Raw genomic sequence first — 72,089 nt, forward strand, 5'->3', positions numbered from 1 at the left:
CAACTTAGTCATTGCAAGTACACAGTAATAAGAATAACCCGATTAATCTCAGTGTGAAATACCAATTGTATACCCACTAAACACCAAGTGCTAATAAATTAAAAGAAACCATTTTTTTCTTACACAAATTAAATGCAACTAGATCACATGATGTTTTTTTCTCATATTTCTAGATTAACACTGCAAATATAATTCAAAAATAATTAACAACACTTCTTGTAATGGAGTTAAAATCCAAATTTTATTTTCAAAACAAAAAATATATCAGCCAACATACTGGACACTGTTCTGCTGCACAACAAACAATATATTGCCACTATTAGAGCTTGTGTTATTTCACTATATTTTAAATGTTATCAATTTTATATACTATATTTTTAGTTAGACAACCTGAAACTTTAAGCTTACAATGAAACTTAGTCTCAGATTTAATTAATCTGAAACTAAGTTTAAGCTTCCCATAACTTTGTATTGCAAGTTACATTACCGATATAGTCTATATAAAATGTATTGTTTACCTACAAATGCAGTCTGTAGTTCAAATGCTTTTTTTGCACTCAAAAAACAGAAGCTAATATTCCAGTCATGGCATTACTGCCAAAATGACTGTCATGGATTTAGGTCGTCCAAATATAAGTTGATTCTGTTCATCTGGACGTACGCTACGATACGTCCAGATGATACAGTAGTGAGGAGTAGATTTCTTCACAGTAGATGTCATTCTAAAAGTGCGGTAACTACGTTTTTAGGATATAATCCACCCACTGTTATCATCGTCAATGCCCTGTACCAACACAGAGCAGAGCAGCTACTTGAACGCTACTCTAACAGAGGTCGATTATCTTGTTAATAATTTTACCTCCTCACTATTTATGACTGGTGAGTAGAGCTACAACATCAACTCATAAAAGATCACTAAAGTGAAATTACACAAGATGAAAAATGACAATATATGAATTTCCTATGAATTCATTATCATGTGAGCCCTTAAATGAAAGTCTTTCTCGAAGTCTGCTTTTCCTGAGCTGTAAAGGACTCAGTCTCACCTGTGAATGGTAAATGCACTGATTCTTATATAGTGCTTTTCTACTCTCCCGGAGTACTCAAAGCACTCTATACAACATGGCTCATTCACAAGCACTTCTATACACAAGTGCAAACTAACCTGCATTCACATCGGAGGGCAATTTGGGGTTAGTATCTTGCCTAGGGATACTCGCCATGCAGACTGGGGAAGCCAAGGATCGAACCAACGACCTTCCGATTAGTAGCTGATCTGCTCTACCACTTGAGCCACAGCCATCCCTGTGAAGAACGCGTGCAGACAGCAGATCAATTATGAGTACAGTGGCTAAATAAATGTTATGTGACTCGTGCGCATCAATGCAGTAAACTTCAATTCTATTCTATTCAACTTGTAATTTCTAGTTAAATACTGAAATCTGTCCTGACAAGAGAAGCACCTTTGAGCTTTCATCATTAACATTGCGCTAATTCCGTGCAACAAAAGCACAGAAACTAAACACCCAAGCAGTATTTTTAAGTTCCAACCTGTGTCACCATTTATGACATTTAGTTTTCTATATGGGGTTACAGGTGAGAATAAAGAGCCATGCAAACTCGGTCCAGTTCGTTCAAAGTTGTATACGTGTTTGTCCTCTACATCATCCCTGTCCTGAGTCTCAGTAACGTGGCTCCATTCCTGCTGCAGTGTGAGCGCAGTTACCTTGTCCCGGCTCCCTCCTGAGTCTGAAATACTACTCAGAGTTGCCAGCTTGTGAAAACCCCCTTTGGCTGGTATTTAGTCCTTCCGTTTGGAACATAATACTGCAAAGCAATATTATAACTAGTCATTAATGAAGCCTGAGTAATTATAAATTAGTAGACTTGAGTACAGATTATCTTCAAACTTGAAGAGTTGGCTGGATTTGTACAAAGTGAAATGGTTGGCAATGAACAGATGCAAGGATATCACTGTTATAGCCTCATGCAGTAAAGAGCATGTATGCTATATCACAAGACACAATAAGATGACTGATCAAGGTTTTCACTACCTCATCAATACGAGGCATTTTGTAGAGGGTCAAGCAGCTGTGGCAGTTGTTTGACTTCAAATGACAACTTTAATATCCACATTTAACTTTCAACTTTTTTCTCAAAATGAACATATTTTTTTCTTAAATCGGTCCTAATACTCTGTTGTAGGCACCTGAGCTGTAAAGTAGGAGCTCAGGATCAAAGTTCCCTGTTGAAATCGAAACAAGAAAGCCAACAAATATACACTCGTCGATCAAGGTAAAGCAGTTTATTTGAAACCAACAGATAGAATATATCTGAAAGACAGTTCAGACAGTTCAGTGAACACTTTCGTTATTAGAGCAGAAAGTGTAGGAATTTTTTTTCTAACAATTAAATGGTCCAAACGAAATTTGATAAGCCTGGAAAAACACAGTTCTTTAAAGTAACACATTACATAACTGCGCTGATCATTTTTGTATAGTCCCTCTTACATATCCAGGGGTGTTGCTGTGATCAGTTTCTAAAAGTGAATAACTCAGCATTCCTGTTAGCCATGTACAGTAGTCGGATGCTGCGCACACAGCCGGCAGCAGCTTCTTGAAGCTCCTCGTCATTGGATCCCATCATGTGGATCAGTGGCTGTGGAAGTATACAGGACAGAGCTGACAACCAGCAGAAGAATGTATTCCCAACAAATCTCATTTACTAAAGAGTGTTTCTCAAAACTGAATTAAAACACCAGAAACACATCACATTTCAAAGCATGAGATGCATTATAATACACCAGTCCACACATCGGTGTGGTTAGCAAAGAAGCAGAGGCAAGGCATTCCTAGGATTTTCCCAGAAAAACCAGAAGATGAAGTGAGCTAGCCTGTGGATGAAAAAGCTGTGAACTTACAGAATAAGTCCGGTTAAAATCTAAAAAACTGCTGTTCTTCTACTTATAACCACATTATTTTGTAGAAAAATACAAAAGCAGTCTGCTCAGTGTCGAGGAGTGTGTGTGAAACATTTGTGTTTCATGTGATTAAAATCCAAATATACATTATGGAGTAATGTTGCAACTCTTAACTGGTACATTAATAAGGGCAAACATAGACACAGATTTAAAAAGTATTTCTTAAATTGGCACATTCTTACCACCCGTTAAAAAAAATCTAATAAAAATGTAAGTCTAAATGGAGGAAACAAAAAAGCAGTTTGAATGTGACTGAATTTTGGAGTCAGATATCTAGGTACCACAGCACTGTAACTGACCTGAACTACTTCTTTTTCATGCATGGTAATACAGTTGTTGGGATTCCTTGACAGCTGATACAGGGCCATGGCTGTGCTCCGCTGTACCGAGCCTTCTTTCGACTTAAGGTTACGCACAAGTGGTGCCACAGCTCCAGCCTCACCAAATGATGCCCTATTGCTGCCCCACATGCAGCACTGTGCGATGGCATCAGCAAGATGGTGACGGAGCCTGTCATGAGTCTGGAGAGAAATAAGACGCTACTGAATCCCAGACAGCATTTTTTACATTGCCCAGAACAAGTTGTGTCTACTAATGCACCCCTCATTAGCTGGATTCATACAGCAGTGAGTGATTAAAGAGCACCTAAACTCAGCATAAAGACGGTATATGAATACTGACAACAACACTACAACCCTGTTGTTTTTCTCCAGCTGTGAGGTGTTCTTACTGTGTTAGTCAGCTTGGCCAGCGATGGGACAACCCCGAAATCAGTGAGGATTGCCAGATTCTCCTCATCTTTGGCTATTTTGCAGATGGCAGCACAAATACTTGCCAGCACCTCATTGTTTGTTGAGCTCAGCAATTTAACAATCAGTTGGAATCCACCGATGAGCGAGCGTGCAGTTTCTCCTGCATCCTAGAGTCAAAAAGTCTGTTATTAGCTGCAAATGAACACAGAAGATGATCAATAGGGGAGCAGTCCTAAGAATCCAGTCCAGTGGATCCAGTGAATAAGTACTAACAAAGCCCAACCCTGTTTCCAGAAAATATCAGGATGCCTTTTAAAATGTAAATAAAAACAGAATGCAAGCATTTACATTTTTTTTCTTCCATCCATCCATCCATCCATCCATCCATCCATCCATCCATCTTCATCCGCTTTATCCGAGGCCGGGTCGTGGGGGCAGCAGCCTAAGCAAAGAGGCCCAGACCTCCCTCTCCCCAGCCACCTCCTCCAGCTTATCCGGGGGAACACCAAGGCGTTCCCAGGCCAGCCGAGAGATATAATCTCTCCAGCGTGTCCTGGGTCTGCCCCGGGGCCTCCTCCCGGTGGGACATGCCTGGAACACCTCACTCAGGAAGCGCCCAGGAGGCATCCTTGTCAGATGCCCGAACCACCTCAGCTGGCTCCTTTCGATGTGGAGCAGCGGCTCCACTCTGAGCCCCTCCCGGATGGCCGAACTTCTCACCCTATCTCTAAGGGAGAGGCCAGCCACCCTTCGGAGGAAGCTCATTTCTGCCGCTTGTATCCGCGATCTCGTTCTTTCGGTCACTACCCACAGCTCGTGGCCATAGGTGAGGGTAGGGGCGTAGATCGACCGGTAAATTGAGAGCTTCGCTTTTACACTCAGCTCCCTCTTCACCACGACGGACCGGTGCAGCGTCTGCATTACTGCAGCTGCAGCCCCAATCCGTCTGTCGATCTCCGGCTCCCTTCTCCCATCACTCGCGAACAAGACCCCGAGATACTTGAATTCCTCCACATTTTTTTTCTTTTTAATTTTAATTTTTATCTATCATCTATCTATCTATAAATCGATCTATCGATCTATCAACTTTCAAATCACTGAAGTGGACTCTGACAAACAACACGAGTAACTGATGCTTAAATTATTTTCTGTGTTAAAGCTCAATTTAACTGGAATCTACACTGGTCCAAAATATGGATTGGCCTTGCTAACCACACAACTTAGCATAACCTTGTTCAAATATTGGCACACAATAACAACACAAAAATGTCCAAACTGCTGAGCTAGAGGTTTAAAGGTGGTAGTCCACTGGATTTGGACACAGTGGGTACATCAATATTTAATTTACAGCATTTCATAAGTTTATATGTTTTCTATGCTTTTAACATACCACGGTTACAAATGAATATAATGTTATTCTGTGCATGGTTGCTCTGTCCTCTGAGCTACAGCCACCCCAACTGTGTGCCTCTGGAGCTGGTAGCATGTTCAGAGAAGATTTTCAGCTGGGAAATCAGAAGCCATGCCACAGGATATTTACTCAGTCTGGCAAAAACACTGCAGAACTCTTTGGTTTACAGGATAAATATGTGCTTCACTTCACACAAACAGGAGACACAAAAGACCCAGTTTTAAGTCACAGACAACTAAAGAAATACATACCTCTGCATTTTCAATGCATGCACAAAGAGCCCAAGCAGCACTAGACTGAACATCTGCACTGGGGGTTTTTAGCAGCGACCACACCAGACGGATTCCATCAAGCTGGTCAATGATTCTGAAGAGAGAGAAAGACATGGAAGTGTTGTGAGAAAAGAGGGAATGAAAGACGGAATGAACAAACAAATAAACAATTGTAAACACATTTTGCCCACTGTGTGAAACTCCCCACAGTAACTGGCTATATTTTATCATACTAACAATTTTTTATTGGGCTTTTTATCCCAAACACATGTAATGGGTTTATTGTTAGTTAGCACTAATAGATAACTAACAACGTGAATTCTGACATTAAGTTGTATTTAGGTTTAGGTATGTTAGTCTGACCAGCTCACCTCCTAACAGTGACTGCAGGCCGATAGTAAAACACTGGGAATTAAACCACAACCACATTTAACACAGCAGGTACAATAAACAAAGCTTTTAAAACCTGTCATTAAGCCGGGGATAACAGGGTAACCTACCTGCATAATTACAAATGTAAAAAACAGGAGATTTCTTGAAGCATCAATGCATGACCAGTTAATGATACCGTGTTTAGATCCTTGACTTGATGTCATTCTTTTGTAAAACGGTATGACCGTATTGTCAAGAATATGTGAGTGTATGAATATATGAGTCAGACACATCACATTTTAACAGGCAGTTTGTCTTGTGTAAATTGTACTTGTGATGTACAGAAAGAGACAGACTTACACCATGTTATCCTTATTTGTTGCACAGGCACCCACTGCTTTGGTAACATTCACAAGCAGCGCCTGGTTAGATTACAGGAGGTTGAATCGGTAAAGGAGCAAGTTGTAAACATGGCATCACCATTAATGCAAAAATAGAAAAAAAATCTAGATACCTGGTTTGGGCTTGTGAGCAACTTAACTAGTGGTTTGATGCCTCCAAACTCACGGATGGCAGCCTTGTTAGCAGGTATCTGGGCAAATTCTCCCAGGGCTCCCACTACATTGACCAAGACTTCTTCGGGTTGATCAGTTAGTAGATTCACCAAGATCTCCAAGGCTTTGTACTCTTGAAACCTTTAAGGAAAGAAGACAAAACTGGGGTTGTATGATATCACTTAGAATAATTTAGCAATTAATTATATTAACCAAAGAATGTAAAACAACACTAAGAGTTTAGTAGTGTTTACCAGGTTGTGCTAGACTGGGAACTGTAAACATTTGTGCTACCATTGGCAGCAAAAAAATACATAGGTGGAAAGTCAGGGGATGAATAAAGTACTTCTTATCTCACTTTTTAATCCATTCACTAGTCTGAACCATGTCTGGACCACGGTGTGAAGTGGTTTGAACAACAGACTGATGACTATCACTATGTCTAGAACCCCATGCAGGGCATACTACTCAAACTTAGCATTGACTTAGTTGCATCTGCAAGCCACACTGCAACCCACCTCTACTCCCCTTCTCCTTTCATGCCGTTTCTGACTAAATCCAGCATGAAATACTAGGAAAACACATGCATATCTACAATGGGAAGAAAACCAAGTCAAAAATAAATGTAAAATGTCAACAGCCAGCACACTGTGTGGCTCCAGTTTTGCCTTTTAACTGCACCATGGAATCAATGTCTGTATTATCATTAATCAAGAAAATGGCTAATATGTGCTGCTGTCCAGACCATGTAAATCATCAGTCACAGAAAAGAAAAAAACATCCTGTTGTTTGCAGTGGGCCACAGGGTCTCATTTGACCATGAACTTAATGACGGAAAAGAGAAGAAAGTCGACTTCCCTCTCAATACTCCTGTAACAAAACATATTCAAAAATGATTGTCATTTCAGTACGCCACTCAGCCTGTGACTGATTCTGAAATGAGCGCATGCCCCTAAAACCCTGTTACCATTAACAGCCTTTCCTTTTTGACAGTAATGGCTCTGTCGCTTCATTCCAAACTTTTGCCTGACCTAGACATTTCAACCTCCTAAGACCCGCACTCCTCTACGGCATGCATTTTTCATTTCTCTTTGATATTTGGTCACATTGGGGCCTTATTTTTGTTTTTAAGAAAAATAAGAGCCACATATGAGGATATTCGTTTAAAATTTTGATAGAACAGTAGCAGTATAATGTCCTTGTAAGTGGATATCAGGCCCTTGTCGAGCAAAATTGAGTATTTTGGTCTAAATAACCCAAAATGTGATGTCCAAATATGTGGACGCCAGGTCCTAGAAGGTTAAGTGATAAGCCTGAGAGAGTTCGAAAAAACAGATCCACTTACACATTCAAGTGGGAATTAAAAACATTTGCTGTACATCATGCTGGTTTCCTCCCGAAGAGGCGGCCAATTTCACCTTCATTCATATCCAGCTGTGCATGTCATCCAAAAAACACAACATAACACAACACACGGAAACCAAACCACAAAATGAGAGAACGCTGTCAACCTTTGTGATAAGTTAAAGTTAGAGTGAGGACAACCAAAGTGTTTTTTAGTCTTTGTAGTGTCACTAAATGTGCTTTACATAAGATTAATGGCATCATTTCTTCTCCCATGGAGGTTATGTACGTGAAAGTGTTTGTGCGTGTGTGCATGCATGCATGTCATTCTTTCTGTAAACACTAAAATTGTTTTTATAATCCTTATAAAAATGTCTAAGGCTGTAGAGTGGGGTCATGTTTACTATCCATTAAAGTTTGGCTAACATCCTCCGAGGTCTCAAAGGTTGAGTTGATAATTAATTGGTCAAAAATTGGTAAATAGCTTCAAGTGTAGAGTGTATTGTCAACATAGAGAAAGTACCGTACAAAGACCTATTTAAAACTATGTTTGTTACTGCCATTGTTTGTATGATAACAGCATATAAGAGATTCTAAATATCACATTACTTTGGACCTCTCATCTCTCTTTCATGGTCAAATGTTCATAAAATGTCTTTTATGTCGTAAACTGCTTAAAATTCTACTGCCATTGTTTGTAGTGGAAACATTTAGGAAGTGATACTGGCATATGGGAATTCTAAATATTACTTTATAGTTTTCATCCAAATATCATGTAACATTTGACCTCTGACCTCACTTTCAAAGAACAAAGAAAACGATAGGAACAAAATACAATACTGTTTCCTTGAAAGTAAATACAGCCCAGAGAGTGAGCTGCCTTGGCTGAGGTTTGCACTGTCTGAGCGCTTCTTCTGTTATTATTATTATCATTATCGGTAGCTGGATAACTGTTTTATAGTGTGACAATTCATTAAGTGAGGCAGAGACCCTGTACTGACAACAAGTGTTTTAAGCTGCTAAATTAGTCATGGCCAGTTAAGCTTTCATTGTGTCAGTTATGATATATGAAGTGCAGAAAGCCTTGTGAGTGCTACTGAACCCTTTTTCTAATTATTTTTAGAATTCCACTAAAATCTGAACTACACATAAGAAAAAATGCATTTTCTCACCTCAGGAAAAAGCTTTCAACTTCATATAGTACTTTTTTTTTTTAAATCATAACAATTATTACAACAGACTAGCTTATGAGTTCATTTGCTAAACTGAAGGGAATAACCAACACATCCTGACGTCTATGCAATCAGCATCCACGCTGATCCTTTTGTTTAGCTGTGGAAAAAACTGAAATCTATAAAAATAACATGTGGTGATGGTATAATGTCCCTCATGTACAGAAGTCGGCAGGATGCGTTCTATATCCACCGCTGCTACTCATGTGTTCACAGACTGCATCATTCTGGCAAACATATGTTCGAAAGGCATGGGCATATGTGGACGATTCAGTGTTTTACTGCTATCAAACTATTTCATCAAGAGATTTGTCAAAGTCATACTAATCTGTTACATCTAATAACGAACACTAAAAAGTTATGAATACATTGTTCTTTGTGTCTCTTTTATATTCTCTTTTAAAATCTGTGTGTGTTAATGAGTGGTACCGCTGTGCTGTCTGAGGTATTCATACTTAGTTACATTCTCCTGGCTTATGGAACATTTCCATATTGCTCCGGTAGCAGCAGCCAGAAGTTGCTTGTTGTCTGCTTTATGCAGCAGTGAGACCAGTGGCTGCAGACCTTTATACTTGCGCACCAGGTCACGGGTTTGCTTATCCTCTGCACACTGCAGAGCAAAAAGAAAGAAGTGAGAGCTATGTTAACACTGTATAGAACTCTTTTAGTCCAAATCCTTTATTCTCCAATGGATCCAAGACACAGACAAGAAACACGGTACCTTAAAGATAGCACTGGCACAGTGCATTTGTAGCTCATCGTTGTCACTGCTTAGGTTTCTGACCAAATCTTTGATCATGCCTAAAGTCTGAATGTCATTCCTGTAGCTCTCCTGTAGTGACACAAGAATAAACAGATCACATAACCATGAATGAACCATGAGGTGCTGTAGGGTTAGGCTCAGTGTGTCTCAGGCAGCAGCCAAGAGTGAAGGCCATGGAGGACCAATTGGTGGCTATTGAGGCTGGCGACTGAGTCCCAGCCTCCCAGTCTCCTCTCTAGTGGGGAAGGAGCCTGAACTAGTGTGTGAGGTTGAGAGATACTGGCTAGATATAGCCTCACCTCAACACATGGCTTGAGCTATGGAACCAGTCTCCTAGAGAAGGACTGGACTCTGTTCTAGTCTAGAGTTGCCTTCAATGGGAGGTGGTGGGCTGCGGTGGGCATCCTTGAATTAGAGTTTTAATCAGTGGACAAGAGCGTTTGATCCCTGCACCTGCAAGCCAGGGAATAGGTCCTGGATGTTGTTTGCGCTTGGAGTACCCAGTGTACCCATAGTATCCACCCTTCTTGGAGTTGCTGGGTGGTGTGCTCGACAGTGCTCTGTCTGGAGCCTCTGTTTTCCTACTAGGAGACTTCCACACTCATATAGGCAACAATAGTAAAACCAAATGGTGTTCTGTTATTGGACCTGCACTATATTGCCAAATGTATTCACTCATCTATCCAAATCACTGAATGTAGGTGTTCCAATCACTTCTGTGGTCACAGGTATATAAAATCAAGCACTTAGGAATGCACACTGTTTCTATAAACATTAGAAAGAAAGAATGGGTTGCTCTCAGGAGCTCAGTGAATTCCAGCGTTGCACTGTGATAGGATGCCACCTGTGCAACAAATCCAGCCATGAATACTTCCTAGCTACTAGACAGCCGACAGTCAACTATTAGTGGTATTAGCTCAAGAACAGTGCATAGAGAGCTTCATGGATTTGTTTTCCATGGCCGAGGAGCTCCAATTAAGCCTTACATCTATAAGTGCAATGCAAAGTGTTGGATGCCATGTTGTAAAGCATGCCTGGAGTGAAAAATCATGCTTCTCTGGCTGGAAGAGTCTGGTTTGGTGGTTGGAGTGATACTTGACTAACTGCACTGTGCCAAGTGTAAAGTTTGGTGGATGGGGGATTATGGTGTGTGGTTGTTTTTCAGGACTTGGGCTTTGCCCCTTAGTTCCAGTAGAAGGAATTAAAAAATTTTCAGCATACCAAAGCATTTCTGACAAGTTCATGCTTCCAACTTTGTGGGGAGAGTTAAGGAAAGAATGACAATAAGTCAGAATTGTTTTGTGCTCATCCAGTGCTCTCCTATGTCACACATTTTGTTCATAACCTTTAAGCACAGAATTTGTATGAACAACCAAGCATCGGAAAGTTACGGTTCGTGGCACCCAGTATCTCATGTGGTCTTGTTGGCTGCAGGCGGTGGTCTCCAGCTCACACTGGAGCAATTCACAGTCGAGCATGAACCAGTGAATATGAGAATTAACTCCTACACGTCTAAGGCCATGGCCATCAGCAGAAATAGGGTAAATATTTTGACCCCTCCAGATAAGGGGCTCGTTGCTGTCCCAAGTGGAGGGATTCTTGTTCCCTTGATTGAGGGAAGACAGGGGCAGAAGATTGACAAATAGATTGCGGCTGCTGTACTCGTCCGTCGTGGTCAAGAGAAAGCTAAATGTGAAAGCAAAGCTGGTCTATTTACGTCCCTACCCTCACCTATGGTCACAAGCTTTGAAACTAGTAGAAAACCAGCAGAAACTAAAAACTAAACATTTTTAAACAACAACAAAGAAAATGTAAATAAGAAAGTTAACTCTGAAACTAAATTTTAATTTTTTTTAAAGTTAAAATGAAATAAAAATAAAAACTAATTAGAAAATGCAAAACTATTATCAGTTCTATAAATGTATTTACAATAAAAAAGAAAGGGAAATTACTGGCATTGTCATTTAATAAAAATGATTTGCAGTATTTGTTTTAACACTTTGAATAGATGTTTTAATTTGACGACTTGTTGTCAATCCTAGGCCCCTCTCACCTCTGAAGCACATTCCTGTAGGGTGCCAACCACTGGAATAAGCATTTTCTGAAGTGGAGACTTGAGCAGGCGTCCCAGCAGAGGGATACCCCCAGCCTTCCGAATGGCCTTCTTGTTCTTGGTGCTCCTGCTGCAGCTCCATAATGCTAAAGCCCCACAACAGGCCACCTCTATATCCTCCTCCTGGCTGGGAGTAAGGCTGGCGAAATTAGGAAGGCAGTCCAGCAGCTTTACCTGATTGGAGATATAGACACCCCAAAACTTACATGTATATAAACACACAGATGAAGCTGTGTGCAGACAAGCAAACACACTCTGTATTTAATCTGATATTCTCTACATATAAGATCTGTGAGCCTAACACAAATTCAAGAACTAAACTCAAAAAATTTATTTGCTAGATTTGGGTAATAATTGATGGTTCCAGATGGAAATAGCTCATTTTTGGTCATGATGGGTGGGATTAAAGTTCTGTTACTAGAACATTTCATTCAGGGAGAATTAAAACAACAGAGAAGTTAGGAGTGGAAAACTGTCAGGATAGATGTTGATGCTGAAAAGCCCAGTGTGACCATTTAAAGCCATCATTCTGTGTTCATTTGATTTGGAGCTGAACAAAATAAACAAGACATGGTGGCTAAATTAGGAAGGCAGTCCAGTCAAAGATCCCTCCATCAATAATCACAAATGCAGGTCAGAGGATGTAGGAGACATTCTATCTGGTACCCAGCACCCACTTTCTAATTAAAAAAAACAACTGATGACCACTATCAGGCATCTATTGTGTGAAAAGGGAACATAATTCTTTACTTCAAGGAAGCCAAAACAACAAAAAAAAACCTTTGAACTATGTTAATATATGGATTTCATCAGAATAAAACAGAATTTTTCTCAAGGTTTTCAGGTTTTCTGAGGTTATTACAAAGAAATACTACATCATAAATAAGCTGACCTGTGTTTTCAAGGAAAATCTGCCACTGTTGGACATTTTTCGTTATTACCAGTACAGAAAGATCAGGCTCAAATCTGCAGTGTTTTTTCCTGCTGCATTCCTCACCATGGGATTGTAGAGCTTGAGCCATGTCACACTCTGAACTTGCATTTTACTCTGCTTACACTCACCAGTTTATTGATACCACCATATAACCTGACATTTCTTCTTGCTCTGCGGAACTTGGCCACGTTAGCGATGGTCTCGGCAGCTAAGGCCTTCAGTTCCTTGACTGGTGAGTCCAGGATCTTCACTATGCTCTGCACGCCTTTCATGTCAACAATAACCCGACGGATTTGCGAGTTGTGGCTGATGGTTCTCAGTATTTTTAGAGATCCGATCTAATCACAAGAACACACATTAATATTAAATATAACCAGTTAAAAATTATGTTTGTTTTATGATAAAGAAACTTATGCCTACAAGAGGTCTCTAGTAGCCAAAAAAGTAGCAAAACTTTCCACTAAAAGTAGATAAAATGTTGCAGTACAACCCAGTTGAAAAGCACCAACCCACACATCTCATTAGGAATGCTATAGAATAATTGCTACCCCATTTTTTAAACAGCATGCTTTCTACCTTGCACTCATGTTTCTGAAACTAAAACACAGGCTGGCACACATGGCCAGCTCTGTTCATGCCAGCAGGCCATGCAGGTCCAACTTTGTCATGGCAACTCACTTTGCATTTGTGTTCATCTGTATCCAGCAAGTTAAGGAGGACTTTAAGGCCACCTGTGTCCTGGATAGCCATTTGGCATGACTCCTGCATCAAATTAAAGTCCATCATGGCACAAAGAGTGTCAACAGTGACTATCTGGTCACCATCCTGAAACAATAATTTCAAACACAAATGAATTAAAAAGTAGGAGAGGAGGAAATAACATTAAGAATTCTCCATTCTCTTATACTGCTCTTCCCTCTTACTCTGTTGTTTTTTTTCATAATGCTACACATGCTGGAGCTGTTTCATTGATGCCACAGCCTTGTACTTTAAGTGTTTAGCGTTGTGCTGGTTAACACTGATAGAAAAAAAATGATTTGCTGAATTCCTGGTGTTCAGTTTGGCTCATGGTAGGTTTCAGCATCTAATGGTAATGATATTATAAAATGACTACTGGGCAAACTATAAATAACTGTGCTGTGTGGCGTCCAGACACACACACACACACAAAGAGGTTTTTGTGAAACCTGAGTTTGCTTCTGTTGTGCAGAGTGAACTTATCATACCTTGAGATACTTAACCAGTTTCTGGATTTGCCAGTATTCAGAGGGCAGGTCTGTGTTAGTCTCTGGATGGCGATATGGCTGCTCCTCTTCCTCTTCACTCTCAGTGGAGCTCTCACTGAAAAGTTCCCCTGGCAGGGCTCCTGCTGATGTCTTCCTAAAATACACAAGAGCAACTTCTGCCTTTTTAATTAGACATACAATCAAAACCCTATATGTCTAACGTCTTGGTTGAATTTACCCCAATTGCAGATCTAGAGGAAACTCTTAAAAGGAAAACTTACAGTTTCTGGGAAGACACGTGTCCAGGTGAAGAAGATGCAGATAATTCTGCTTTCGTCTTGCTCTTGGCTCTTTGTCTTAGATTTTTGTGCTCATCTTCAGAACTCTTAAGGGGTTTATTTTCCTCTGTTTTACTATAATGAGGTGAAATAAGAGTCATTATAGCTGCTTCATGGCTACAATCAGATCCCTTGCACTTTTAACCTCTGCTTAGTTTAATTTAGCCCAGCTGCAGTGCAAGAAGGAACCCTTGTAGGTTTTGACAAAAGAGATCTTACCGTTTTTGGGAGGACATGTGTCCAGGTGAAGAAGATGCAGAGAATTCTGCTTTTATTTTGCTCTTGGCTCCTTGTCTAAGACTTTTTTCCTCCTCTTCAGAACTCTTATGGCCTTTATTTTCCTCTGTTTTACTGTAATGATGTGAAATAAGACTCATTATACCTACTTCTATTTTGAGATGGTCACTTTTCTGGCATAATCATTATTTAACAATTCAGGACAGGGTTCAGCATTTTTTAAGCAATTAAGATTAAAAAGACCAGTTTCTCCTCAGATGGGTACAAATATCCTGAGGTAAAGCTGCAACAGCTCAGCCCTTGCTAGATCTATTTATCAATCAAAGACCAAATTTGATAGATCTTTTGGGGATTCTTTTCTCATACTTATTCCTAAGTTTTGTGTTTAGCAGAGAGCAAAGAATTTGAATTTCTAAACCATATAACGATGTTTTTATAACATCTTAGCAGATACACTAAACACATGCATTAAAGACTTGGCATCATGGTCATCAAAGTTCATCTGCTCTTCAAGAAGAATACCTGCAATGCAATGAATATTCAGAAGAATTCTTAAGTGAGGAATCATCACATACCCACATGTAGACAAGATACCACTTGGTCTTGGTTCATATATGTTCCTACGTGTTGTGTGCAGCTCAAGCTGTAGTTGCTCATTCACAGTCTTTTCCTTTTTTGTTGATAGTTCTTGAACTGCAGAAGCCTGCTGGTAAGGGGGAAAGCGAGAAGTTGAAGAATGAGTGTAAATACCTCTTCCAATTTGCAACAAAACAAGCGAAATTTGACTGTAAAGTGCTTTGTAGTCTGACTGTACATTTCTCAAATTCTTGCTTATATAAAAAAAGCTATTCTGATTAAGCTGATTAGCATTTCTTTGACTTCTTGTCAATCAGCGTGCTGTATTTTCCATCCATTTTTGCAACTCTATGTCTGACAAAGTCTTGGTCATGCCACTCAAGGAAGACTCATATAAAAACCACGAAAGAGTAAAAAGTTATAATTAAAAACACAAAATTGACATAACAACAATATATGGACTTATTTATTTGGGCTGTGTTTGTGAATTAGCTAGAGCCAAGCATGCCCAATTGCTTTTTTCATTGGCTTGTGTTTTATAAAACACAAAGTGCTATTGGAAACGTATGTCAATATACAAACCCACAGTTTGACTTTACTAGGCTAACCAACTTTCTCCAGTTCTACTATATGAGAAATGGACAAATTCGTACTTGTCTGCCTGGAACTCAAAAGTACTACAGGAAATTAGCCCTGTTGTTCTCAGCCAACTTTGGTGGTTTCTCCCATTGATACTTGGGGACGTCTAGTCCATATGCGGCACAGATGTTTCCTATACACAATGTCTCTGTGCTGTCCTTTTTTTGCTTTTAGCCTTTATTTGGACAGATGCAGTGAAGAAAGACAGGAAAGCAGGGAGAGAGAGAGGGGGGTTGGTTTCACGGACTTCAGGTGGAGACCTCAATGCACTGTAAGGAGTTTTTTATGTCTTGGCATCAATGCCACCTATCACCTCCTGTGGCCAGCTTATTATTCCATCAATACATATGCCCTATCAGCATATGATCTTATTCCTGCTGTTCAGTTTGCTTTTCAGAACCTTTTTTACCTTCTAGAGGTACTTGGCTATGGCAGGCCTTCACTTCACCTCAGTTCCCACTGGCCTGTGGGATAAGAAGGTACTTGCAGCTGCACTTTTTATCTGATATTCTATCTTCTAGCAAGTTTGGATCACCTTCCCTCTCTTTGCAGCTATTCGCCTACACGTTCCCAGTCTGAATGACATCTTGATATCCTCGCTAATGATCCTGGTGATGTAATGTTCCCTCACTGATGGGATTTTGCCAGTGAGCCGGGGACTCCTGCTCTTGGTTGAGTGGCTACTTGAGGTTGGGCACAATCTTTTTCCTCTGATAAAGATTAGATCCTTCTGTCCCTGTAGGCAGCTGGGTATCAACTAGTTCAATTCTGCTGGTCTCTTTTACTACAGTTGGTTCATTATGTCCATATTGCTCACTACTGTTTCCACTGTGCAATAGCCTCTTAAACTCCAGCTTCATCTTTTATTGATGTCATTGCAGTGAGCTGCCAGGTGCTTCTTGGGCAGTGTGGATGTTGGCTTTTGTGTTCATCCATAGTTCCCACATGTGTTAAAGATAACTGATCTCTTACTGCATTGGCTGGAATAGTAGCATCCATCAATTCTGTGTTGTCAGTCCTTGTCCATGTATAAGGCATACATGGACAAGTAGTAGTTCCAGTAGTCCACTTATCATCAGTATATCTGGGCATATATACAGATGTATAGTATTGCACTATTGCAAAAAATTCACATTCATTCACTCAGCTTAAATGGCTGAGAGTAGTACAACATGCTAATATAAACTGGGAGTTGGTGCAGACTATTGACTGATTAGCAAAGTCTGATAAAAAGTAAAAAAAACAGGGACACTGCAGGTTCATATACTAACAACTGCTCAATCATTGAAGTCATGTCCAGAAGCATACCCTGCTTTGCTGTCTGTTTGGTCTCTAACGAAATTTTTTAGCCTGGATTACAGAATCCCAACTCTGTGTACAGATATGAATCACACAGCATCAGTCATAAAATCACAGGATTAGAGAGAAGGTTCATAAGACAAAGAGGCATTTGAGAACCCACACACTTTTGCTTAGAGAGTTACAATTCACAGCAAAAAAAAAGACACACCTTAATGTGTTTATGTTAATTGCTATAATTCTACTCTACCTGGTTTATTTTATCAGCAAAATGTGGAGATCTGCTCTTCAGAAGTGTTACCAGGTCTTCATAAGCATCACTTGTTCGCTCATATCCATTCTCCTCCCCCTCCTGTTTTATGCCCTGTGAAAACAAAGTTAAATTAACTTTTTTTTATTCCAAAAACCACAATTTATTGTGGCTCACATGTCAGCTGTTGTTAGTTAAAGTTACAGTTGAGCTGAGGTTAGAACATATCTGAAAGCTTGTGTGAAAATGAAATGATTATGTTTTAAGTCATATTTATATAGAAATATAAAAGATCACAATGTGGACCACACTGCCTTTCTACGGAAGAGGATTAGGGCCACTGGAAAAAAAATCTGAGAAAAAAGTTAGAATTCTGACTTTTTTCTCAGAATTCAGGAAAAGAAGAAAAAAAAAGACGTGCCCACTTTTTTTTTCCAGTGGCCCTAATCCTCTTCAGTACCTTTCACTTCTAGTCTTACCCCATTGAGAAAACTCCCAGCAGTGCTACAGGTAATGTAGAGGGTTTCAGTGTCACAGGGCTCAATCACAAGGTAGCAAATGTCACCCTGCACCTGTCTCCACAGGGGGGCACGATAGCCATTTGAAAATTGAAAGTCTGAAAACAAAAACAAGAAAGCCAACTTAATAACCTTGGAAATGGTTAAAGGTACAGTCCGTTGATTTTCGAGTTTATTTCACAGAAAAAAAGAATTCAGCTTCAAGCCTCATCTCCTGAACTCAAGTTAGGGTTCTAACCAGGGTTCATACGCATTTTTGAGCATCAAATTCAAGCACTTTCAAGGTCCATTTTCAAGCTTTTCCAGCACATTACCAAAAAAAAAGAATGCCTGTTTCACTTTGCATCACCTCAGTAAGACCATGTAAAAATTAAAACAAACCATCTTAGGTCGACTTAAATGTACTTTGTGCCTCTTGTTAAAACAGAGAAAAATGCACCACACAAAAATACTGAAAAAGGAAATGGTTGCCTTATATGCATATAGTATACAAACTCAAACACATTTCTCTTAAAAATTAAGATATGCAAATGTGAACAAATGAACTTGTTAGAGATATTCATCTCCACTTGAAAAAAACAACAACCCCACAAAACAAGAAAACTGCACCAAACACCACAATAATACACAGCAAGGCCAAATTAATAAGTCTCTTATCAGGTATTGATGCTTCTTTCCTATGTGACACAAAAATAGGAGACAGATGTTTGTTTTTTTTAAGCACCCATGCCCAGAAAAATGGGGGCAAAAGGGAGGAGATCGCGTTTAATCGGTTATAACAAGAGGTCAGAAATATAAGTGCCGACGTGAGTAGTGTCCATAGAAACCTCCGAATCTCAGCCAGAAAATCATGTAAACCATTTCAACAACAACCAAACAAAGCGAAGATACCAAACAGTTAAAAGAGCAGCTATGTCACCATGAATCTGTGGACAGGTAATATCCATATTTTGATTTATGATTTTCTGGAGTTAAAGGTGTTATATGCTATAAAATACTTTTAAATAAATTAGGTGAAGGGACTTTAAGAATGCACAAGCATCTACCTAAAATCTATTTATTTAGTCTATCATCTGTGATATAATTATGCAAAATTATAATGTGTTGTTCATCTCCCTTAAACAAACAGGCAGCCTTAAAGTATGAAATATTAATATATTAAAACACTTAAATTTCTCTGCTGTCTTGCTCATAGAGGGGCTGTCTGATTGTTGAGGTTTTCTCTGTATTATTTTAGGTGCTTAGCTTACAAAATAAAGGTGATGGTTGTGATTTGGCACTATATAAATTGTTTTGAATTAAAGTAAAAATATAGTGTGTAACAATTTTCTTTTTACGCAAACAGTAGTTGAACCACACCAGCTGGTGCAGCCATCATGGGGCACAGTCTAAATTTCATGTTTTTGATGTTTCCTACAGTAGCTAATCTACTGACATCTAACAGTGCAGCATGATATCATTGGTTATGATGTCTATAGTTATACTTGCAATATAAATCGGATTTGAATGGGGGGTTTTTTGTTTGTTTGCTTTTTCTGTAGAATAGAATAAAATGTGTCATTATGTGTGCATGCTGCTAAATGCAATGCAATGAAGCAAAATACCTGAGCTGAAAAATGACTTTGTAAACTGGAATCTGTCTCTCATGTCTTTGAGAGCAGCAGAACACAGCTTTTATGCAGCATTAGAGTTAACAGTGACTGCTTTCCTCGTATTCCAGTAAAATGTGGAACTGATTCAAACCTGATGTGTATCGCAGCGACTTCAACAGCCCTTTATCCCCTCCACCGCAGAACATTTGAAGGATTTCCACTTCATTCTTCACTGCTTTGGGGTTCAGCCTTACTTGTCTTTTGTGAATATTAAGGAAAACAAAACAATAATTCATTAGTAGTTACTTTTTTCAATATGCTTCCTAGTCCAATCAGATAGGCTGTTTCAAATGTGCTTGAACATGTCTAAATGGAAATATTGTGGAGCACTCACTCTGATATGTCTTTAAGAAGCTTGTCAAGGATCTGTTTGTCCATGTCTTGGAACAACTGAAACAGTTTGACCTTGACCTCCAAGTCCTTAGATAAGCCTTCCTCCTTCGTCCTGTCTACCACACTTACTGCATCGTCATGGGCTTCTATCGCCAGGTCAGAGGAAAAGCTCCTACCAAGAATCTTAACCAGGGGCTCTTTGTTTTCTGAACAACAAAAGAGGGGAGGTTTAGCGATTCAAATTCAAATGCTATGAGTTGGATTCATTCTGAACTATAAAAACAGCTGGCTTTGACTGTACTTTGTTTCTTTTCAAAACTAAGCTAATATTATCTCTCCATAACAAATCCACTGGCAGTATGAAATAAGTATTACTATATTCATCATGTGTCCATCTGTTAAAGAAATATATATTAGTTCAGAGAAAGAATTACCAATGGTGGCATAATTGGATGGCTGTACACAGTAACAAGGAGGACAAACACATTAAGTCTGTGGGTTATGGAGGAATGCTGGTGGTTGGACTGCTTAGGATGCAAATTTACCTTCTAGACATGCCCGAACCTCCACCAACTTCTTATCATCTGCCAGATGAAGCAGTTTAGAGAGCTGGCTGAAGCTGCGTACATAAACAGTCGGTGGAGAGAGCTGCAGGAGTGGATGGCCCTCACTATCTCTTTCGTGGGACTGAACATCTGAGTCACTGAGTAGGAAATAAAACAAAAAAGAAACTTTAATTGCCTGAAATGCTTAATGGAGATCTGAGTCTTTGTTTTTGTACTTCTGATGAAATACAGTGGAACGTTCTCAATCTTACTGAAGCTGAAAAACAAATTAATTACAGTCCACATGCAGCTTTGAGTATGTCTAAGGTAAAAACATTTGGAGACCATGGTGACAGCAAATCCTGCACAGACACATAATACTGAGAGCCAGCCAGCTGCCCACTTCATGATTAGACCAACCTGATGTCGTAGTCTGTTTTGAAATCAGACGCCACTAAAGTGGTACTCCACTGGAGTGGCTCCTCAAACACATGTTCAGCTTCCTGTGGGTGTTGGGAACTAAAGCGCTCCACAAAGTGCAGGATTTCTTTCAACAAGGACTCATTCATTGGTGTGGATGCCAGCTTTGCAGTACTGGAGCTGACCATGGTCCATTGGGCAGCCCTGGTCAATGATATCCCCATCGCTGTGTCTGGGATACTCTAAAACTTAACATTAACAAAGGAACCATTTAAAACAGCCTTTTAAGTCTTGGTTTGCTTGTTGGATATGACAGGAAATAAATAAATATTTCTGGATGGATTCATGGATAATTTTTAAAAAAAAGAAGACAGATGCTTGCACTGGTATCATGATGGCCATAGTGGGTCATTCAAATAAATGGCATGTACTATATACACTATATAATCCCCTCCCTCCTCCCATCATTATTATAGCTAAATAAAATCTAGAGAGCCAGACCCTTACGTCTGTGTTAGCTGCAGAACTTTAACAAAAGAAAGACATATCCAACAATCAAAACTCGCTAGAGGACAGCAATGCAAAAATAAACAAGTAATGTATTATAATAACGGCGTTAACGAGACTGTGAAGAGCACCAGCACACTTTCTTGGGACAGGAGTGACTACAGTTAAGCGTATTTTTATGCTACAGAGTCCCGTTATTAGAAAAGCCGATGGTCTTCAGCTAATATTAGATACAACAACTGAAACCACACCGAGGTATTCCTCATTAATTCACCATGAAGCAAGTCTCTTCCGCTGTCTGTCATGACGTTATGACTATCTGTTTTTTACCTGTATTAGTACAAACTTACCGTGTATTTTAACTTGCTTTACAACACCTTTACTGGTAGCTAGTCAACCACAGTGTCCATAGAAACAAGACCACTATCGGCTCTAGTAAGTGCCCCTCCCACTTTTGTTGCCATGACACTGGTAAACGAAACGGCAAGCGAGTTAAGTCAAAATTCACAAAACCAATTGTTTCAGTTGACACATGACGATAGAAAACGACTTTTTATATAGAGAAGAAGAAGAAGAAGAAGAAGAAGAAGAAGAAAGGTGGTGTCAAGTGTTGTTGTTGTCACTTACTGAAGTTGGCAATCTTTTCAGCTGCTGGTGAACATGTTAGGAGCCTACAAGTCATGTCCTACGACCCAATCACTTACTGTATTCAAATTCAAATTTTATTTGTCACATACACAGTCATACACAGCACGATATGCAGTGAAATGCTTAGACAACTGCTCGTGACCTAAAATAAAAGACTATGAATAGGATAGGAAATAAATATGAAAATTAAAAAAAAAAAAGAAAGTTAAAAATAAAATAACTGTACAACAAAATACACAATATAGAAAATATATAAGAATATATGAAGAAATATAGAACAATAAGAGCAGCTGTACAAGTAATAAATGGTAATGAAAGAAATGTAATGTCCAGGGTTGTGCAATCCACATATTTAAGTGTCTTGTGCAGTGCAAAAATGCTTAAAAGTGATTTATTTAAGTGACGTGTGACTAAGTGAGTGATTTGATTAGATGACCACGCAGTGTAGTTGTGAAGTGCCCACTAGTGTAAACAAATGTCCGGAATGTCCAGTGTGTGTGTAAGAACCATATGTGTGGGTCAGTATTATGTGGTGATGTGATTGAGAGACCGTATCACCTGCGGGAAGAAGCTCCTCCTCAGTCTCTCTGTGTTGGTCTTCAGGGAGCGGAATCGCTTTCCTGACCTCAACAGAGAGAACAGTCTGTTGTTGGGATGGCTGAGGTCCTTCACAATCTTCCTGGCCTTGGTCCAGCACCGTCTGCTGTAGATTGAGTGCAGGTCAGGGAGCTCGGAGCGGATGGTGCGCTCAGCTGATCGCACAACCCTCTGTAGAGCTCGTCGTCTGTCCTGCATGGTGATGTTCCTGAACCAGGTTGAGATGTTTCCCGTCAGGATGCTCTCTATGGTGCACGAGTAAAAGTTCCTGAGCACCTTGGAGGGCAGTTGGAAGTCTCTCAAGCGTCTGAGGTGGTAGAGACGCTGACGGGCCTTTTTCACCACGGTGTTGATGTGACAGGACCATGACAGGTCCTGCGTGATGTGAACTCCGAGGTATTTGAAGCTGTCCACTCTCTCCACTGGGCACTCGTTGATGACAGGGGTCTGGTAGTTCCTCTCCTGCTTAGTGCTGAAGTCCACTATCAGCTCCTTTGTCTTACTGACGTTTAGAAGGAGGTTGTTCCTCTGGCACCAGTTCTCCTGTACTGTACTACTTTGTTATTTTAATGATCACAGAAGTGTAGTAAACTTTTCACGGATAATATTTGTGTTTAGTAAGTCACATAAACCAGTAAAATAAAAAGCTATGAAATGTTCAGGATTTAGCCTGTGGAAGGTTAGTGTGTAACAAATGAGATAATTATAAAAATCACTCTGTGTGATAGTTTGCATGTGAGAGGTGTATGAAAACACAGCTGCTGGGTGATCTTATGTGTGTTGGGAAATAATTTATAATTGTGATTTTTTCATGAAGTTATGGCTATTGCCATAACTTGGCAATAGCCATAACTATGGCTATGCCACGTGTGTCTCTTAGATACAGTGAGTACCAAAATGCCACTGAAAATTTGTCACACTTTCTCAAGGATGATACAGTTTGATAACCTCGAGTCAAGACCTGCAATATGTGTGATGACAAACTAGCTGCCTTAAACTAGCCCACTGAATGAACAATGGGCTTTGAGGTCGGTTCCATAATCATTAATAATCAAGGAACTGACCTCACAGCCCATTGTTCTTTCAGTGGTGCTAGTTTCAGTCATTGTTCAAAGGTACTGTTTATAAGGTTGTGAAAATCCTGCAGTCAGCTGAGACTCAAAGTCGTCACTTAGAGGAGTGACAAAATGTTCCTCCCACTGAAGACGCTACGTCCAGATGAACAGAACTTTTGGGGATTTACTTACTTGGATGACTGAACATGCATCAAGACATAGCTCCCATAACAGAGGTGTGGGACAAGTGGGTAAAGGTTCTTCAGATTTTAGATTTTTAGTGAGTTTGGGTCATTTTTGACCCTAGGCGTGTACAGGACATGAGGACAACAGGAGGGCTAGAGTGTCTTCCTTAAAAGATGCAAAGCAACTTGTGGTATTAACAATTTAAGAGAAAATTTGGTCAAATACACTTACTTAGCACCTCCTAAACCCATCACTGTGCAAGCTTTAGACAGCCTGGAGGTGCTGTTGCCAGTACCCAGTACATCTCCGCATATTAAAAATGAGCCACTGACCTTGATTGCTTTTGGGGGGGAAAAACGTATTTGACCATTCATTCACTTGTGCGTACAGCCTTGGGAGTGTGGAGGGTTAGTGCCACATTACTGTATGTGAAAGCAGCCATTTTGTGTCCCCCTTTACTCTAGTATCCTAATTATGAAGCAGGAATGAGTGAAAGACATCAGCAGCAATGTGTGGACAAACTGAGTAAGTGGCTTCTCCTCCTCTTCCCCCACCTAGCACTTCTCTGCCCAACACCATTAACTCTCCTTTGCTCTGCTCTACTCTCAAAGTGAGCACCATGGAAGGTGTTTGGGTTAAGTCAACCTGATTTTGATCAGTACAGGATTTCTTTTGAACATCAAGCGGAGGGCGGCTAAATCCTCTTCTTAGGAGCCCCCCCCCCCCCTTTCACCACCTCCACCTGTTCATTACCTTTATTCACAAAATATGCAACATTTTATTAAAGAGAAGTAGGGATTGTGCTGGTAAACATAAAGTTGTGTTCACTCTTTGCTTGGCTAACAACATATATGAATTAATTTGGGGACATTGCAATTACAAGTTTAGTCGTATTTTCTTTAATAAAAAATGCAGCAGTTATCAAGAATAATGTAAATTCATACAATGTGCCACTTAAAGAGTATATCATTACAGGGAGACATTAAAAAGGTATTTTCTGGAGACTGTACAAATGTGACTTTGATCTGTAAGATGGGCAGCAGGGGGGTGGGGAGGTAGAAAAACTGAATAAACAAAAAGACAAAAAATGTTGGGACAAAGTATGGCAGACAAGAGTGTTAAAGACTTTTAAATCATATTACATCAGAGCAGTATAACCAATCATGCTTACACTTAAAAAAAGGACACAAATCAAGTTTGTATATGTCACAGTTGGTGGAAAGGGAGAAATAAATGATGCACAATTTGGAAACATACAACCTGAGCTGGACATTCAGCAGAGTAAGAGAGTATTCTTAGAGTAAAGAAAAAAAAGAATAAATATAGAGTTTAAGGAATCATTTAGACAGTTTGGATAATATGCTTAATGCTTTTTTTTACTGAGACTTTGGAAGACTGATAGCACTCTTAGAGTTTTAAATGCAGCTAGAGATTGGAGGCAATCAGCCGAGCAAGCACAGAAATTAAGAGATGAATTCAATATGAACTGTTATTAATAGGGATGAACAATGTACTAAAATCACAAGTTCAGAAAGACTAGCAGACATAGGCTAGCTCCTCCTAATTGTTTCCAGTCTCCAACTATCCTTGCGCTCTACCTCCATGTATAAAGGACAACTTATCCATTGGCTTGTATTTTGTCATATACTAAGCAGATATTAAACACTGCTAAATATGCAAAATATGCAAAAGGTCATCTCTGGGAGGCAGTGCATACGAGCACTAGTTTCTGTTTGCACAGGCTAGGTGAGGGGCAACCAATCAAAGAAAGTATACTTTTAAGGAGCAGGAAGTTAAAAAACAAAACAAAACAAAACAACAGCCCAAAGCATAAATAAATAAAATATGGATTGTTTTTGTGTGAATTCTGGTGAATAAAAATGTAGCTGGAATTATAGTCTCCCCTTAATTTAAAGGAGGTCAGCTTGTCCCAGAATCAACAAGAGAGCAAAATCTGGAGCTAGGAGAATTGTAGCAGTGCTGATAATAGAGCCAAATAAAGCCAAGTAGAGCTGACAGAGCCAAAAAACTAAACTAGGGTGACGAACAAAAAAATGCTAGATTGAGAGAAAAAAATGCTTCTAGTAAAAAGAGGCTGTCACAGAGATGGCTACAGCTAAGATCATATTAAAGTCATAAATGTATATAAAATGCATAAAAAGGACTACAAGCAGATATTAGAAAATATATTAATTTCTTTTAAATAAAATTACACTTATTGCCCTTTCTCAAAAGTGTACCTGACAGTGTTTTGCTTGGAATAACAGTCATGGAAGATTTTAGATGTACAAAAGTCTAGTAAGACAGAAGGCAAGTATGTTTTCCTTTCTCCTCTTTGCCCTGGTGCTGTGCTCTTTTACAGACAAACACATGTAAGTTGTCCACGAAGAAGAAATACATCAATCCCTTTGGTTTCTAATGGTCTAATGTTATAAAACCACTAAAGGAGTCCTGTTTGGCCGGTTTACTGATGTGCTGGCAGGACTGCTGGTGCTACGATGCTCCAAGCTCGCTCCACGTTCCGGTTTGGACCAAGGCGCTCCAAGTTGTGGCCATGGATGTGTGACCCAGACTGAGACCCTGATCAATGTCAAAGTCTTAGATTCTGGAAAGAAGCCTGCAGCCACAACCTGATCACATCTGGTCAGACCTGGAGCTTCCAGACCACAGCTGAGGTCTAAATCCAACCTGATCCCAGGCAGAAGCTTATTTTTAGCTCGATGCAGTTCAGGTATGGCGACACAGCAGCCAGGCACTGTTTTATTCCTGATTTACTTCCCAACACCGTCCCTGGCAAATATTTTTTTAAAAAGATAGAAAACCTGCATATTTTTGTCAAAGCGCTTCCCTTTTCTCCTTTTACAGTCAGTATGTCTCTCAGGAGTGAGTACAGCTGACTGGAATCCAGTGTGTCTCTGTCTCCACTTTCTTTAGTGCCAACTGCAGCTCGCTGAAGGCAACATCGAGGTTGTCGTTGACTATAACCATCTCAAAGAGATGGCTGTACTGAGTCTCCATTGTCTGGGCCGTGTTCACCATCTCCTGAAAGTCTTCCTCCTGGGAAAAGAGGGAAGAGACAAAATAGATGGAAGTTAAAAACACAAAACGAATAAAATCTCTTTCGTCAGTCATCCAAGTGACTGATGAAACGTTTCTCCCACTGAGAACGCTACGTCCAGATGAACAGAATCAACTTTTGGAGAACTTATTTTATCATTTATCATTCAAGTAAATACTGCCTTTCTAAATGAGCCCAGGTATCTCTTGGTAGGTTAGGGTGCTGTGTTTTTACTGGGAACACTTAACTTTAAATTGGACTTTAGCTCATTTTCGCTGCTTGTATCTGTGATCTCGTTCTTTCAATCACTACCCAAAGTTCATGACCATAGATGAGGGGAGGGACATAGATCCACGGATGAATTGACAGCTTTGCTTTTACACGTTGTCATGATGAAGCTGTCTCTTACAGGGACTTTTGCCAGCAGTTCCTTCAGAATGTTTCTGGTGGTTTCTGCTTCATAATGGATTAGCTGTGTTTTTGTCTGCCCAACAAGAACATTAATCTGAGCAGGAAGCCGTTTAAGGAACAGCAAGCTGGGTTTGGAAGATGAATAGAAAATCAGAGAACTTAAAAAGAAAAGATTGGTTTAGGATGATGCCTCTTCTGGGGGACCAAACTTGAGAAAAAGCACACCCGGGACTCGTTTATTCCCACTAGGTGGCCTAATTTCCACAAGAAGTTATGTAGCATCTTGTGCCTGTTTAAGTACTTTGTAACAGCATAGATAAATTTCATTGCACAGCAACTAAATACTGAGTCACAATTTAGGTGAACGTTCCCTCTGTTTTTATTGTAATTCTTTTATTTGTAGCCTTTATACATTTGTTGCTTTTACCTTACAGGACTATAAATCTTTACGCATTTCAGTGGCATGAAGCAGCACGTGTCAGCCTCAGTATCCTCTTTTACAAGCAACCACGTTCTCTGCTGGACACCTGCTTTGTTGTGCCAATAAAACCCACCTGTCTTTGCGTTTTAAAAAAGTGTCAGAAACCAAAGAGATTTCCTCAAATCACTTTGAAATGCCTGTGGTTCTTTCAGATTGGGTGCCAGTTTCTATGCTAACCACATTACAGCTGGGTTTTTGCATTACATCAGATTGTTTTGCTTGTATTCACATCACGCTTCCAGCCAGCTCGACTGAAACAATGAGACGACTGTTCCTCGGCCTTTATCATTAAAGCAGACCTGTCTCTTGCAAAGAAAAATACAGCTAGCGTTGGATTGAAAATGTCTGGGACGACTTGCCCAACAACAGCTTCCCTTCATTTAATAGTAAATATAAGATGGGTTTGGGTCTGTCAGTGTACATGAACATTTACACAGAGACTTTGTTTGTTAGCTGGTTGAAATACAGCCCGCTGTCACACAGCTTTATAGAAGTATATTTGTATTACATGAGAGAATAACAGAAGCTAATAAAGGGACGTTAAAACTGCAACAGACTGTTCACAACCAGATTGCTTCTGACAACTAAAGCTTATTGTTCTCAAGACCCAGCTGGGAAATAAGGAGCGGACTGAGACAGAATTATGTTTACCTGTGTGAATAATATAAGCTGATGCTGTATCTGTATCAAGGTTTAACAAGCTGACCTTCAACCATAAATTCACTGCATGTTCTAGGTGAAAGTGTATTGTACTCTAGCATTTTCCTCAACACTTATTACCCATAAATGCACTAAATTATGCCTCAATAAGTCGGATCCTATTATATTTTGTGTGAATATGACTTGACTAACTATCAGCTCTGGGCATATGTGTTGTAACTTTTTTAAACAGAGTAATGTTTGACCTTTTGATTTGACATGTGAGTTAAAGGTAAATCAACACATGTGGAAATGAAACCACTGGCTATCGACTGATGACAAATTAGCTTTTTATTAGCTTTCAAAAGTTTTCTACATTCCTAAACAATGACCCCTTTGGCTCAGATGTCTGCTGCCTATACCAGAAGCCCTGAAATATTGCCAGTTGTTCTACAGAGGTCAACTAAAGTCCTGTGACTGTATCACTGCAGATTGCATGTGTGTGACTTGTAGTTCATCGTAATATAATTGCCAGAGACTGCTTATTTTCAGGTCATTTCAGATCGGGTCTGACTACCAGGCTTTTAATTTTTATGGGGTTGTGTTTGGGAAATTAATTTGTACCAGTTTGTAATTTCTCTATGGTCCATTCTGGTGTCAGTATAGAGTTGATAGAGCTATGACTAGAAATGTATCAGTGGAGTCATCAACTGATGTGGAATTAAGATCTGCTGGAATTGCAGCTTAATTTGACTGCATGTCCTGCCTGAAGTAATGCTATGCTTGATTTGACAACTTTAGGAAGGTTTAACTGCTATATTAGCTCAAATAGAGCTGTTGAAACTGAAGAGAAATATTTTTATTTCACAGTATCACGTGAACCGTGCTTGAATGAAATGTACAGGATTGTATTCGTTCCTTGTTGGTCTTCAGAACGGCCATTTGCCCCAAGGCTGCACTTTGAAAACATCTGTTTGAATCAACCAAGCACCACGATGTACCTCAAGCAAAAAATACATCAGAACAAATCACATAAAACAGGTCGTGTGGACAGAGAGAAAGATACATTTAAACCCGACCAAGTCACAGTTACACAGTAACAATTTCCTCTTGCTTTTCTATCTCAACTTAAGCAGGGAGGTAATATCTGATTAACATACGATATAAACTATCAGCCATGTACAACCCACACACTAGAAATACGTTTTTACCGTGAAGGGTTTGGTGGAGTCCTTGTCGTCTTTGCCTGATATAATTTGGGTTTTCTTTCTGGTCTCTCTCAGTCTGTCGACGGTCGGGGGCTTCACGAACACAACGAAAGGTTTAAACTCTGCTGTTCGAAGATGCTTTATTAGCTGAAAAGAATAAAAGTGGATGCAGAGAAAAAGGAGTTAGGCATTTGGCAGCACATTAAGACGTAATCACAAAGTGTGTCACGTATGGTATAAACAGACTGTGAAAAAATTAATAGACAAAACGTTTAAAAATATAATCCTGAAAAAAAAAAGGTTGCCAATTCATGGTCCACTTGTAATAGTGATATGAACTGGATTATGGGGTTGTCACAAAGTCCAGTTTAACAGATTCAGTCTGCTGATTTCCAATCGAGAAGATATTAAAAATTAAAATCTTCCTTCTATTTTTAAGCAAAGACATTTTCTGCCTTAAGTTCCTCAGACATGAAAAGTTGAGGCTTTTCTTCCATTCTCTCATTGTAAACCGAATATATTTCTGTTTTGCTGAAGCATTAAATCTTAAATTACCTTTTAACTTATTGACCTCTCTAGAATGAAGAAGTCTTTGCATAAATGACTTATTAGTTGGACAGAACAATTAATAATGACCACAGAGCAGATGACTTCCCATCATTCTGAGTGAATCTAGAACTTTGAAATCATGTTTATAGTTTTTGTCATTTAAAAATGACTCACAAACACCAATCTGAGGGATAAAGATTACTCACACTAACTCATCACAGCTTTTAAATTCTTTTGGAAGATAGTGGAGGATATATATGTTTTTATTTATGCCTGATCTTTGTGTCTGTCTCTTCTTTGTGGTGACAGTTTTCTGAAATAACATGCCAATCTGGTACCTCAAGGGCCTTTCACATAGGATATGGCAAGTGCAGAGCTCTGAAACCCATTTGTTTCTATTGCTTGCGCCACTCAATAACAGTTTTAAAGAGCAAGTGCGCCGGTAAGAGTACTCTTGCATGCAAGGGTCAACGTTTAACTGGGTTAAACTTGGTTAAACTTTGACTGCTGCGACGTACCGTCGCACGACCAACAGAAACGAAGCAAACAGCCCTACTAAGTTCAACCACACAATGAATGAAAACAAGGAGGAAAAGTTGATTGTGTGTGTTTCCGAGTTCAACAAACTTCATGACACAAGTTGACATGCATACTGAGACTTTGGGAGGAAACAACACAAGTGTTCACTTGTGGGGACAGTGCCAAAGCTTTCTTTTTTATGGATGAGAAATAGCTGGTCCATCGAGTTTTCGACGTACAAGAGCGCAACAACCACTGCAAGACAAATTTTAGGCCACTCGCTCCAGCTCGTGGTAGGTGCGCCCAATGTGAAAGGCCCTTCAGAGGTATGAGAGAGATGAGATTTGATTAGAGGTGGTGTCTGGTGTCTGGTTCTGGCATGATCATCTGACCTTCTTGCTATGCTAATAGCAGTGGGTCAAGACCCACAACTCACAACAAGATGGATAAAAAACTTAATGGAGAGGCAGCAGCGGAACCACTGGGAAACAGCTTCCATCATTCACTCAGTTGGTCAATAACTGAGAAATGGCATTACTGTGGAGGTTTATGGTGACATAAGCCAAAGAGGAAATCTTCAAATAAAGTAACAGGGCGATCTGCTTCTGAGACAGGTAGTTTCCAAAACAGGCTAAGAATACAGTACAGGGATGGTGAGAAAGAAGGTGTCACTCACATGAGGCTGGACATCCAGCAGGCACACTTTCTTCTTTGAGAGGATTGAACGTATCGAGTCCAGACTTGTGCCGTAGAAATTCCCTTTGTACTCGCCATGCTCAATGAACCTGAGACATGAAAAGAAGAGTGATGAGAAAAAGCACGAACGCACATCTTTGGATGGACACATGGACAAAGTTTCAAATAATTATGTCAGTTTTTAGAAGAGTAATTACTGTAATCTGAGTTAAAGCTCAGGCCTTGTACCTGAGCTAAAAGAGGTTCTTTTAGACTGTGACGAGACAAGGATTATTTTTAACTGCATATATTGTCCAAGAAAGAAAATATAGATCTTGAAATGAGCATCAGGAGGACATTTTTAAACTAGTTTACATAAAACAAACAAACCTTTTTCCACTGTATTAGATATGTTAATTTGTGCTTTTAAGATTTTTTTATATATCCTCATAAGAGCAGGATTTTTTTTTTTTAAACAGCAACTTTCAACTTTCATTTTTATAATTAATTTTCTACAATCACTGTGATTTCTGAGATTAGAGTTTTGAGAAATGGTGATAAACCAAAACAATTCAGAATTGTTCTCTCCATTGTAGTAAACATTAAAGAAAGGCCGTTTGAAATAGAGACGTACAAACATATAATCTACACACAGCAGGATATCCAAAAAAGTTGTTCTCTTTTTTTTCCCAGGGAAAAAGTACTTTTGTTTTGGCCAGAGTATGAATATCAATTGTTCATCTCTGCTGCATAAAGTCTGAATGTGTGTTGTGATTGAATTCATCAGTTTTGCTTACTTGTTGTTTTGGATGTCCATCTCAAAGAGCTGCTTGGAGATGAAGTGGTAATCCACACCATCGGTCTCCTGGTTCTTCTTGGGTCGACTGGTGTCTGAGTGAAAGAAGATGAAGATGGAAAGAGAGGGAGTGATGCCTGTGAGTCATTGCAATGAATAGTGCAATGCTCCTTGTGTGCAACAAGCAGAGAGACAGAGAGAGAGCCGGTGGTCTCCAAAGCTCCGGTTTTCAAATTAACAAAAAGAAGCAACACTTTTGGGCTTAACCCGAAACAACAGCAAGTGTTAAACATATCCATGTGTCCACTGGCAGCGATCAAACATTCAAAAAGAGCGAGACGAGACACTTTCCGATTCTCCTTCCTCTCAATGAGAGCCAGGACCTGTGCCATACGTTTCCTATACGGGTCTGAATCAGACTGTCTGGGCTCTATTAAACAACAGCAGCACAGGTCACATTTGAGAACAATTAACAGGCTGTGTGGAGAGAAAAAGGCCACGCCAATGGGATTTTAATACCGGGGACATTTCAAGTGTCAGACTTTGGCTGGGGGAAGACAATAAAGTCATAAAACTTGGTTATAAAAGTTTTTTTTTTCAATAATTAAAAAAATCTCTCTATGTAAAGAAATATTTCAAATAGTGAGAACAGTGAGAATAATACAGCCACGTTTTTATTACATTTTATTTTATTTCATTTATGTTGCATCCTCAATTCAAGATAAAGCACAGAACGGAAGAAAGACAGAAACTTTAGTTTCGGCACACAAATGTTTAAAGGTTTCTTTGGGATGAAACAAAGAGAAAAGAGATTGTTGGGAACACCACATTTAATGGTCAGCGAATTAACTTCTATTCTATTAACTAGTATAAAGCACACATTCACATATAAGACGCAGAGATAAGAACAAAGAAATATGCAGAGCGAAAGACAAATGAACTGTACTGTTCAGCCAAAGTTTGGTGGGCTTAAATCAGAAGAGTGAAGTTATCTTTTTTCCTTTTTTTTAATTTAACCTTTATTTACACAGGTAGTCACACTGACACCCAATGTCTCTTTTACAGGACACTTACGTGGAATGGTCACACTGAAGTGCTGGGGGTCAGAGATCAACAGTTTCTTCTTCAGTTCACTCAAGCCGACACCTGTGGGTCCTACACACAAACATCTAATTATAAACTCTGCCAAACTCCTCATCACGTTATTATCACATCCATAACATGATATGAGACATTCAAACTTTCTTTCGTCTGTACTTGGTGGTTAGAGTTGCCGAGGTTAACTCAAGACCTCAAACACTAATGATGAGAATATAAATTCAAATGTCTAATAGGATCAAATGATGAACTAATGAAAATTTGTATCCAAAAGATCTAAAGTTACTTTCTGGTTATTCATATTCACTTCTTAGGAACAGATGATAGAGAAACATAATATTCAGCTTCTCTCTTGCAGAGCTGGGCCACCTTTATTGTTTCTGTCGTCTCTATGTGACAATGAGATTGAAGGTGAGGATTTTCATTAAATTCGGTATCCTAACAGCAACAGTGTGTGAGGTAAGCAGCGACATCAGAGTTTGAGAACTTAAATTTCTCTTTACTCACCTACTAGCACCACCAGCCTGTGTTTGTCTCCCCTTTGCCTGCGGTACGGGACGACTTCCTCGTATGTGGGCACGTCAGCCATGTCGTACATTTCACTCTTCTTCGCCTCGTACATGGACTTGGTGGTCTTTCTGTCTCTCCTGCTGAGGCGAAAGCTTCTCCTGAACCCAGCTGGAGGTCAGCATGAGCCAAAAGAGGAGACAGAAGAAACAGATCAATCAATACAAAAAAAGAAAATTCTTTGTCAGTAGTGTAAAATCCAGCACAACCGTATGTACACATACAAATACTGTGGACTTCAATTTATAGTTGTTTCAGGATCTTGGCAAACACCTCCACACAAACATTACTTTCCCCAGGTGACATCAAACAGGTGAAAACTCATCATAGGTCTATCATCATCCAAAATACAGTCCCTCTCTCCTCTTGCACCCGCTGACACACTCACTAAAATAACACAGGTAACTAATTACACAACAACAACAACAACAACAACCATCCTGTCTTCCATACCAGTGGAAACTGTATTACACAGAGAGGATGACAATGAATGTGCTCCAAATTTTAGAACAAGTCAGGTATGGGTAAACGAAGCTTGCTCATTTGTTCTGGAAAGCCTCATAAGATGATCCAAACACGAACAAGTTAGTAAAAAGAAAGGAACTGGCACAAAGTTCCGATCTCTACTTTGATTCAAAGCCCCTTCAGTAAAGTAGAAGTGCAAAAATGTGAAGGAAAAAGATGAGCATATTTAACACAAGCTGGGACGACGCACACTTACACACAGATACATACAGGAAGCGACTTTACTTCCACAAACAAACAGTTAAATGAAAACAGAAAGTTGGTGTAAAGATTGAAATCAGTGAATGAATCTAAGCGTCATCAGCTTAAATGTAAATTAATCTCTACACTTGATGTAACCTAACACTGACCCCCACAGCTGCTCTGTATCAGCCCAACACAGAGCTTTACTGTGATTTCACCACATTAATGCAAGCTAACCTGTTTATTCTGCAAATATGATATTATAGAAAGACAAAGTTAGTATACTCACACAATGAAAATAGACCATTTGTCAAAACACATATGTGATATGTGATTAAAAATTTTGACATGTAACCTTTAAATCTGCAGGTCATTAAATGTCCCAGAGCAGAGATCAGCTTTAAAAATAATCTCTACTCTTTCTCTCCTGACCTGACTTTCTTATCTTTCTCCGTCTCTGAGTGAAGTTAGCTCTCTTTCTTTTCTCTCCTTGTGAAATACAGCAGCTGGACCTTTAACTAGCAACACACTGAGACGAACAGCACACAAACAGCTTGAGTCTGCTGATGTTTGTTGAGCTGATAGAAATGTTGTAGAAACATTATGTTGTGAAGCAAGGTTACTCCCTTTATACTCATTCCTCTTTTGTAACACTAGCTACAAGCTGACTAAAACATACAGACAAACGCATTTTTTCCGACTCAATTTCAGCTGATACTGTTGAGTCTAGAGTAACGAGCCTGTTTTAAAAATGATATTTGTGCAAAAATGTAGAGAATAAGAGTAAATACTCAGGTAAAGTACAGATACCTGAAGGTTCTACTTAAGTACAGTAACGAAGTAGCCTCTAAACAGTGCTTACTAAGGAGATATCATTCTCAAGTTTGCAGGCTGTAAAATCAGGAATCTGTTCATCCCAAAGTTGTGCTCAAGAATGACTCTGGCAATGGAAGTTACAGACGTTGCATCATTGAGAGGCATGGGGAGAAAACAAACCAAAAACTAAGGACAACAACTGCCGCCCCCTCCCACTCCTTTATTTCCCCATGCAACCTCAGCAGCATTGCAAAAGCATCTGTAAGTTCTAAGATTTCAAACTTTTAGGGACAGGCCAACTTTAAATCATACAACCACATCCAACAGGCTGAAAAGCCATGCAGCAAGTACTCTCATAGAGAAGATGTTATTATAACTCACTATTTTTTACTTCTTCTCCCGAGGTTCTCTCATTTCATTTAAACCTCGTTCTTGGCTGCTGGACTCAAGGTGCTGGACTTTTTTGGGCAAAAAAATGGAATAATGTTTGGCAGAGTTCGGCTTTGGGAGTGACCCTGATTGAGCTTGGCAGACATGACTCAAATGTAGTATTTATAAACTTGCGTGTGCTCTGGATATCCTGTGAAATCTGGAGTCTAAATGTGCAAATGACAGTGGTAATAAAAACACGATGGGAAACATTTTCTGTACAAGACAGGGATTTGGAAGCAGCTCTCTGGAATTAAAGTGGTTGCAGAACCAAAGTGGGCCATGGTAATTGTCATTAAGTCTGACTGGAACCACATCAGCAAGACCGGCCTTCATCCGGACCTCCACAATGCAGCGAAGCACACAAACCTTTCTTTTAAGCCAACTCCAACCAGAACCTCTCAAAGAAGTCCTCAGACCCACAGCAGAGGCAGAACAGGATAACTACATACTGCAAATCCATGACATGATCTGCCAGTGCACTCATGCTGTCAGCATGGGAGCACAAATAGCACAGCACAGTGAGAAAGTACAAAACTATTAAAGTCCAAAAAGTGAATTATGTAAGAAGGTTTAAGAAGTGAATTATTTGCCCCACAAGTGCTCTGTGAGTTAGAAGAACAGGTCAAAGGTATGAACAACTGTTCCGTCCCGTGAAACATGTATGACTTAATAGTTCTTAGAAGATGATATATGAAGGATTCATGTGGAAAAAACAAAACTTGTACTTGGCCACTGTCCTCATATTTATTGTAACAGTGAAATGACCACATCTGGCAGGAAAAGGCAAGAAGACAAAAGAAGACAATCTCTCACCTAGGTGAAATCCACCACTATAATCAGCATCCTCTGGTGATGAAAAGAAAGGAGCCAAAAGAGAACCACAAAATCAAGTTAAAGAGAATAGTCAGAAATGAGCTGCGGCCCTCTAAATATGATAAAGGGGAAAACACACAGGTGCTGTTAAGAAGAGAGTGATCAGAGAGGTTTGGGGTAAATTTTGCTTGAGTTACATTTTATAGTGTGTTCGTTATTTTTAAATATTGGCCTTTGCCCAGAATGACAGCCACGCATGTAGAGGTAAATTCAAGGACAGGTTACATATAACCTCCATCTAGTGAGCAGCTAAAGTTGACCAAAATAAACAAAATACTCTCTTTTTCTTTACAGAACTAACAATGCTGAAAAATGTTGATGGTCCCAGCTAACTGACTAAGCCCCATTTAGCCTTACAGGCCACTACATTCTTGGCTGTGGTGTTGGACGATTCTTGGAGACAGTGAATCAGTTTGTGCTGTGACTGAGTCCAACAAATATTACTTGTGACGGGATGATTCTCAAAAATGATGTCCACATTTGTGAAAATGAGTTGAGGAAAGGTGAGGCTTTGTAAAATGTTAAAGTCAATAAAATCTATGAGGAACCATTGACTGTGACAACTAATGTTACTCTTAAATGGTGAATAGCTTTAATGGGTCAATTGGGGAGATGAGGTAAGAAGTGGACCTCATTACACACAAATAGCATGAAGGGGAACCAATCACAGATGGTTGGGTTAGTAAAGTCCTACTCGGTGGAGGATGTCAGAAAAGTAGTACCTTCAATCTCTTCAGCTTTGAGTGCAAGAGAAGCAAGGAATGGAAATTAGGTAATACTAAACAAAATATTAGATTAGGAAAGTAAACATAACTCAGGGATGAGGAAGAAATATAAGAAGAAACCTACCAAACTCTACTGTCACATCATCTTAGAAAAGCAGAGCAAAAGACAACAGAGAGAACATTATAAAACATTTTAAAGCTGAGTGCCACATCCACAAACATCCTATGCAGGTTCAATTCAGTCATTTCTCACAAAACACTGAAAAAGCAAACAATTCTCTTCAGTTTTGTAATGTTTGTGAAAAATACCGAGCTTGACCACTACACTGTAACTCCCAGTATCACTCTAATGGTATCACTAGTTTAACTATCTACGTTTCAAATAATAAAATAACTCAAGTTCCACTTGGTTCTGAAACACTCGTCAGGTCTTCCTGAGAGGAAGTTGCAGTACACTCAGCTGTCATGACATAAATTGATGGAACTCATTGAGGAAATCTTATCCTTAACTTCTTTCTTTTTTTAAGGTTGGGTTTAAAAAGAACACGTACAGAAACCCTTCATAAGCCATGCTGCTACTAAAAGGTTACAAAAACACCAGTAAGTGGAGCTTGAGTTCAGGTTTTATGAGAATATAACAAACATTTACTTTCTATTTGCTCCTATTTTGATAGAAATGTATATCCATTGTTACCTAGTGATACACAATCTGCGGTACATGTCTGTGGTGCAGTCACTATTTACAGGGGGGAAAAAAGCCATTTAGATTCATAAGCCTCCAAATGATTGATATTGTAATACTGATACAGTCCTCTGTAAGTATTTAACAGTATGAAGCTCACCTTACATCACTGCATTCATTTTCCAGAGTGTTGTTCAGCATGTCCAGAATTAATGTCTAACCAAAACAACAGTCAAGACCTATCTGTGCAAGGTTGTTTGTAGGCTAGACGCATCAGGCACGAGAGCGGCAGCTGTTCTGAAGTGTGTGTACCTTTATCTGACATCTTGTTTCAAATGTCAGTGGCCAGGTCAGTTTTCCCACTGATGTTGCCCTCTTCCTGCTCTAATGTGGCATCTTAACTGTACTGTGAATAAGAGTTTAGCCAGATTTAATTATCTAATTTATTTGAAACTAAACCTTAAAGAAAGAATGTGATGAAAACTGCCATAAAGATGTATGATTAGTCCACCTTTATCAAGTCCATGGGTGAGCTGCCAGGAATGTTTACATTGGAAAAATCTGGGTAATAATGTAATAATACTGTAATACTGTTTGTCTTCATTCTCTTTTCCGGCAGTGATGATAAGGAGTTGAACTCTGCAGTTGGAGTCAATCACGGACAATTGCTGAATAACAGGCTGCCATCAAAACCATCCTTGTTATTACCCTCATCATCATCACCCCAAGAGTATAAGTGATTATCCAAATTAGAAGCCAGGCAGCCAAGTGACAATACCAGTTCACATGAACTTGTCTTTTATCTTTGCTATCTGCATTATGCACAGCTTTTAGAAAATCAATCATCTCTTTAGCTAGAGTAACAGCCAGAGGGCAAACCCTCTCCTAATTCATATTAAAGCTCCTGCGTGACTACAACAACAATCATATGACCCCCTATGAGCAAGCACTTTGGTAACATTGGGAAGGAAAAACTCCCTTTTAACAGGAAGAAACCTCTGGCAGAACCAGGTTTAGGGACGGGCGGCCATCTGCCGTGACCGGTTGGGGGGAGCAAAGGAAGGCAGGATAAAAGACATGCTGTGGACTTAGTGAACAACACACAAAGAGGCTGTAGAAGACACATGGAACAGACTCTGGATAGAAATTTAGAGGGAGAAACATTGAGCAGACAGGAAGGAAAATGAAAACAAAGATAAATCTAAATTGCTTCTCCAGACGACCAGCATGAACTACACAACTACACGAAAGACTCCAGTGGTGGAATCAGCAGAAGGATGAGTCTGTTTCAGAAATGAACTCCACAAACTATCCTGACCAGCATTCCTCACTTTTGCCATTCTTCTCTTCCTCCCATCCACCTGTTAAAGACAACTGTCTTGTTGTGGTTTATTAGTCGCTAACACAGCAAATAATATATGCTTACATGATCGTCTAGTAGACCTCCTTAGGGACGAAAGAGTCGTAACAGGTTGCTGAAATGCAAGTCTCCTGAAAGCAAAAAGATGGATAAAGAAAGAGAAGAAAAAGGAAAGAACAGAAAAAAGAAAACCATCAGTTTTCATGGTCACTCTGGGAATAATAAACACTCTGCTATGCTACAGAAACCCTGCTCTACAATATCCTTCATTTCTATTCTGTCAGCTGAGACTGGTGAAACCAAAGATTGAGGAGGTGAAGAACAGAACATCTTTCTATTGACAAAAGTAGAATAATAAACCTGAATATAAAATGTTCTACTCGATCCCTTTACTCTTCAGCCTTCCTCTTTCTGCCCAAGCCTCCTGAGCTCTGTGTAGGTCTGGTGTGTGTTTTCCATCCACTTGCAGTTCAATGTGGATTGGTACCAGCGCTATCATTTTCTGTCATTACTCACTTTGGACCAGAAAATGTGTGGAAACCCAGACTACTTTGGCAGAGTGAAGCAAGAATACATGGATTAAAGAGGGAGAGAAAGGAGATGGAACATCTATGACAGTGACAGCACTGGAGCCAATAAGGTCAGCCTTGTGTTTCTCACCTCTCCTGGAACTGTTTGGATGGTATTAAGCCAGCACGAGGATTTGTGTCGCCCTCGTGTTTGGCCTGCCACCAGGTTGCATCATCTTGGCTCATGATCTGTAGGATGCAACCCTTCTTGAAGGCCAAACCAGCTTCCTTACATGGGATGGTGTTGTCATCTTTTGGGTCGTAGTCAAAGAGCGCCTTCACAAACATCTGTACATCATCATGAGGGAAAGGCAAGAAAACAAAGAGGAGGATTGAAGACACAACAGGAACAAGTTCACTATGTTGTATATAAAATGTTTTCTTTCTAAAACATTGTCATCATGGTTAAAGGTGATTCACCAAAGCTCAGAGTGATTATTCTCAAAAGATTACAGCAATCGATGGTAAACGCTGCAAGTGATGGCCAAGATGGTCTTTCAATGACTTTCCACTATCAAAGGGTCTAAATCACTTAACAAGTGGATAAACCAAATAACAGAGAAAGACAGGACCTACCTGTGGCTCCTTGATAGATGCCTCGTCCTTTGCACCAGGGACAACTTTAAAGGTAATGGCTCCTTGTGACTGTGCCTAAATAATGTAGGAACAGAAGTTGGAGTAATTGTAAAGGATAGTTTTCCTATCCTTTTAAGTATTTTATAAGAGACCTAATCTAGTTACAGTGACATAGCGTCAAGCATTGATTTTTCAACAAAGGAAGGTTTAGTGGGATAGTATAACCATTCTTGACAGAATTAGGGAGTACAGTGCAGGGGTGTAAAGGAGGAGTGTTGAGAGCTCAAAGACTTTTGTGTCTGAGAAGGCCTTAAGAGTTTAAGATCCCAGGCACATGACAGAGCTCATTTAGGCCTGTGACCAAAGCTGCGTGGAGGAACTACACATCATCAGCCTCATCCACAGAGACTCTGCATGTGATCTATCGGCCACCAACACGGCAATGGGAGGCCTGGGTCGTGGATGAGTTGATAAGGGGAGGTTTCTGTCATTATAAACAAAGGCTGGTACCAAGGGAGTGGAGCTGAAAAACCCTCAGTCTCACAAACGTCCATAGAAAGACAAGACTTACCAGAATACGAATGATTTCCTCTGGTTTCTTGTCGTCCACAGGGATTCCATTGACCTCCTTCAGTTCATCCCCTACATGAATTAAACCTGCCACACATAAACAGACGTTACTAATTTGCAGTCATTCTGGCATTCTATTATTTTAACGCCCTGATGTAAGCGAGGTACTAAATTCTGTGCAATCCCAATATATTCCACACTACAGACTTGTATGGCTCTTTTCCACTAGTATCTACTTTGCTCATCTTGACTTGACTCTGTTTTTTAGGGTTTTCTATTAGATGGCAGCACCTGATACCTACTAGAGCAGTCGTTTTGAGCAACCTGAGTTGATCTGAAACTGTGACGTCAACAGACTCCATGCCACCATGTGATGCCAGTCAATTATGTCACTTGATGAGTCATGAAAGTGATTCCTTCACAAACATCAAAACTGCCCTTTTTGAAACACGGCATCCAGGGAAATGGGTGCAGAAAAACCAACAGTGTGATCGGACAGGTATACCAACGCCTCCATGTCCACTGTTGTGTGCTGGGTTTGTGTTGCATACAAATGACATCATGGGACTTTTAAATGAGTTGCTATAACGACCCCATGTAAACTGAGGTGCTACACAGTGACAGAAAATGACAGAAAACTGAGTAGAATCGAGTACACACACACACACACACACACACACACACACACACACACACACACACACACACACACACACACACACACACACGCAAACTTATAAAAGAGAGAAAAAGGCTGGAACCAACCACTTCTGTCAGCTGGCCCTCCCTTCATGATCCGGGCCACAATGATGGCACCTGTGCTCTCATCACGTCTTATTGTTGCTCCCTATAAAAGAAGAATAGTCATTATAACAGCATTTCTACCTTTATGACATTATGATGTGCAAGTCAAACAGCAATGACCTAAAATCACTGTAAAGATGAAAATTAAGGCGTAGAGACAGATAGATACTGCACACAGGATGATTGTTAAGTTACTTACCAGTGGCTCCTTGTTCTTGACCAATCTTATAATTTTCACAGAATCTTCATCGTCATCGATGTCTTCAGGCAGCGGAGGTAGTTCGGGGTCATACTTCTTTTGGGCAACTGTGTCGTGGACGGACAGGAGGCTCTAGAAAAAGGAGAAAATAGGATTTATGGGAGGAAACACAAAACAGGCAAGGGTTATCTGTCAAGCCACGAAGGCCTCAACTTTACCCCAGTCCACTTAGCTAAGTAAAGTATGGCCAGGCATGCTATTAAGAGTCCGATCTATCACTTCCTTTTTTAAGCAGGACAGAGACACTGCAGACTGCAGGGAGGATGGTTATGAATTGGGTTGTCTCCCTCATGTGCTGGGTGATGGATTTGAAAGCATTCAAGGCCAGAGCTTGTAGATGAACAAGCGTTAATTGCCATTAGGCCCGTGCTCTCCCTCCATACATCTCTCTGATTAAAGGCAACCCAGGCTCGCCCTGCACCATTGCTCAGCAAGAGCTGCAAATGTGACCACCACAAAATCCACACTTTGCAGGGTAAGGTGGTGAAGACTCAAAAGCAAAGTTCTCAGCTCAGATATTTCACACTTTCACGAGCAGGCATAAAAAGAGACGGGACGCAGACGGGAATGATGCCATTCAGGAGACATTCATTTTTCAAAGTATTTAACAACCGCGTGTCCGGACCAAGATGCAGCTAGATGCGTGCTGCTTTTTCTGTGGTTTAGAGGGGGGGAAAAAATTGAGAAAAACATCTTCCAACCAAAGTGCCAGACAAAAGTAGAGGGGTGGAGAGCAAGCGAAACAGGGAAGAAAGAGAAGGATATGGTGAGAAGAGAAGCAGTGTGTTTTATGACATGGGAGCATGCTGCAGTACAGCATTCAAGATGTTGCTAACTGGGAGCAGATGAGAGGAGGAGACACAACTGGAGCTATGTGAGTAGTCTTTGGAAGGCAAAGAGTCTGTATTACCTTATTATAACTAAAAATAATAACTTCTTTCGATCAAGAGAATCCCAAATGAATAACACATGTAAAGAAAATCTCACAGCCAGGAAATCTTTAAAAATGGTTGGTTTTGATCCTACTTCAGAGATAAAATGCCACTCCTCTCCAGCTTGTCTTCTTTGGCTTGTGCTGCTACACCGTCTGCCAAAATTCACCAGCCAGCAATGGAGGAAGCAGTAGCAGAAAGAACATTTTCCATTGTTTGGTGGGGAATTGCTTGGCTGACCCCATTCTGCACTGGAGCTGAGAGACCACTGCACAACTACAGCAGCAATTATATGTGTTAGGTGCAGGGGAAAAACATAGTAATGAGCCAAATGAGTACCAGTTTGCTGGAGGTGTGTGTGGAGTTGCTGATTCTATGTCTAAAATATGTGCTGCCTGGTGAAATATGTGTGTCTGTACCTATAGCACCTGTAAAAAACACATGCTCCACACTTGTCTTTGAACAGATTAATGTAGTTGTTCTTAATGTGTTTGGAGAATTTAGGAAATGAATCATAATTACCAGCTCAGACATTGAAAAATCCATGTTTGGGAACCACCATCTCTTGAATTCCTGCTGTTTGACACTGATAGGTATTAAATATTTGCATGTACTGTAAGTGTGTGTGTGCGTGTGCTATGTTGGGGGAGAACTAGAGAGCTGTTGTTTCTGGCAGAGCCCAAACAAGCATGACGACAGCGCATTAAAAACGGAGCCTGTCCAACTCTGCTTCTATCCTGCCGTCGTGAAGGCAGCTCTGTCTGGCTGAGACACCTGGAGGCCCTGATGGATGGCCCCAGTTATGCATTAGAAAATAAAAATGTGTAAATTTATTTTGTAGCTGTCTGCATCTGGCTAACGAGGTCAGCAACGGCAGCCAAGAAAACGAGACAAGGCCTGGATCTAACAGGCGTGTTATTTTGTGTACAGCACGATGATTGTAACGCTTTAATGTGGCTGCTGTGCAAACAGCAAAGATCCAGAGCCAGAATTGCCAAATGCTTTGCTGTTTTTTGGATGGAATAATACAATCCTCCACAAAGAGAATATGTGGTTTTAGTTTGTTAAAACCTGCTCAGTACAAAATAAGCAAATCCTTTACTCACCTTTACATGTGGGTTTGCCAGCAGTTTAAGAAGCTCTTTGACATCCTGACTGGCTGATTTGCCTTCCAGCTCATCAGACACCTGAAAATAGTCAAGGACACAATGTTCACACAACTGTGCTCAGACCATTAAGCATGCTTCTCTTTTTCAGGTGTGCATGTGAACATTCAATGCTTCGACAAGAAGACAACAGCAGTCTGTATAATGAAAAACCAATGGTAGAGGTTTGTAATTAACAGTTCAACTCTGCAAGGTGTGCTTTGTGTCAGTAATGAATAGAGGACTTGCATTTAGAGAGATAAACATACTAGTTATGCTTTATCTAAAGAACTTATGTTGGTGTATCTTCTATTTGTATCATATTGTATTAAGACATAAAAATGCAGCTCTTTCAGTTACAGGATTTATCTGCAGCTTCATCTTGTCTTAAATAAGGTAAATCGCAGCTGGAGGCAAGGCCACACTTTGTCATGTGGCCTAGAACTCCCACCTACTGGCACCTGCCCTTTGATAAATCTTCTATTGTACCAGATCATTTTCCAATGAGAATCTCAAGAACTAAAGAAAACAGTCAGTTAAACCTGGAAACAATGGGAGCTCTGAGAGCATCACTGATTTATGGAAGATCCTCCTGGACTTGGTTGGAGTGTGGAAAGGAGCAGCAAGCCATCCCACACAGTAAAAACTGACATGAAAGCCACTTGACACTGATGAACCCTTTCTCTGTGTTTGTATTTTTCGTATCTGACCCTGCAGGAATAAAATGCAGACCAATGCTCTCTGATGGCACCAAGTGATCTGTCCAAGTAACAGCAGAGTTTGTATTAAGATGTTTGGAAGTCAGCCAGAAGAGGAAAACGGTTTTCCAACAGGGAGAAGGATACAAGTCAACCATAACAACCATACAGTTCTAGATCAGTGGCCATCATTTGAACTATTTATTGATGATGTGGTGTGTCTCACTTGCTTACACCAACGGCACTGGCCATGCTGGTTTCACTTGAGCGGTGGCAGTCACTTGCTGGGAGTTCTAGACAGTACGGCCGGGGCCAGACGAGGGTTGAAGTGTCATTTTATGTTAGTCAATAAATTAAACCTCCATTAACCGAAACCCATCTAGACAGACACTGTTCACCAAAGGTTCCTTTAATCGATTCATTTGCCTCCCAGCCAATAAAAAGATCGATCAGTTTAAACATGTTTTTTAAAACACTTACGTCACGTGCCAGAGGTGCAGCTCCTTCCAGGACAGGGGCGGGCTTGCTCTCTTCATAGTGCTGCAGCCGTTCGTGGATCTGAAAGGACAGATTGTATTCATTATTAAGGTAGTTATTGAGATAGTAGTGAGCACATGTGGAAGAAAAAGTGTGCACGCTGGAAGCCATGTGCACATCTCCAAACAGACATGTAAGAAAACATGTACAACCTTCATCAGCACCATCTTGTACATACACAGAGTTCATTAAATCATGTCCTTAAATACCAAAAGCACACACAAAGATCTTTCACTCCCTCGATCCACTAAGTATTTCAGTTAGCTTAGCCACTGTACAAACAATCCAGTTTTCCACCATGCATTCGATATGTCCCAGTGGCCCCGTGATGATTCCAAATCATTTCAACAGTCTGGTGAAATTGGCTAAACATTTCCTTATCAGCCTCAGCGCTGTGACTGCACAGTGTTGAGAGACAGATCTGCGTCTCTGGAGAGTTGCTAAAATGGAAAGTAAGCCTGACTCGTGCGCTCACTTTCACTCATTTATACACGCAAAACCACTTCATCATATGTGGAGCAGAGATGGAATAATTTATATACACACAAAGCACACGTTCACGCCCACGCACACAACGTCAAAGGCACAGTTGCACAACTGTGCCTACGCACACACAGACTCACAAAAAACACTACAGATATCCCATTTGTGATTTAAAAGCAGCTGCGCAGGAATGCATTGAAAGCCTACAGGCTGCTGTCAGGTCCCATCAAGGAACAGACAGGGACAGCTTTCCTCCCAGCAGCCACTCCTGCGTCTCTCCTTCCTCAGGCCCAGCATGGTGAAGGGGATCTGGGCCACGGGTCTGACTGATAGCTGGGCCCCGAGCCTGGAGCTTCCAGCTGGATGTCCTAGAAAGCATTCCAGGAGGATGGTGGAACAGAGGAGCCTCTGGCTGAGGAGAGAGTGACAGAGACGCTCTGGGCCACTTCTATATCTAAAGGGCCAAATCCACACATGCGGGAGTGCGCACACACACACACACACACACACACACACACACACACACACACACACACACACACACACACACACACAGATGGAGCCGTGACAATGTGTGACAGAAAATCACTCAGCAGGACAGAAAAAGACAAGAAAAGCAGTTTGTTTGCTGTCACACTGAACGGCTACAGATGCTTTGTGCAATTAAAACATCTGTTTTAGGAATGTTAGACATAGTTTTTACTCCTCGCAACACAGGTGATTATGTTTTAAAGCTAGATGGTAGCAGTACTGTAAATACGGAGGAAAGCAAGTCAGAATCACTGACAGTTGAATGTTCTGACACAGTCACAGGACGGTATTTGACCTCAATGTTTTTGGCCCTGGTAGAAGTTCTGATTAGCAATAACATGAGCAGCGTGCGTAGATGAGTTGATTTGAGTCTCTTCAAGCTGTCATCTGGCTTCGATAATCACCAGGGACCAACACCAAAATCCAAAACATGATGTCATTCAAAAACATTACCCAAACACCAAATGTCACCCATCAAAATCACTTTTATAACTTTCCAGTGAAGAAAACGCGACGCAACGACGTGTGAAATGTCTTTACATCGTCTCTCCCCATCAAGATTCCAGTTTAAATCTTGGCCTTAAACAGCTACAGCCATTTCAGCTGGACTTATCCATACAGTCTGCCGAGATAAATCACAGCCTGTTAGGACTCTGTCTTGGCCAGCACAACAGTCATGTTTCAAGGTCAGCTTAGAAGTTCAAATCCTGCATAAAGCCGTTATTACTCAGCAATAAAACACGGTGCATTAGGCGTGTCGTGGAGGTAAACATGTTTTTCCCCTGTGGACATGCTGATGGATGTTAGGACTGCTGTTGATGCTTCGGCAACCTGTCATGCTGTAAACTTTTTTAGACCCCCAATTATCTCAGAATTAATCCTGAGATAAATGGGGGTCAAATCACTCTATAACACTATATAAAACAGTGCTAACTGCATCTTGTGAACATCATCTATAAGCCCTAACATTATGGCTAACTAGTTTTATTTTTCTTTCCACTGAGTTATTGGTTTGAAATAATCTGTCACTAGTTTGCTAACATGAACTAATGTAATGTTTAGGGTCAGGGTTGCACACTTTGGAGACTTTTCAAAATACCCGAAGACATAAAACATAGTATTTAAGCAGGCTTAAGACCTCTGCCCAGAAAACTTCACATCACATCCTTTACAAGCTGAACATCTTTTTCAAAGTGACCCGGAGCAAAACCCTGTGACAGACTGGCGACCTGTCCACGGTGTACCCTGCTTCTCGCCCTAAGACAGCTGGGATAGGCTCCACAGTCCCCCCGCAACTCTGAAAAGCAGCAGAGAATGGATGGAGGGATGGATGAAACTGGAGTAATGGCTGTGGGATTTTCCTTGATTACCAATACAGACAATACAAAATGATAGAATAGGGACTGGTTGACCTGTAGCTTTCTTCTTGTTTTAATTGTCCCTCCAGTGTGCTTGACATGGTTCAAAAAGTTTTTCAGTAGTCAACAGCATACTGTGACCTGTCTGCTGCAATATGGAGTTTCCTTCTTCCTTCCCCTGTCCCTATCATAACCTTGCATTTGGCTTCATCTATCATCATCTAGCCACTTTTGGCTCATTTCAGAGGTACTTGTTTGTGAACAACGTGCTTGATCCGGTAAATCTGGGCTGCAGTCGACCATTGAACTTTAATGAAAATATTTGGAAGGCAGCCTAAATCCAAAGTAAGACAGTGCAAGGAAGGGGATATATTTTGGATTCAAGTGAGGCTTTTAAAATATAAATAAGCACCTGGCTCGTGTCATGAGAATATTTTCTAGCAACAAACAGATGTAAATAAAAGCTGAAAGATGATATCGGACAATAATTCTTTCATCTCTGTAACATAATCGGATTAGGATGGATGTGAGACGTCCTGACCATCTGGTGAGTACAGGTGAGAGAGACAGAAAGAGCATATGTCTGGTTTAAGTCTTCATGTTACTCTGAATTCTCTACTTCTTTCTTGTTTCTCTCTCCATCTGTGACACCTCCTCCTCTGGACCGTCTCTCTCCTTCCAGACAGAGTGACCAACAACTGGTTGTAATTACCCAGGTGAGGCAATTACAACCAGTGAGCGACCTGGGTTGGGAAGCCTGTCAGATTAACTTGATGTGTGTGTTTTCTCTCTGCTGTTTAGCCATTCTTTCGTATCCCCTCTACAACCTTACACAAATCCCAAATAAAGGTGGACTGTGGAGATTTGGTGGCCGAGCTTTAGGAAGAGGATAATTAAGGTTTTATTAATGGTGTGTCCATGATGTTAGCCTGAATGCTGCATCTGGTTTCTGAGTAAGACGAGATGGTTGTTTAGTACTTGTGTGCGTTTTAAAGTCTGCCCGTCTGTCCATTTGGCTCACTAGGATGGCTCAGTTAATCAGTCAGACACAGCAGTCGAGCAGCTATTACATTTATTTACTGAATAATAAAGAATGGAAAGCCGATTTGCAGGAAACTACCCCATGTTTAGGGGGGAAAATTGTTCTCTATTTAACAACAAAAATCAGAGAAAGATTTCAGACAAACCTTCTCCCCAATCTCTGCAGCTATCTAGTTTAACAGGCAGTAACCAAACCACAGGCCCCTTCCTGCTGGTAGAGGAAGGAATTAGAAGATCTGGGCAGGTAGATGGTGCAATAGGACTGTAATTCATGAATAATAATTGCTTTGGAGGCCGGGGGCTCCTCTTTTCAAGACTTTTTATGTGACTAATTTAGTTGTCTGCCTTCTTGACAATAAACTTTGTACACAATCTACATGTGCAATTAAAGCTAGGCTTGGTTAAACTGAGGTATTCATATGTATAGCACTTAAATGAAATTACTTAAGTGTTTTAAGTGTATTTAAGAGTTATCAGTGCGTGCATATATGAGTTAAACAACACGTGATTTTCTGAAAAATATGTAGGCGAAATTCCTATAACTCTATTTGTTTGTTGTACCTTAACAAGTGAGTGGAGACTTCTCTCTCCAAACATATCCTGAAGGAAGGTGTTGTCCTCAGAGCAGTTGACATGAGGCTGCAGCTGGGATGGCAGGGCCGCCAGCAGCTCATACAGACCTGCAGAAGGAAAGAGGAAGCAGGAGGGGTCAGTGTGGTAGTGGGAGGTGTGAGTTGTTGCATGCACAGCAAAAGACACAAGTGCTGTATGTGTGCATGAATACATATACACCCAACACACCCAGAGTCAGGCAGAAAGCAGATGCACACGTAAAAATAAAACACACAAAGTCCTGTACTAGTGCCTTTAGGAAGGAGTACATACTTACACAGACTACAGCTCTAACTATAATCTGTGGATGCTCTTCCTTTTCCTTCCATGCTGATTCTATTACGCATTAAAAAAAACAGAAACAAAAATGTATGGTTCAAACTTCTACGAGCGACAAAACAGACGATGATATCCCTCCCTTTCTTGCCACTGGAAAGAAGAGGAAACGTAAAGGCAATAAACTATTTCCCTTCCCCCGCCTTTACTTCTTGCTTTTGTTCCAGACCTTCCTGTTGTTTGAGGGACGCTTCTGTCCATGATTAGAAACAACTGAAAAAAAACAGGGAATAAATCTGAATCCTCTCAGAACAGCGGATGCTGAAATCCACAAGGCCTTTCAGGGTTTTACTCACCCAGCTTATAAAAAGAATGAAGATTTCAAATTCAATTTAAAGAGAACCAGACTGGGGAGCTGATGGTTTCAAGATTAAGCAGGGGGGAGGTGAAGCACTCAAGACGGAGAGAGCACAAAACCAGTGAGTGAGTGGGGTTACATCCAAACACAACACAGTCTTGGAGCACAGCTGATGGAGACTGGTAGCAGATACTTGTTTGCTGCTCACTTCTGGTCCTCAGCCTGGCTGTGATCCACCAAACTAGGTGATGCATTAAAGGTCAGGCTCATACTGAATGCAGTCAAGCTGCATCAAAGACCCCTTCACTAATTCTCCAGAAAAGGCCCCCCAGTTTCAAACTCCACAAACACAACCACACGGTGCTTTAAAGCCTTTGAACTAACACTGATCATGTGAAGAAGTTCTAAACATATCCACAGCAGAGCCACTGAAACGTCAAAACAAAGACAAGTAGCTTGGCTACCTCTCTGAGAGTGTCTTTCATCAGAGCACAGGGCAACAGAGAGAAAGGAGAGAGCAAAAAATCACCACAGACAGAAGCAGAGTAAGTCAGAGCTGAAAAGGACTGATTGATGGTTGACGTTGACTGCTGGACGAGCGACTGACTGAACTGGGTTCTGACCAGGTTAGAGTCAGTGTGTACTGGCAGCTCTGGACGTTTTGTGGGAGAGCTTATGTCATGCTCTCCATCTGCTGCTGTTGGGCACCAGGATACATCAGTATGATATCCTGTCCTTTTCTCTAAACCCTGACATGATTCCTGTGCAGTGTTAGCGCCTCATACCTCACCGTTTCTCTGGAGAAAAAAAAAGGGGGGAAGAGAGACCAAGAGAACTTTTACACATAATGATGCAGGCCAGATGCAGGTTCTGGTGTCCTCATCACCAGAAAGTTTGCTTTGTAGCTAACAAAAGCCGACTGAGGGCAGCTGGCCCTCTCAATCATTTACAACTTGGAACTCTCTACAGAACATCTCACATAATATATTCAACTAAAGGATTTAAAGAGACATGGGATGAGGTGATGGGTGTAGAAAGGGCTGCTAAGGGAGCCCACTTCCCACACTATACTGATCTTCTTACAAAATACGAACTGATGAAAACAAACTCGTTTGAATAGAGGAAATGAACGCTGGGTTTTGTCTTTCTCCCAGGTGCTCGGTGAATTATGGACCCCCCTCAATATATGGGGGGATTTACGAGGTTTGCCAGACTGCTGGGGGAATAGTGTTGTGACAACATATTTCAAACACTGCCTTGTGAACATGTCTGAGAGTCATGTTCACTAATCCACTTGAGGCTTGATTTACCTTCCTGTTCTCCAGTTGAGAGAGGAGGAAAGACAGCCTCAAGCAACAGCTTTACTGACAAAGCAGTAGACTTGATAGTAAAAGATACTTATTTGAATTTTTTTTTGCCAAACTTGCTGAAAAAAACGGTTTTCAGTGAACTTTGATAAAAGAAATTACAGAAGAGGATGTACTGATGGATAACTGCAATCACACTGAGGAGCGTGAATTTTTGTCAGGCATGTGTTTGGTGTTTTGCTGACAGATTTGACATGTTTTGAGTATAAATGTGGGAACAGGGTGACAGCAGAAGTTGCAGACTGATGGATTTGGATGGAAAATCTCAAAACCCCATTATTTGTCACTATGACCTGCCAGTTTAATAAGCTAGAACTGTCAGATGACATACAAGGGCCCAAATAGCAGACAGGTCTGGCCCGGATCTGGTGTCAAGCCGGCACTGCTGGCTGACTTCCGGCATGGTAAGTGATATGTCATCCAGATATGGGCCAGGCCTGGCATAGATGGCACTGTTTATGTGATGGCATGCCACATTTGGCCCGATGTGATTTGGTGTATGTGGCCCAGGCTCATAGAAAATAGGTCTGGCCCGGATCTGGGATCAAGCTGGCACTTCTGACTGACTGGTGTCATGGCAGGGTGTATGTCAACCAGATGTGGGCCAGGTCTGGCAATGATGGCACTATTTATGTTCCTATTTTCCTATTTTAGTTAGAAGACCCAAATGCCATGTTGCAATACTATACTGCTATGGTAGCCAACGTTTCAAATGCAGGTTTGACAGGTTTATGAGTGTACACTTTATCCAAAACCTAGTGACAGTTTACTCATGTTTACCACTGGGTGGCTGTAGTTCAGGAGGTAGAGCAGGTCATCTACTGATCGGAAGCTTAGTGATTCGATCCCTGGCTCCTCCAGTCTGCATGTCAAGAGTGTGAATGTGTACGAATGTAGTTAGGAAGCACTGAGTTAAGAATCAGTCCATTCACTGTCTGAACACAGTTTCGTCATGTTACTTTTGTTCTATTATGTTCCAGCACATGTTGTTATTACATGGCTTGATTAAGGTACACATTAGGCTGATATCTGGGGCCAGAGGTGAAACTGTTCTGGGCCAGCACAGGGCCAGCAGTGTGTCTGCAACTGGCCCTGTGCTGGCCCATGTGTGGGCCACCTCTGGTAACCTGATCTGGGCCACCAAAGGGCCGTCATTCTTTGTGGTATGTGTGCCACGTGTAAGCACAATGTGTGGGCCAGATCCGGGCCTTACAAATTTTGCTATGTGGGGATGTGTGCTGCATACAAATTCAGGAAAATACACATCAAAACACAAACATTTTGATGAAATGTATCTACAAATTGAAGTTTACAGACATACTTACAGTTTTTAGAGGTTAACATTTTTCAAGTTATTAAATTTATATGAATTATTATATAAACAATGGCGTGGCTTTTTGGCAACAAATCATAGGTATGGAAAATGTCATTTTTTCCCACTCATCAAGTCAGGAACTCCCTTTAAAAACACACATTAGTAATTTAATGTGTGTGACACCATCCCTACCATATTGTCTGTTTTCTTCTCATGATTCTTTTAAAGTCAGGTGTCACAGTGTAAGTACCATATTCTTTATTTCCTCCTGAAGTTTAGCTTAGATTCATTTCTCTTACCTCTGAATAAATCTATGGAAGTGCTTGTTTGTATAAGCCTTTGTGTTGTTGAATGTAACTTCCTTTACTCTATGTCCTCTTTGTCTATGTGTTATTGTCTGAGTTTATTCTCTCCTTTTTTTTCAGTTCCTACCTCTTTCATTTTAAATGTTGGTTCCTCTTTGGGCTTTCACTTTTAAAGATAGATTTGGCAGAAAAATGAGTTTCATTCTAATTAAGGATGGGAATCAATAACAAGTTCTTGTAGAGAAACAGTTCCCAGTAGTCCAAGTCCTTGGAACCGTTAATGTGCTTGCCTATCGATTCCACTTATCCACTTGCAGTTGCTCTACAATCAGCGGGTGTTAAAGTGCAAATGATATCCAGGACAGAAACAACTGTACTATGCTCTTAACACAACTTTGGCTCTTTGCAAGTATCTGCATAGACAACATGCTAATGCTAAGCTAGCCAAGAACCTAAAGTGATGTTAAAGCTGAGTGAATGGCAACCCCAGACCCTGAACTTCAACAGATTACAAACAGACGAGCACAAACCTTTGAACATACAGTCTGTAATTAATTTGAACAAATGTAATGTCTTTGAGATCCTACTTAACAATGGTGACAACAGCTGATATTGATAATGGAATCAGAATCAATAAATTCTGATCAATTCCCATCCAGGATGGCTGGGCTGTCCCTTAGAGACAGGATGAGGAGCTCGGAGTAGAGCAGCTGCTGCTCCGCATTTAAAGGAGTCAGATAAATAAGGGATCTGACTAGGATGCCATCTGGATGCCTGCTAGATGAAGTACAGTGGGGCAAAAAAGTACTTAGTCAGCCACCGATTGTGCAAGTTCCCCCACCTAAAATGATGACAGAGGTCAGTAATTTGCACCAGAGGTACACTTCAACTGTGAGAGACAGAATGTGAAAAAAAAATCCATGAATCCACATGGTAGGATTTGTAAAGAATTTATTCGTAAATCAGGGTGGAAAATAAGTATTTGGTCAATAACAAAACTACAACTCAATACTTTTGTTGAAATTTCCCAATTCTTTGAATCTTTGGGCTGAAGGAAGGACAATACTCGGTGTATTTATGCTCAATCAACAATCATTTATTTCCATACAATTCAACACTTAAGAGCATAAGGACCATCATGATGGGGAGACCTGCCTGAAGAGGGTCACAGCAGTCTCAAAATGGTGACGGGTTATTCAGCTTCTTATAGTCTCTGGTGGCCCCCACCTAGTCGTAAAAGCCTAAACATTACATTCTTTCTCTCTTACGGCGCCTAAGTTATGACCTCGGCTCCCTGTCTTTCTGCTCTTCTGAAAGGTGGGGGTATGGAATGTGGTCTATCTCCCCTGTCTTAGACACCAAGTCTCCTGCTTACAACCTTCTTTTTATGATTCAACAATAGAGCATGTCAAGAAAACAGTGTAACACATTCCCAGCAGATCAAGGATACAGAGTGATGCACATTTATCTAATGAACTAATATGTGAATATGTTCTGTTAACTCAAAAGTATAATGAGAACTAAACTACATACAGATCACACCCTCTATATTAAAGGGTATAATATGATCTACAGCAGTATTATAATTCAACTACTTTGATTACATATACAGTGGGGCAAAAAAGTATTTAGTCAGCCACCGATTGTGCAAGTTCCCCCACTTAAAATGATGACAGAGGTCAGTAATTTGCACCAGAGGTACACTTCAACTGTGAGAGACAGAATGTGAAAAAAAAATCCATGAATCCACATGGTAGGATTTGTAAAGAATTTATTCGTAAATCAGGGTGGAAAATAAGTATTTGGTCACCTCAAACAAGGAAAATCTCTGGCTCTCACAGACCTGTAACGTCTCCTGTAAGAAGCTTTTCTGTCCCCCACTCGTTACCTGTATGGATGGCACCTGTTTGAACTCATCATCTGTATAAAAGACACCTGTCCACAGCCTCAAACAGTCAGACTCCAAACTCCGCCTTGGCCAAGACCAAAGAGCTTTCGAAGGACACCAGGAAAAGTATTGTAGACCTGCACCAGACTGGGAAGAGTGAATCTACAATAGGCAAGCAGCTTGGTGTGAAAAAATCAACTGTGGGAGCAATCATCAGAAAATGGAAGACATACAAGACCACTGATAATCTCCCTCGATCTGGGGCTCCACGCAAGATCTCATCCCGTGGGGTCAAAATGATCATGAGAACGGTGAGCAAAGATCCCAGAACCACACGGGGGGACCTGGTGAATGACCTGCAGAGAGCTGGGACCAAAGTAACAAAGGTCACCATCAGTAACACACTACAACGGCAGGGAATCAAATCCCGCAGTGCCAGACGTGTTCCGCTGCTGGACAGTGCATGTCCAGGCCCGTCTGAAGTTTGCCAGAGAGCACATGGATGATACAGCAGAGGATTGGGAGAATGTCATGTGGTCAGATGAAACCAAAGTCGAACTTTTTGGTATAAACTCAACTCGTCGTGTTTGGAGGACGAAGAATACTGAGTTGCATCCCAAGAACACCATACCTACTGTGAAGCATGGGGGTGGAAACATCATGCTATGGGGCTGTTTTTCTGCCAACGGGACAGGACGACTGATCCGTGTTAAGGACAGAATGAATGGGGCCATGTATCGTGAGATTTTGAGCCAAAACCTCCTTCCATCAGTGAGAACTTTGAAGATGAAACGAGGCTGGGTCTTCCAACATGACAATGATCCAAAACACACCGCCCGGGCAACAAAGGAGTGGCTCCGTAAGAAGCATTTGAAAGTCCTGGAGTGGCCTAGCCAGTCTCCAGACCTCAACCCCATAGAAAATCTGTGGCGGGAGTTGAAAGTCCGTGTTGCTCGGCGACAGCCCCAAAACATCACTGCTCTCGAGAAGATCTGCATGGAGGAATGGGCCAAAATACCAGCTACTGTGTGTGCAAACCTGGTAAAGACCTATAGTAAACGTTTGACCTCTGTTATTGCCAACAAAGGTTATGTTACAAAGTATTGAGTTGTATTTTTGTTATTGACCAAATACTTATTTTCCACCCTGATTTACGAATAAATTCTTTACAAATCCTACCATGTGGATTCATGGATTTTTTTTTTCACATTCTGTCTCTCACAGTTGAAGTGTACCTCTGGTGCAAATTACTGACCTCTGTCATCATTTTAAGTGGGGGAACTTGCACAATCGGTGGCTGACTAAATACTTTTTTGCCCCACTGTATAAGGTAACATACAGTAACAGAATAATCTAATACTTTGTAACATAACCTTTGTTGGCAATAACAGAGGTCAAACGTTTACTATAGGCCTTTACCAGGTTTGCACACACAGTAGCTGGTATTTTGGCCCATTCCTCCATGCAGATCTTCTCGAGAGCAGTGACGTTTTGGGGCTGTCGCCGAGCAACACGGACTTTCAACTCCCGCCACAGATTTTCTATGGGGTTGAGGTCTGGAGACTGGCTAGGCCACTCCAGGACTTTCAACAGGACTTTCAAATGCTTCTTACGGAGCCACTCCTTTGTTGCCCGGGCGGTGTGTTTTGGATCATTGTCATGTTGGAAGACCCAGCCTCGTTTCATCTTCAAAGTTCTCACTGATGGAAGGAGGTTTTGGCTCAAGATCTCACGATACATGGCCCCATTCATTCTGTCCTTAACACGGATCAGTCGTCCTGTCCCCTTGGCAGAAAAACAGCCCCATAGCATGATGTTTCCACCCCCATGCTTCACAGTAGGTATGGTGTTCTTGGGATGCAACTCAGTATTCTTCTTCCTCCAAACACGACGAGTTGAGTTTATACCAAAAAGTTCTACTTTGGTTTCATCTGACCACATGACATTCTCCCAATCCTCTGCTGTATCATCCATGTGCTCTCTGGCAAACTTCAGACGGGCCTGGACATGCACTGGCTTCAGCAGCGGAACACGTCTGGCACTGCGGGATTTGATTCCCTGCCGTTGTAGTGTGTTACTGATGGTGACCTTTGTTACTTTGGTCCCAGCTCTCTGCAGGTCATTCACCAGGTCCCCCCGTGTGGTTCTGGGATCTTTGCTCACCGTTCTCATGATCATTTTGACCCCACGGGATGAGATCTTGCGTGGAGCCCCAGATCGAGGGAGATTATCAGTGGTCTTGTATGTCTTCCAATTTCTGATGATTGCTCCCACAGTTGATTTTTTCACATCAAGCTGCTTGCCTATTGTAGATTCACTCTTCCCAGTCTGGTGCAGGTCTACAATACTTTTCCTGGTGTCCTTCGAAAGCTCTTTGGTCTTGGCCATGGCGGAGTTTGGAGTCTGACTGTTTGAGGCTGTGGACAGGTGTCTTTTATACAGATGATGAGTTCAAACAGGTGCCATTCATACAGGTAACGAGTGGGGGACAGAAAAGCTTCTTACAGAAGACGTTACAGGTCTGTGAGAGCCAGAGATTTTCCTTGTTTGAGGTGACCAAATACTTATTTTCCACCCTAATTTACGAATAAATTCTTTACAAATCCTACCATGTGGATTCATGGATTTTTTTTTCACATTCTGTCTCTCACAGTTGAAGTGTACCTCTGGTGCAAATTACTGACCTCTGTCATCATTTTAAGTGGGGGAACTTGCACAATCGGTGGCTGACTAAATACTTTTTTGCCCCACTGTATTTTGGGCATGTCCTACCATGGGGTAACCCCAGAGCAGACCAATGACTTGCTGGAGAGATTATATCTGTTGATTGGCTCTGTTGAAGTCTTGGTGTCCCCTAGAAGAGCCTCCTTTCTCTGACTAAAGATAAGGCAGCCAGGGTGAGGGAAGTCTGGGCTTCTCTGCTCAGGCTGCTGCTGCTTAACTACGATACAGGGCAGGGACGTGCAGAGAGGTTTAAAGGGGCGGGTGCTCAAAGTTAAAAAGGGGCACATTGAACCATGCTGAATAACAACAACACACATTCATCAAGAATCTAATATGGGAAGGGCAGGGCTGTGTTGATCTGAGACTGTAGACATTAAAAAGTCCACAGGAGAGATGGTAGCTGATTAAACAAGTGTCATGAGATAATAACAAAATGCAAAGATTGGTGACAGCGCTTGGAACCATAAGGCAACGAAAAACTGTGACATAAACTCGGCTCTGCCTGTGAATCACTCTTTGCTTCTCTTCTTCCTTCCTTCCCATCATTTCATATATCACTCTCCACTTGCTGTCTATCTGAGAACAAGGCACAACTTGCTATTGCAATAAACTATAATCTAATTATCCACACCTAACAACTCTTGCACTTAATCTATAATAAAATGATGACAGAAAAATGTTATAGCACTGCCTTTAGTAGCCTCATACAGCTCCTACTGTTTCCTCCTCATGTCCTTACCAGCCATGTCTGCACAATGTTATATCATGAGTAATATTTTTTTAAATCCAGCTAAATAAAACACACACATGCACACACAGTGACATTTTAGACCTTCTTCAGAATACTGTATATACTATGGGCATCCTTACATTATTATTTATTACTAGAGCTACAATAATAAAGCAATGAGGAGGGGGAAGTAATAAATATGAAATAATGTATTTATGATGATTCCATTTGTTTCACTATCCACTCTGTGCAGGGCAAAGCTTATTACATTTTTAAACTGTATTTTTACTGCTGTAAAATCCAACTTTTGTCTTATTTAAAATATAAATCTAATATAATCTGCTTCTTAATGTATGTTCTTTAAAATACAGCGTGTGTTTTTTAATATATTATAATTATAATAATTATTATGTGGACATGCATATTAGATCGTTTTTTAGTGAAATATAATCCCTCCAGAAAGGCAGGAAATGCCCAGAAACTTACTTTAAAACTAAATATGTTCCCTAAAACGGTGACAGAGCTACAGACCCATGACAGCCTTACACAGGTAGCCAGCAGCTATGACCAGCACTACTTGTGCAGTTAATAAAAGGACAGGTAATGTTTGTCGCGCTGTTGCACACACAGCACCAAGACAGCTTACCAACGTGTACGTAATAAGCTAATACTCCTGTGTGCTACACACTACAGTGTACGCTGTACACCTACTTACTGGTTTTGTCGCATCAGTCTGTGTCTCTGAGTTAACTTGTGTTTCTCCTACAGCTCCGGACCGCTAAAAATGCGCGTGCTCTTTGTGAGCTCGTTCCCGGCTCGTAACCAGCGCGTTCTGCCGTCGAGGGCGATCATTGGTTAAATGTGATCATGTGACTGATGCAAGCCAGATCCTTTTATTTAGCAAAACTATGATTAATAGTTAAATATTATTGTTGAGGGGCACAGACAGGACTCCGCACGCACACACACATAAAATAAATAAATAAATAAAATTTAAAAGTTGCCTCAACAAAAGGGCACTTTGGGCACTCATCAGGAAAGGGGCGGGTGCTCAAGCCCCTCTAGCCCCCCCCTCTGCACGTCCCTGATACAGGGTGATTGATGGATGGATGGATGTTGTTCATTCTTCGTGTGGTAGGAAGGTGTGATCGCGTAATACCTTGCTATGGGTGCAACAAACCTCAGCATAGCACAAACCTTTCTCCCCATGCCATAACTGCCGTTCACTTTAGTTTATCTCAGTTTCTCATTTCTTCTCTCTCGTGCTTGGCCTCTCACTCGTCACACGATTCTGCAGAGTTTCATCATCATCATTTTTGTGGCTTATTTGTGGTAGCAGAGCAACCTTTAAAACCAGGGCATGGCAAATATAAAACTACATTGCAGAAAGGAAATTCAATAAAATATTATCTATCATATGTCTTCCAGCTGGAAGTACAGATTGTATTGAAACAGATTAAACAACAGTGGTGCACCAGGAGTCATCATATTTTTTAAGATGTTATTTCCTTATTACATTTTGAAGCTGTAGTTTTAAGTCACAGCTGATCTAAAAATGTATTTATCAATTAAATGGTTGCTTTTTTTCTTGAAAACTATGGATTCTTTTTTCCATCATTCTCACAGAACTTTGGCTCCTAAATCAACAGCTTTCTTAGGATACCAGGAGTAATACTACCAGTAATCTGTGCGAACGTCGGTCACTCCCTATGCCAGGCTAACCACAAGCATTTATGACTTCTCCCAACCTGTAACACAACATTCATCCATAATGCTCATTAGGTTTCACCTGCACACACAACTTCACGGCTTTCTACTTTGCCTCTACAAATTTCCAGAACAACAGGACCTTTGGTTACTAGTAAATGGACTGATTCTTATATAGCGCTTTTCTACTCTCCCAGAGCACTCAAAGCACAACATGCCACATTCCCCCCCATTCATTCTTCTATACTTCAGGGATGTTTAGCAAACATTCACGCACATTCACGCTGCGACGGATGTATTGGAGAGCAACCGGGGGTTAGAATCTTGCTCAAGGATTTTTGGCATGCAGACTAGGGGGAGCCAGGGATCGAACCACCAACCTTCCAATGAGTAGCTGACCTGATCTATCACCTGAGCTACAGCCACCCTGGTGCTCTTTACTCTGTTAAAAGTCTGGACACAGAAAAACACACGCTCTTTATCCATCAGCGTAAGACTTAATGTCTCTCCTCCTTTTGTCCTCATGCTGTTCGGAGCTTGTCAAGACCTCTGTGTGTGCGTGCACAGTGATGTAGCTGCCCATTAAGCCGGTCTGAGAGGAGGAAAGCGTTCCTGAGGGGAGAGGTGGTGATTTCTGCCAGCTGTCTCTCTGATGACAAGTCTGACATGTTCCTCGTTCTGACATCACACACACGCACTCCTCACAACTGGAAGGCGAGAGCACGGTGTATGTATTTTAACATCGTTTTGCTCTATGTTGTTAAACTGTAAATTCACAGCAGTATGCTTTTCATTGAGCTGGGCACAAAATGGAGCGAAAATAGACTTTGGTTTATTTTCCAACCGCAGTTTTACATGGTCCACTCGAGTGAAGAAAAAGTACCCTGAGGCACACGAATAGTAATTCTTTTCTACACTGAAATTAAATTTGGGCTCCCCTTGAAGTGGTGGGCGCACCAACAGGCTATACTGACATTTAAATAAAGATGTATTCATTTTTCAGCTGAGGTCAGACTTGCATTCATACTCTTCTATTTGTATGCTGTGGAGCCACATAATAGCATGAATCAAATAAGTCCTTTAGCAATTTCTTCTAAATGACACATATTAGTAGTGTTGCTCAGGTGTGATTTTTTTGACAGCTCAGACAGAATCAGCACTCAGCCATGAGTTCCTCATGATTCTCTAGTTTTTCCACATAAAATACTTCTGCTTATATATGTACACACATGAACAAATACATGCTATACAGATATAAATCTGTGTTTAGGTCAACCTGTCCTTACAGAGTGCTTAGATATGTGAAATCATTCTCTCCTTACTTAGTGCACGCCAAGAAAATCAACATGAGTCTACTGTATTTTTTATTTCCTATAGAAAACTCCAGTAAATAACTGGTAGGTTTTGAACTTTGCACCAGATCCTCACACTTCCCGTGTTAATATAAGCTCTTAGTTACAAGGTTATCGTATCAATCAGTATGAACTGTACGAATAATGATAAAAAGTGACAAAAGTCACTTTGTCTACACAAAAATCATTTGACCACAGAAATAGATTTGAGTAAGCCAACCAGCCAAAAATCTACAGGAATACAGGATGATACCCACCCGCCAGGTGTGTCAGCTCACCTGAACAGACCTGGAAATCAAGTTTCTGCCTAAGGTTTGACTGTGCTTCTCCCTCTTTTACTTTAGACGAGATCGGAGGTGCTCAGGGTGGTATGGCTGTAAGTTAAATAGGGGTGGCTGTAGCTCAGGAGGTAGAGCAGGTCATCTACTGCTCAGAAGGTTAGTGGTTTGATCCCTGGCTCCTCCAGTCTATATGCCGAGTATCCTTGGGCAAGTTGCTTTCTGATGCATCAATGAGAGCATGAATATTAGTAAAGAACAAAATCTGAATTGGGTGAATGTGGCATGTTGTATAGAGCGCTTTGACTACTCTGGGGAAGTAGAAAAAGGCTATATAAGAGTCAGACCATTTACTTAACACTACAAATCAATAGTGAACAGACAGGGAAGGTTTTATCCAGTTTGACCCCCCAAAAAACAAAAAGAAAATTATAAAAGACTTTTTGAGAAACTGGAATTTTTCATTCCATTTGTGTTGACATACAGTTTAGTTAAACATGTTTTTTAACCCTTTAAAGCCTGAAACATGAAATCATTTCAGGCAAATTCCTTTTTTCTTTTGAGATTATTGAACCATTTGACAAATTTGTTATAAAATGTATTCTTAATTTTTATAGTATTTGCTACATCTGGAATTTTGCTTAAAATGTATTGTGCAATTTATTTAGATTTTTCAAGGGAAAAAGTCACACTGATTATATACACTAGATGTCGATACACCATATATATCTATATATCTATCTATCTATCTATCTATCTATATATATATATATATATATATATATATATATATATATATATATATATATATATATATATCCATAGGTCCCTCATCCTATTCATGTAGCCCCTTCCGCCGGGGTTACTGACCAACCTGTGCACTGCCTGGATTGATTACAAGAAGGCCTATGACTCAATGCCCCACAGCTGGATACTGGAATGCCTAGAATTGTACAAGATCAATGGGACCCTAAGAACCTTCATCAGGAACTCAATGGGGATGTGGCGTACAACACTAGAGGCCAACTCCAAGCCCATAGCACAAGTCACCATCAAGTGCGGGATCTACCAGGGAGATGCTCTGTCCCCACTGCTGTTCTACATAGGCCTGAACCCCCTCAGTGAGATCATTAACAAGACTGGCTACGGATACCGACTACGGAACGGAGCAGTTGTCAGCCACCTCCTGTACATGGATGACATCAAGCTGTATGCCAAGAGTGAACGAGACATCGATTCACTGATCCACACTACCAGGCTATACAGCAATGACATTGGAATGTCGTTCGGACTGGAGAAGTGTAGTCGGATGGTATCAAAGAGAGGGAAGGTAGTCAGAACTGAGGGGATTGAACTACCAGAAGGCAACATTGCAGACATAGAGGACAGTTACAAGTACCTGGGGATCCCGCAGGCGAATGGGAACCATGAAGAGGCCGCTAGAAAAGCTGCAACCACCAAGTACCTGCAGAGGGTCAGGCAAGTCCTGAGCAGTCAGCTGAATGGTAAGAACAAGATCCGGGCCATCAACACGTACGCCCTGCCCGTGATCAGGTACCCTGCTGGGGTAATAGGCTGGCCAAAGGAGGAGATAGAAGCCACTGACATAAAGACAAGAAAGCTCCTTACCATGCATGGAGGGTTTCACCCCAAGTCCAGCACCCTGAGGCTGTACGCTAAGCGGAAGGAAGGGGGCCGGGGACTGGTGAGTGTCAGCACCACAGTCCAGGATGAGACAAGGAACATCCAAGAATACATTGGGAAGATGGCCCCAACTGACCGAGTGCTCAGTGAATACCTCAGGCAACAGAAACCCAAGAAAGAGGAGGGAGACGAGGAACCATCATGGAAGGACAGGCCCTTGCACGGTATGTACCACCGGCAGATAGAGGAGGTGGCTGATATCCAGAAATCCTACCAGTGGCTGGACAAAGCTGGACTGAAAGACAGCACAGAGGCACTAATCATGGCAGCACAAGAACAAGCTCTGAGCACAAGATCCATAGAGGCTGGGGTCTATCACACCTGGCAAGACCCCAGGTGCAGGCTGTGTAAAGATGCCCCAGAGACAATCCAGCACATAACAGCAGGGTGCAAGATGCTAGCAGGCAAGGCATACATGGAACGCCATAACCAAGTGGCCGGCATAGTGTACAGGAACATCTGTGCCGAGTATAACCTGGAAGTCCCGAGGTCAAAATGGGAGATGCCCCCAAGGGTGGTGGAGAATGACCGAGCTAAGATCCTGTGGGACTTCCAGATACAGACGGACAAAATGGTGGTGGCTAACCAACCGGACATAGTGGTGGTAGACAAACAGAAGAAGACGGCCGTAGTGATCGATGTAGCGGTTCCGAATGACAGCAATATCAGGAAGAAGGAACACGAGAAGCTGGAGAAATACCAAGGGCTCAGAGAAGAGCTCGAGAGGATGTGGAGGGTGAAGGTAACGGTGGTCCCCGTGGTAATCGGAGCACTAGGTGCGGTGACTCCCAAGCTAGGCGAGTGGCTCCAGCAGATCCCGGGAACAACATCGGAGATCTCTGTCCAGAAGAGCGCAGTCCTGGGAACAGCTAAGATACTGCGCAGGACCCTCAAGCTCCCAGGCCTCTGGTAGAGGACCCGAGCTTGAAGGATAAAACCGCCCGCATGGGTGTGCTGGGTGTTATATATATATAGATATAGATATAGATATAGTATAATAACACTGTAAACTCCAAATATGTCCAGATAAGATGTTAAGTAAAGTTAAGTAAAGCATGCTACACTGCAGATGTCTTTTAAGAATGTGATGATAAAAAATAATCACTAGATGGCGCAATCAGCCCACTGAAAATATAACACACAAACCCTGTATTGGAGAATGGTAGGTACCTTAGGTTTACATTGCGGCTTCAGTATCTGTATTTTTGTGTTCAGACATCAGTAATCTCATCCACTGCCTTCCACGCAGGGCCCCTTATTCCTAATGATACGAAGGGGCCACAGAGGAGACTGTTTAGCTTTTGATCCTCATATAGTTAAGGTGGCACACAAACATAAAAAATTTTATATATATATATATATATATATATATATATATATATATATATATATATATATATATATATATATATATATATATATATATATATATATATATATATATATATATATGCTTGTGCTTGTGAATGAGCCATGTTGTACAGAGTGCTTCGAGTACTCCGGGAGAGTAGAAAAGCACTATATAAGAATCAGTGCATTTACCATTCACAGGTGAGACTGAGTCCTTTACAGCTCAGGAAAAGCAGACTTCGAGAAAGACTTTCATTTAAGGGCTCACATGATAATGAATTCATAGGAAATTCATATATTGTCATTTTTCATCTTGTGTAATTTCACTTTAGTGATCTTTTATGAGTTGATGTTGTAGCTCTACTCACCAGTCATAAATAGTGAGGAGGTAAAATTATTAACAAGATAATCGACCTCTGTTAGAGTAGCGTTCAAGTAGCTGCTCTGCTCTGTGTTGGTACAGGGCATTGACGATGATAACAGTGGGTGGATTATATCCTAAAAACGTAGTTACCGCACTTTTAGAATGACATCTACTGTGAAGAAATCTACTCCTCACTACTGTATCATCTGGACGTATCGTAGCGTACGTCCAGATGAACAGAATCAACTTATATTTGGACGACCTAAATCCATGACAGTCATTTTGGCAGTAATGCCATGACTGGAATATTAGCTTCTGTTTTTTGAATGCAAAAAAAGCATTTGAACTACAGACTGCATTTGTAGGTAAACAATACATTTTATATAGACTATATCGGTAATGTAACTTGCAATACAAAGTTATGGGAAGCTTAAACTTAGTTTCAGATTAATTAAATCTGAGACTAAGTTTCATTGTAAGCTTAAAGTTTCAGGTTGTCTAACTAAAAATATAGTATATAAAATTGATAACATTTAAAATATAGTGAAATAACACAAGCTCTAATAGTGGCAATATATTGTTTGTTGTGCAGCAGAACAGTGTCCAGTATGTTGGCTGATATATTTTTTGTTTTGAAAATAAAATTTGGATTTTAACTCCATTACAAGAAGTGTTGTTAATTATTTTTGAATTATATTTGCAGTGTTAATCTAGAAATATGAGAAAAAAACATCATGTGATCTAGTTGCATTTAATTTGTGTAAGAAAAAAATGTTTTCTTTTAATTTATTAGCACTTGGTGTTTAGTGGGTATACAATTGGTATTTCACACTGAGATTAATCGGGTTATTCTTATTACTGTGTACTTGCAATGACTAAGTTGTCCTAACTTAGTGATCTTACGTTGGACTAGACCTTACAGTGAAATGTGTGCTCCTCTCTCCTTTTGTATACATTTCTGTTTTTGTTTTTTAAATTGCTGCTGTCTTACAATGAATATTTTATTCCTGCAGTTGGTGTGAAGCATCCTCAATTTCGTTGTACATGTACAATGACAGTAAAGGTCTCACCAGGACTTGTACATGGGGAGTAAAGTCAAAACGGCAGCTTTGTTGCTGGAAAACTCTAATACAGACAACAAAACCAAAAACTCAAACAGCACAGAGAGGGTGTATGATGGTTAAGCCAGTACCGTGACAAAAGGGCAGTTCTGTTCTATTTACTGGGGACATTTCATTCTTGCATGTACCAACTTCCTGTTTGTCATTCACAGTAAAATAAAAACGCACAATTTAATTTCAGCACTTTTGTCATCACAGGTTCACACAGAAGCCTCTTCACCAAATGACCAAGGAATAAGCTCAACACAAACAAATTGGCCATATCGAGCTCAACAATGTTTAATGTCCTAACAGGTGATTCTTTGAGACCACAGATTTTCATTCATTCATTTTTCACAGTTTATTGTTGTGCTACGAGAAGTGATGAGTATACTTTTAATAATCCAGTAATTAATCACAGAGCTGGGAGATGAATTGAATTATGATTTAAATCACAATTCTGGCTTTTAAAAACCAATTAAACAAGCTCATTGGGATAAAAACTCATTTGAATCATTCATCAGCTTGCGTTCCGTTAACTTTGAAGATCTCATTTGTTCATATTTTTTTTGCTTTGAATCAACATCTCCTCTTTCCTTTACAGGTATCTCTTTCACCTCTCCCTAAAAGCCAAAATTTGCTCTCAGTTTAGTTCAGGTTGAATAAGTGAACGTGCCTACAGAGCCGTCATGGTTCATTACTCAACCCTTTGGCCTGAGACATCGATCAGTGAAAACTGTGGGCCAATAAGGAGCGTCACATGCCTTCTGAAGGTGGGTGTCATGTTGAAAAGGAAGTGTATCCTGTTCAATGTCTATTTTAAAAATGTATTTATTTTAAATATATCTACATTTCAGAAAATCTCATCATTCGAAACTGAGTAAATCCAAAATGTTTCACTTAATCACTTTGTCAAAAGATTAAAATTTCTTGTATTTAATCTTCCAAAATTTGGTGCAGTTATATTCTTGTCTGGTAACAATAATAGACTCAGCTGGCTCTTTTCTTTTCTCTCCTTTAAAAAATGCTACATTGTCTTCTTCCACACATAAATCAATGTATGTTTTGAAATAAGTCAGATACAAAATATCACATTCTGCTTTATTAAACGGTATTCTGCCATGTTCAGATTTTTGAAAGGTTTAAAAATAGGTTACACGTTTAAATGAAACACGAAGTTGGTAAGAATGAATTTGTTCAACTCACAGACAATGAAATCAAACAGAAATCAGGGCATGAAATGTAAACATTTTTATTGACATTAACTTGAAGCGCTGAATTAGTTGTGTTTTCGGTTCAATTCAGTTCACTTCAATCTGTAAGGGAAAGTAAATGATGGTCTTTTCACACTGTAAGGTTTCCTTACAGTAATACACTGTAAGGAAACCTTACAATGTATTACTGTAAGGTTTGGTACCTTCCAGTGTTAAAAAGAAAACCCCAGCAGACACACCCCTCTGAGCAAGCACTCGGCGACAGTGGGGAGGAAAAACTTTCTTTTAAGAGAAAGAAACCTCCGACAGAACCAGGCTCAGTGAGGGGACGGCCATCTGTCGCGACCGGTCCGCGGAGTTTCATAAATGATCCAATTAATTAAAGAGCCATTATGATTTTAAAAATGGCTCCAATTAGTTTTTAAGAAATGTTTTCAGTTGATTTCCCTACATTACAGAAACCTTATTGTGTCTTTTGCTCCGGCAAAAAAAATTGCGTGCAGATGCTAAAAATTGGCGGATGGAACCCGGTTTCTTAGATAATTTTGCTATTTGGTTTTTGAACACGTCCACGATTGTTTCCTCAACTATTGGGTACTGTAACTGCATGAACAGGAGAACGTTCTCAGGCGTTTTATACTTTTTGCAAAGAGATTTGTAAACCAGCTTGCTGAGGTTTTTAAAGTTCTCCAATGGAACTTTAACACATTCTTCTTTGAGTTCTTTCCAGACTACAGTGGTAAATCTGTTTTGGATGGCTTCAATCATGTCTGGGGGCATGAAAATGCCTGCCTTATCAAAAGCACACCTAATCACATCCCCATTACAGAGTTCCACAGAAAGTCTGTATTTTTCTTCTTTTTCACGTGATTCAACTTCACACGTGTCTGTTAATGCCAATAGGTGTTGTTTGAACACACAAAAAACTGTGGTGTCACTCAGTGATTCATCTAAAGCAGTTAATTTTTCATTTAGATCACTGAAAATGTCCTTGGCAACCTTTTCCAGCACTTCTGGGCCTAAAGGCACTTTAATGTTCTGGATTTCAGCCCAGACCTCCTCCAACAAACGTTCATGCAGAGAATCGGAAGAGGGGGACACTGATATTTTAGCAAACTCTGAAAACACAGTTTGAATAAGTTTGCTCAGCCATATTTTATCCTCAGAGTTGTTTTCAGCCGGCACGCTTTCATGTTTAACAGGGGATTTCTGTGGGGTTGGAGCTTTTACAGAACTAGATGTATATTCAGAAGATGGAACCAGGTGTTTTTTGAATGTAGAAATGATCGTTTCTTGGTGTTTTTCGTCTAAAACCATGGTGGAGAAAACCGCATGCTCTGGAATAGCCAGCTCCTTACAGATGTCAGAGAAAATGACCGTTTCCACATTTTCTGCGATTTCTACATCTTTAGACTCCAGCTCAGGCCAGAGTTTGTCAAACATTTCTTTCTTGTAATTTTCAGCAGAGAGATGTGCTGCTTTTTCGGCCTGAAAAATCACACCGTCAATGACTGACTGTACGGTGTAATCCATAGGAACGTCACAAGATGTTACATTGACTGGATTTTCTATGGCGCTTTCAACTCCGTCTGCGGAGCTGACAGAACTTGACTGACGCCTACAGCGCATCCACGGGTTTTTGAGTTTTTTCTTTAACCCACCGCCACGTGCAGTCTTCCTTCGCTTGACTATTTTTCTGCCAGCAGTGGCAGAGGAGACGTCAAGTGCAGGGGTGGCCTGGGAAGACCCCTGGTTTGCAGCTGTCGACTGCGAGCACAGGGTCACCATGTTTGCCACAAATTGAGAGAGCTGTTGTGTGGTGACCTTGTCTGCGCGACCTAACAGAAACTCGTCCCACTGCCCCGCTGTAATGTTGTCGAACAACTGGCGCACAAGTGATTTCACAGCACTTACTGTGTCATCAGTTGTACAATTATCCAGATTACTCCTAGCTTTTATATTTTTCATTGTGTTTAAATTTCTCTTTGCTTCGTGAAAATTTATTCTAGGTTTGTTATTAAGCAAGTAACTGCGTTTGAACCCAAGCGGTGTGTGTGTCTAGACATTGCCTTGCCTTCTATATATAGATTCACGTTGCCTGTGACGTGACTACTCCTTTGATCCCTGGTTGTGATGTCATTTGATCTGCGTTTAACCCCGCCCACCCTCAAAGAAAAAACGAGAAACTGTTGCCTAGCAACCGCTACACGCTGTCTGAGCCGCAGAACCGTTTGTTTGTTTGTTTTTTGTTTTTTTTGTAAAAGTAGGGAAAAATGAATTGCATGGGTCTAAGGCATGCATGCCAACCGTCCCGATTTCTCCGGGAGTGCCCCTTCCGAAAATCTCCCGGAGCCACCATTCTCCCGAATTTCTCCCGATTTTCCACCCGGACAACAAAGTTGAAAAACCATATCCCAGAATTCAAAGCACGGTCCAGCCAATTCCAGTTTCCAACAATGGCGGCAGCTACTTAGTGTTAATATTACTCTTATTATTCTTTCTGGGTCGCAAAATAAACTTTTAACATATTTTCAGGCGAGAATGTAGGTGTGTAAACCTTAAATATCTGAGCCGGCGAGAGCAGCAAACCCCCGCGGTTTTCGCTACTCAGGTTAAACATGATAAGTCACTTGGATAACTTAAAAATGTTATTGTCTGGCTTTTTTCAGTGTTTTATTTATTCGTGAGTAAATCGGTTTGGCTGAGATGATTAGAGTCAATAAAACTTTATTAAGCCCTCTGGAGGATTCCTGAGTATTTCACACAACTGAATAAACGTCAAACAGAAAACCGATTAAACAGAAGTGTGAGATGGTCGAGAATTTGCGCCAAAGTCCGGTTATATTTTAGATAGCAAGCAGCAGACGGCAGAGTTGATCTCCACCGAGAGAGCTCGTGACGTAATTCTGACCGTCCAATTTCACAGTCGCTCACTTCAGCCTACCTGGCTTTCGGAGGACCCGGCGCACTTAGACCGCGAAGGCCTCGGGTGGATATGGCCTCTGAATTTTGACACCCCTGCTGCTTCCAGCCGGACAATAATAACGATGAAATTTAACTTACTTTATCCGATAAATAAACACTGTAAAATTAAAGTTTTGTTGTTGTTTTTTAGCATATCTATCTATCTATCTATCTATCTATCTATCTATCTATCTATCTATCTATCTATCTATCTATCTATCTATCTATATATATATATATATATATATATATATATATATATATATATATATATATATATATATATATATAATTTTTTATGTTTGTGTGCCACCTTAACTATATGAGGATCAAAAGCTAAACAGTCTCCTCTGTGGCCCCTTCGTATCATTAGGAATAAGGGGCCCTGCGTGGAAGGCAGTGGATGAGATTACTGATGTCTGAACACAAAAATACAGATACTGAAGCCGCAATGTAAACCTAAGGTACCTACCATTCTCCAATACAGGGTTTGTGTGTTATATTTTCAGTGGGCTGATTGCGCCATCTAGTGATTATTTTTTATCATCACATTCTTAAAAGACATCTGCAGTGTAGCATGCTTTACTTAACTTTACTTAACATCTTATCTGGACATATTTGGAGTTTACAGTGTTATTATACTATATATATATCTATATCTATATATATATATATCTATATCTATATATATATATCTATATATATATATATATATAGATAGATAGATAGATAGATAGATAGATAGATAGATAGATAGATAGATAGATATGGTGTATCGACATCTAGTGTATATAATCAGTGTGACTTTTTCCCTTGAAAAATCTAAATAAATTGCACAATACATTTTAAGCAAAATTCCAGATGTAGCAAATACTATAAAAATTAAGAATACATTTTATAACAAATTTGTCAAATGGTTCAATAATCTCAAAAGAAAAAAGGAATTTGCCTTTTCTTTTCTCTCCTTTAAAAAATGCTACATTGTCTTCTTCCACACATAAATCAATGTATGTTTTGAAATAAGTCAGATACAAAATATCACATTCTGCTTTATTAAACGGTATTCTGCCATGTTCAGATTTTTGAAAGGTTTAAAAATAGGTTACACGTTTAAATGAAACACGAAGTTGGTAAGAATGAATTTGTTCAACTCACAGACAATGAAATCAAACAGAAATCAGGGCATGAAATGTAAACATTTTTATTGACATTAACTTGAAGCGCTGAATTAGTTGTGTTTTCGGTTCAATTCAGTTCACTTCAATCTGTAAGGGAAAGTAAATGATGGTCTTTTCACACTGTAAGGTTTCCTTACAGTAATACACTGTAAGGAAACCTTACAATGTATTACTGTAAGGTTTGGTACCTTCCAGTGTTAAAAAGAAAACCCCAGCAGACACACCCCTCTGAGCAAGCACTCGGCGACAGTGGGGAGGAAAAACTTTCTTTTAAGAGAAAGAAACCTCCGACAGAACCAGGCTCAGTGAGGGGACGGCCATCTGTCGCGACCGGTCCGCGGAGTTTCATAAATGATCCAATTAATTAAAGAGCCATTATGATTTTAAAAATGGCTCCAATTAGTTTTTAAGAAATGTTTTCAGTTGATTTCCCTACATTACAGAAACCTT

At 40.5% G+C, this 72,089-nt stretch overlaps 2 protein-coding genes across 5 annotated transcripts; both read right to left on the reverse strand.

The window, feature by feature from the left end:
- Positions 1-2,349: 2,349 nt before the first annotated feature.
- Positions 2,350-21,734, reverse strand: LOC309713674 (outer dynein arm-docking complex subunit 2-like). Of its 3 annotated transcripts, none has more exons than XM_082545471.1 (22): positions 21,618-21,734; positions 20,761-21,008; positions 20,341-20,498; positions 19,797-20,001; positions 19,554-19,660; positions 17,772-17,908; positions 17,293-17,406; positions 15,104-15,231; positions 14,511-14,642; positions 14,235-14,366; positions 13,954-14,107; positions 13,406-13,552; positions 12,856-13,065; positions 11,734-11,967; positions 9,639-9,749; positions 9,373-9,527; positions 6,302-6,482; positions 6,148-6,209; positions 5,395-5,509; positions 3,711-3,899; positions 3,280-3,501; positions 2,350-2,658 (listed from the first exon to the last, which is right to left on the reverse strand). In XM_082545471.1, the coding sequence occupies exons 2-22, from the start codon at positions 20,982-20,984 to the stop codon at positions 2,533-2,535; spliced, it is 3,243 nt and encodes a 1,080-aa protein (XP_082401597.1). In that variant the 5' UTR covers positions 20,985-21,008; positions 21,618-21,734; the 3' UTR covers positions 2,350-2,532. The 3 variants fall into 3 exon arrangements, with proteins under 3 accessions (XP_082401597.1, XP_082401596.1, XP_082401595.1); XM_082545470.1 differs by having other exon boundaries at positions 15,104-15,234; positions 20,761-21,002; positions 21,618-21,733; XM_082545469.1 differs by having other exon boundaries at positions 15,104-15,234; positions 21,618-21,733.
- A 2,902-nt stretch (positions 21,735-24,636) lies between these two features.
- LOC309714264 (MAGUK p55 subfamily member 7-like) lies at positions 24,637-59,246 on the reverse strand. Of its 2 annotated transcripts, XM_082546559.1 has the most exons (19): positions 59,144-59,246; positions 49,415-49,533; positions 45,384-45,461; positions 44,167-44,247; positions 42,069-42,200; positions 41,831-41,912; positions 41,067-41,152; positions 40,496-40,570; positions 40,011-40,207; positions 39,417-39,481; positions 38,003-38,044; positions 37,433-37,453; positions 36,524-36,556; positions 33,695-33,865; positions 33,164-33,244; positions 32,091-32,184; positions 31,295-31,403; positions 29,554-29,697; positions 24,637-26,810 (listed from the first exon to the last, which is right to left on the reverse strand). In XM_082546559.1, the coding sequence occupies exons 2-19, from the start codon at positions 49,448-49,450 to the stop codon at positions 26,631-26,633; spliced, it is 1,707 nt and encodes a 568-aa protein (XP_082402685.1). In that variant the 5' UTR covers positions 49,451-49,533; positions 59,144-59,246; the 3' UTR covers positions 24,637-26,630. The 2 variants fall into 2 exon arrangements, with proteins under 2 accessions (XP_082402685.1, XP_082402686.1); XM_082546560.1 differs by lacking the exons at positions 36,524-36,556; positions 37,433-37,453; positions 38,003-38,044 and having other exon boundaries at positions 59,144-59,245.
- Between the last annotated feature and the right edge of the window lie 12,843 nt (positions 59,247-72,089).

The sequence above is a fragment of the Aulonocara stuartgranti genome, assembly GCF_965226115.1.
Source record: "Aulonocara stuartgranti genome assembly, chromosome: 9".
Classification (NCBI taxonomy): Eukaryota; Metazoa; Chordata; class Actinopteri; order Cichliformes; family Cichlidae; genus Aulonocara; species Aulonocara stuartgranti.

What these genes read in the sequence shown, in the direction of transcription:
- LOC309713674 (XM_082545470.1), bottom strand. Translation starts at nt 20,984, where the DNA reads ATGGGGATATCATTGACCAGGGCTGCCCAATGGACCATGGTCAGCTCC. An exon ending in CTTCTTAAAGACATATCAGA is followed by an intron (nt 19,661 to 19,796) that starts GTGAGTGCTCCA and finishes TATTCACAAAAG; the next exon opens with ACAAGTAAGGCTGAACCCCA. An exon ending in TGCTCACAAGCCCAAACCAG is followed by an intron (nt 6,210 to 6,301) that starts GTATCTAGATTT and finishes TAATCTAACCAG; the next exon opens with GCGCTGCTTGTGAATGTTAC.
- LOC309714264 (XM_082546559.1), bottom strand. Translation starts at nt 49,450, where the DNA reads ATGTTTGGAGAGAGAAGTCTCCACTCACTTGTTAAG. An exon ending in CGCAGATTGTGTATCACTAG is followed by an intron (nt 37,454 to 38,002) that starts GTAACAATGGAT and finishes TGCTTTTCTAAG; the next exon opens with ATGATGTGACAGTAGAGTTT. An exon ending in TAGTGGTGGATTTCACCTAG is followed by an intron (nt 33,866 to 36,523) that starts GTGAGAGATTGT and finishes GCTGACCTCCAG; the next exon opens with CTGGGTTCAGGAGAAGCTTT.